The sequence below is a fragment of the Aulonocara stuartgranti genome (genome assembly GCF_965226115.1).
Source record: "Aulonocara stuartgranti genome assembly, chromosome: 2".
In the NCBI taxonomy this organism is placed as follows: Eukaryota; Metazoa; Chordata; class Actinopteri; order Cichliformes; family Cichlidae; genus Aulonocara; species Aulonocara stuartgranti.
The window spans coordinates 38,482,631-38,554,719 of NC_138940.1; the positions used below are offsets into that span (position 1 = coordinate 38,482,631).

Consider the following 72,089-nt stretch of genomic DNA (forward strand, 5'->3'; position numbering starts at 1 on the left):
AAGACATGAGTTAGTGCAGTTAAAGCACTCACCAAGGCACTAACATGAACAACCAGCTCAGCTAATGTTGTGGGTAAAATTTGAGTTTCTTTGAAACAAGGGGTCCTTAGTTATAACACTGAGGCCCTGGAACAAAGCTAACTACAGTTTGAGGCTCATGTCATACCAAATAACAAAATAATCAAGTGTCTTTCCTGTGAACAGTTACCCCTGACTCTAGGTTAAATAGTTTCAGTCCATGTGGGCATTACTGGCTTCGGCTCCATTCTGCAGTTAGGTAAATCTAGCAAAATGATGAACAAGTTAATTTTCTCAGATAGAAGAGACATTTCAGTCAATCCGTAAATTTGTAGACACCTACACGCTCAAGCTACAAGCTCTAGTCAGGCTTAATAATTAGCACCTGTGTGGGCGTACTGTGGCTGCACTGGGCTTTTAAACTCAGCAACATCCTTAAAATGTTGTGAAGCTGTAACCAGTTGGTGTAGTGTCTTCTGTATTTTCCCCCAAACTGCTCATTATACCACAATGCCTGTTCTCTACAATAAAATGCCAAGTACACATGTACAACTGTTTTTTAAGCAAGGCCAAACAAGTGTTAAGACACATAACTCGATACAGAACAGGGCTATGTATATACAGCTGCTTATAGGGTAACAAGTATGTTTCTTCAAAGACAACAGTTTTCCTTGAATGCATTTTTTTAGCTGTGCTTTGTCCTCCATCACTTAATCACTGCTCTTCAGCTTCCCTAACAGGCTGCAAGGGTACTTTGTCAGTTCTGCTTTTAGATAAGTGGAAAATAAATATAGGAGATTATTGTTATTATTATAGTATTACTGGCATAGTCAGATGACTTGACAGTCTGAATGGAGAGCTCCCTCTGTTAAATTGTCACTTTGTCTGCATGGAGAAGTGCCTTAATTTGATTTAATTCTGATTTATCTCTCATTTTACCCGAGCCATTTGTTACACTGTAATATAGTGTTTTTATTTTTTAGAAATAAACCCTTTTCACTGTAAGAGACGTATGTACAAGATCCCGCCGTATCTGTCAGTACATCAGATCAGTCATTTGAACTTTAATCAAGTTAAAAAAAGACCTTCATGTTAAGCTTTACTAATTTTTCTTATTTCACCTTTTAGTTGGACAACAAAGATAACAATGAGACACCATATTCATTGATTGGTGTAGACAGGGATGTTCCTGTCCCTTTCATACAATTTAAGCCCAAGGCATTATCAGCCAAAAAAAAAAAAACTTTATCTTTTTCTTTTTTAAATCAGATACTGAAAAATACAAAAAAGTATTCATAATGGCTATTGTGGCTTAGTGGATGTGCTGCTGTAGAACATTGTGGTTCACCATCAATACTGCCATGCCTCACTGTCAAAAAAAAGAAAAAGAAAAAGTTCAGCATGTTCCTCTGCTATTCACTAGTCTTGCCTTGACAAGAAAGTGCTGGCCATTTAAAATATCCATGCTGTGTTGAACTTCATTATGGTTTCTTTGGGGTGGGGGGGTGATTGTGGCTCAAGAGTTGGGAGTTCGCCTTGTAATCGGAAGGTTGCCGGTTCGAGCCCCGGCTCTGACAGTCTCGGTCGTTGTGTCCTTGGGCGAGACACTTCACCCGTTGCCTACTGGTGGTGGTCAGAGGGCCCGGTGGCGCCAGTGTCCGGCAGCCTCGCCTCTGTCAGTGCGCCCCAGGGTGGCTGTGGCTACAATGTAGCTGCCATCACCAGTGTGTGAATGTGTGTGTGAATGGGTGGATGACTGGATATGTAAAGGGGGTCCTTAGGGACTAGAAAAGCGCTATATAAATACAGGCCATTTACCGTTTTATTTTATCCCTATCACAGTGAAAAGCTAACAGAAGTATTTTTATTTATTTATTTTTGCTTTTAAGTGATGAGGTTGAATAAGTCAACTTAATGAAATGGATGGATGAATCTGGACTCAGATAACAAACTATATTCTTTTAAAGAGAGGCCCATGGCTGCACTGATAGACTTCTCTGTAATAACTTCTGGGTCAGTTATATTATTACTTAATAGCTGCCCTACCATCTGCAGCAATAAAGTGTTTCAGCAGCAGTGCCAGACGATCACTCATAGAGATATCTAATACCAGTGCCATTAACTGATCCTACTTATATTCCTAGTTCTTGGTTCTGTTATTAAATCCTGATTCGTTTCCTATGTGAGGAAAAAAAGAAATACACAGATCTACAGTGATAATCTATCATTTTTAATACAATAAATCCAACATTGGCATGTTTGATTAACCTTCATGACTTTGGTTCCGATGGACTCTAAACCTGGTTTTAACTGGAACCAGTTCTTGACTCCCTTCCTTGCTCAAAGTTGAAATAACTAAAAGTGGTGAGCACAGAAATAAGTTGCTGAGTTGCAACATTTTCTGACACAGTGCTGTTTGCCAGCGTTAGGTAAAAGAAATGAGAACACTAACTGACACTCGGGGAAAGAGAATGAACAACACTGAAAAAGTGGCCTTAAAAATCACATTACACGGGAATAGCGTTGCATTTGTGAACACAGCACAGCATAGAATATAGCACATTAGGTACATTTTTAGACTGTGAGTGCGTTTGCTCATGTGAAAACGTGCTCACTGTAGATATAAACGTACTTTACCTCTACACAGCTGTCGTCATGTAAGACATGGATTCTTAGTGGCCAGAGTACAGGATCCGTTTTGTCAGCGCTATGTAATGTTACTGAATTCACGCAGGTAAACTTCTATTTTGAGCTGTATTGGCAATAAAAATGAGAACCTTATTGATCTCTATATGATAGATATCTTTATGGTCAGAGTTGGTAAATGGAAGTTGTGTATGTTGAAGCAATGTTGTTGTTGGGATGTTGAATTGAAGCTGTTATATCATTGTGTCATACACCGACACTGTAATGACAGTCGAATACTGTGGAATAGCCAGAAAAATGGTTCTCCTCCATCTCTCCCCTGTCACCCAAATATAATTAGGCCACTCTCTCGGTTTCATTCTGTCTCTCGCCCTCTCTCCCTCTTTCTCTCTTTCTTGCTCTCTGACCTTAGCGTTACAAGCTACCACTTATTATCACAGACATACAGACACTCTCATCTCTAAATCTGGCAGGATTTATTCACTCTGGCAGCTACGTCTAAGACACTTTATCTCAAGGATATAATTGAGCTTTTTTCTTCCATAGTTTTCCAGAGACTTTAGGACTCATAACTCTCGTTCTCTTCTAAAGAAAGATCATAGCAGGTTTTGAACATTTTTTTCAGTACGTATTAAATTACCATGTTCCCCTGTTGATACCAACAAATATGCTGTGTACAGGCGAAAGATGTTCTTAAGTATTGCGAGTTTTATTTAATGGAAACTAAAGTACATTTTGCTTTAATAGATGATTGTTTAGCTCTTTTTTTTTCAACATTAAAGACCAGCTGTCGTTGTCAGCTGTGATGTCATGGTCTTGGGTCGGTGACCCAGTGTTTTTGGTTATGTACTTTTACTTTTGATAGTTTTGTATTTTCTAGGGTTTAGTGGTGTTCCCTCTGGTTGGTGTCTTCCCTGCTTGTGCATTCCCTTAGTGTAGTAGGTCTCTGAGTCTGTGTCATTACGTGTATGAGTTTCCTGTTTTACTTTGAAGGGCTCAGTCTTATGTCAGTGTGTTACGTTTCCCCCGCCTCGTCAGTTGTCATGTCTTCTAGGTGTGTTCCCCTCCTGTTTCCCATCCCCTGATTCCTGGTGTGTGTATTTATAGTGTGTGTTACCTCGTCCTCGTTGCTGGTTCGTCTGTGTTGTTTCCCCTCGGTCTCCCTGCGTCTCTCCCCGGACCTCCCTGCATCTTCGTTTCTGGTTTGTTTTGTTAGTTTTACCCAGTTTAGGTTCTAGTTTTATGTTCCCAGTGTTGTTTGTATTTGTTTAATAAATACTCACCTGCACCTGAGCTGCCGCATTTTGGGTCCTAATATATTCCACACGTCTGCCACACCGGACGTGACGTGAAGCTTTGTGTCCTTCCACCAAAAGACGTCAGAGCAGACACAGAAACACAGGACCACAAACGCTTTTCAGTGTTAGTTAGTTTTATTGCAGGAAGGTTAAAAACGAATCTGCAAATCAAAATCTTTACAACAGCGCTGTTTTAATCACTCTTATCAATCAAAAATACTTTGGATATTATGAGTCAAATCAGCATCAAGCTGCTGCACATAGCTATCCACTAAATTCCTATGAAAAACTACTAACCTCTTTTGGTCCATATTTACATCTCAAGCTCATTTTATCATTGTTATCGTTGTACAACCTTGTCTAAAAAACTAAAAAAAAAACCCAACCCACTCTTGAAGATTTTAAGCCCATCTTTCCAAAACACTTCATCATAACACATGAGAAAGGCATGAATCCAAGGTTAGTTAGTAGCATAACTATAACCCTTAACAGGACTTCTCTCAAGGAGAAGCTATTTCCCTTTCACTCGCTATGCCAAGTTCAATTCCAAAACAGTCTTAAAACATAGTTAAACTAAGAGTTTAATGTCAAAGATGTTTGCATATACATGTCATAATTGGTTGCGTGCAGCTTTGAAGCAGGGAGAAGACCATTAGGAATATTGGGAAAATCAAAAACTCCATCACAGGTGACTTTTTAATCTCTGCATCATTACAGCTACACCTAATAACATTATGCAATAAAACTTTCAAAGGACATTTGCTGAAGTAGGAAGTGGAAGAAAGAACTATGTTCACTTAAATCCAGCTGCTACTGCTACGTTCTTAAACGAATGACTGTGATTAGTGATTCATACGTAGGTCACTTTCGTAATGTGTGCTGAGTTGTGTAAAATGTCTGAAGAAAAAAAATATTTTATACAAGATGCTGTGCTTGAAAGCAAATCCCTGTCAGATAAAAAAAATCAAGAGAATTGATTATTGATTTCAATCTGGAAATTCATACCTGCTCCTAACAGAGGTTGATGGATCTAATAGACTATGGGGCTGTGGTGTCGCCACAAGCATGCTTTCACTAAATAATATGACATAGTTAATGTATAACTTCATCATCATTTGCAGCAAAGTGTCAAGTTTGCCAACTCAGCACCCCAGACAATAAGGGCATTGAGGATAGGCTTCCCACATGGAAATGGGTGTTTCCGTTACAAGCAATTACGGCATTGATTGCTTTGTTTGGACTGTTTAGACTCATTAACCCCGGTGAGAAGATATGTGAATGTTTTTTTTCTTCCTATCTGACATCCACAGCTCTTTTTGTAATAGATACAAATACTTATAGGAGTCTTTCATAGTTATTTCTGTTTTGTTCAATTGGAATACACACCAAACATTCCCATGCTGATCCATCTCATCTACTGCATTAGATAGTGACAACCTGGTATAACTGAGTGAGAATAATATTCAATGTACTGAAGTTAGTGGAAACTAAATAGTATAAAATTAATGATGGCAACGTATTGTTTGGTATAGTTTGAAGGATAGAAGACAAAATAAGAGACAAACTGCAGAAGAGTTCTAGAGACTTGATGATGTGCACTGAAACTGTTCTGGTGGCTTCCTGCGGTCCTAAACCTTACGCTAGTTTGTCCCCACATAAGGATAAGAATGCATTTATTGAGCTTCACGTGGGAAACTCATTATCTGCATTTAACCTATCATAAATTTTAGGTGCAGGGGGCAACAAGTATGCTGTACTCGAGGACCAACTCCAGATGTGAGTGGATGCTTCAGTCAACGATACAATGACAGGAAAATTAAGTCACTGGACCTCTCGGAGAAAGCCAATGCGAGCACAGTGAACATGCAAACTCCACACGTAAGTGTCCTGGCTCTTGAACCTTTGATCCTCTTGCTGTGAGGCAACAGTGCAAAAAATGCAGAAAATTATAGGTGAAAAATTCCCTGTAGTTTAGACAGACTGAGAAATTTGTCAAACAGATTAAAAAAGCTAAAGTCCAGGAGTCTCATGACCTATATGTTCATCACATAATATTACTGAGATTACTCAGCATCCCTCACAGTGGCTGCGTCTCCCCTCCGACTGCCACCGACTGCTAACTCTGCAGCAAAGGAAAATTTACTGTGGAAATCACAGTTTGAGGAGCTCATAAGGAGGAGAGGTTGTATCAAGGTGGAAAAGGGAGTACAAACCAATCGCCAGGAGCGTGTTGTAGTGAAATTTATATTTTAGAAATCTAATTTCATTTATCTGCTCCTCGTATGTAGGCGGGCTGAAATGTAGTTAGCTTTAACAAACCTCCAGGAAAGATTTTAGCATTAAAAATAAAGCGGCAAGTTGAAAGGGTAGAGCAGTGCCATGTACAGTAATGAACAGGCAGAGAACACACAGAGATATTGATTTGGAAAAGAAGCTGGAGTCAAACAGTGAGGGAGAGAGAGTGAGAGAGAGGAGGAGATCAGAGGTACCCAGGCACAGAGACTGGTGGCCTTGTGTGGGCGGATGGAGAACTAGAAGGTTTCTCTTGATGTTTTTGTTAAAGGGCACTTTTGTGATCTCTGGTCTCGGAGGAGTTTCTCACAACAAACCCCTTTTGCGCTGAAACCACTCAAACACTGGGTCATCGCACCGTTAGTGATGAAACATAAAACAATGGCTTCCTGACTGAAGCGCCGTTGTTGCTATAGTGATGAGTGAGCCAGAGCAGCTGAAAATCCCCTGGATGGAGAAACAGTAAATAATGTATTATCAAGGCACAAACTATTGCTGCTGCCGCTGCTGCTCTCTGCACATGCAAAGACTTCTAGGCACAAATTATTGGTGTGTTTGTGTGTAGCTGGATGATGATGTAGAAGAAGTGAAAGACTGTTGTTTCAGTAACTTCATTAATATGGTAATGAAGACAAATCGTGCTTAATAAGAATTGATTGTTTAGAAAAGTATTTTTTTCTTCATTACAAGATTGCTGGATCCCTTAAAAAGTGACATGAACTCCCCAATGAAGAACAGCAACGCCTGATGATGACACTGAATGGAAAGTTTTGATCACACAGAGAAATATCATGGTTATCTGTTCAGTACATCACAGACTGAGCAAAGCAACAAATGATGCCCACAGTGGCAATGCAGAAAAAATGATAAAGGAGGTTGTTAACCTCATCAGCGACACACAAAAAATGATTGTGTAAAGTTGGTTTCGTTTAGCTCCTGAATTGAAATGATGGCAAAAAATGTCAGTATGCTGTTTCTACTGAGGCAGGTTCCTCAGTAATGTACCCCATCCCATGTTAAACCAGTGGATGCCTGCAGCCTGAACCCATAAGAATCAGCTGACTTTTTTCGACAATAATATTACACTGTTCAATGGACCAAGGGAAAAGTTTGCCTTCATGCCATGAAAGTGTTCAGAGCTGCAGGCTCTGGAAGTGCACATGGGTGGCTCAGCTTTTTAAATCAGCTTTTTTCCCCCTGTTTTTGAGCCTCACACACATTGACTTATTAAGACAGCTACATGGAAATTTCAGGACCAAAAAACACATTTAAGCTCAGATAAAAATCAAAACTCAAGTTTACCACCAAGTTTCAAAATCTAAACTGAAAAATAACGTTTTTATTCAGCATGTTTTTTTTTTCTATAACCAAGTCTGTATAAATGTATGGTCTGATAGTGATGCTCAAATTGGATCAATTAAATATTCCTGCTTTAAAGTGACTCAAAATCACTGCACAGTTTGTAGTAGACAGGCCAGTCTATTGTGCTCATTTCACGTTTGGCCTCTCCAAAGCATGAAATGCACACGCATGCAGAAGTTGCAGTACCTGCAGGGGGCGATAATATATTAAAGCCGAGAAGTCGCAAGTGAGCAAGAAAGGTATGAAGTACATTCCAGGGTCTGTAATTGCCAGAAATGATTAAGCTGGGCAGCTAATATGTATTTACAATGTCTGTTTAAATGCTTCCCCGCGATTACTGAATTGAAATAAAATATCACCCTCTGCTGGCTCTCAGAGTCTGGCTCTAAATGTTCCTTTTTCATTAAAATTCCAACCTTTAAAAAATATTTTTCACATGGTGTTGTTAGAAGAAGTTGTGGTGAATTAAGATGCACATTTTGTAGTTCATTTTCTACATGTTATAGTTTCAACACAACGGACATCTTGCTTCACATTGTTTAAGACACTAGGTGATAAGGATACGTCCTTATCACTTCTCCTACCCACCCTTCCTTGACCTTAATGACATTTTCACTGAGATCAAGGAAAAGCAGTTAGAAAAAGGAGACAGGAGAAACCTTTGGTACACACATCAGAATTCATGTAAATGGAAACACAATGAAATGCTAAACACAAAGGGCAGACATCACCATTTCCCACACGTGGGACTAATAAAGGTTTATCTTATCTTATTTACACACACATCAGGTACTCGGGGAAGTAAACACATCTGGGAAAAATTAGGTATAAGTGAAAACAATTTGGTAAAATGACAAAATTTGAGACAAGACACAAAACACATTCACTAATAAGATAAAAACAGAAAATGACAAATAAAACACAGAGGCAAGACACACAAACAGCAACTTGAACATTAGGAACACCAGGGAGGCTCGAAATGACACAACTGGTGACAGTCTATAACAGATTACACAGAGTATAACAGAGTGATAGAAATAACAGTTGGTACTCTGATTGTTTGAAGTGTTTTCTGATAAAAACAGATCCAATTAAAAAGGACATTTTGGTTAAACTTTCAAGGGTCACATTACCAAATGTGTTATCGCATAATTAAGGTCTCCTCTTTGCTTACACCAGGTTTATCTTTTTGCCTTCTGTGTCAGACAAATAAAAACTTGTCCTTCAGCCCTAAACATTTCATGTAGCTCAGGAAAACTCTGGAAAAACTAAGGCCATTTAAAAGGTGCCAATTTTTGACCCACACACCACCGTCATCCATTGATAGTGTGTCCATGTGTTTGATCGGTAGTATATGAACTGTAAATTTTCATAGCATGAAAGTTACGAATATGAAAAACAGATGACTGAGTGGGACAAGTGGGAACTTTACTATGTTTTATGGATTGTGACTTTCTGTTCTTAGAGTTCTTGGAGCATTACTGATGACTGTGCAAATAAAACACTGCATTTAGAGCAAGTTTTTTAAACATTTTTTCTTCTTTTCTCAATTTTTTCATCAAATCCAAAAGATAAATAAAACCCAGGTTTACTTGGATATTTATATTTTGAGAAGAAATGATTCAATGAGCAGTAATAACTGCTACTAAATGTTTCCGGTCGTTTCAGTAGCAAAGCTCTCATTGGTCCAAATGCTTTCCAGTCATTGGTTATGAAGGTCAAAGTTACCAGAGCCTGTTTGCTCAATAAAAACAAGGTTCCCTCCTCGGCCACAATTTTCATCTGTTTGATAGAAAACACTTGATTCTGATTATACCTTCAAATTGTGGAGAGATACAATGAGCACAGAGAGACAACAAACAACAAAACAGCCAACAGAAACACTTATCGGCTTAGTGAGTAAACACAAAACAGTAGCAGACATGCAACAGTGGATTGTTTTCCTCTATTAGTAAAGGATCAAGTCCAGTATATTAGTTTCACTGGCTTTTGTTTAGACAGTAGAAAAATGGGATAATAATTTAAGTCATGTAATAACGCAAATAATAAAAAAAAGCTGTATACTGAAAAACTTTTTCTGCATCTTGAAGCAAAGTTGGCTACGTTTCTAATCAGATTAGTTCTGACTTTAAATAAGAACTTTATTTGTTTTCAACCAACATTTAATTTATGAACATGCACATGCAAAACAATATGACCCTGGATTCCAGTATGATTGTCATGGCAAAGCAAATGAAGCAAAACAGATGAAAAAGGAACAACACAAAACTGTGCGAGCAGAAAACACAGCTCAGGCAGATAAGGCTCAAGCTGTCAGATCATCGCTTTTGAAGTTTGTGCACCAACTTGAGTTCATAGTGCAGGTGAAGCTAGAAAGTGACTTTTGAGATTTCCTTTTATCTGAGCTTAATGCTTTCCTGGGTTAGTGCGTGCTTTTCTTTAATTCCTGGTATAAAACATTAACAGACAAACAGAAACACTGACTCAAACATGACCACACAAAGCACAGCAGAGCTGAATGTGTGCTGCTCTTATCTTGTGGATTAGAAACTGTATTTGTCCATTAACCAGGTTGAGAACTTGGTCTTTTACACTAAAATGTAACCATATCCAGATTCACACCCATTCCTCTATTTGTAGCTCCAGAAACGAGACCAATAAATGACGTTTTTAGGTACTTTTTAGATAGAAATGATGAATTAATCGAATGCTGATGTACATCTATGATTAAAGATAGAAGTCGAATTCATGCTCAAGCACGTGCACACATTTTTACAATGAGTAGGACTTATAAAAGAGAATGAGGAACACACGCAGCTTAACGAATCTGACAAAAACACTCAGGAAGCAAATCCATTGCCTTTGTGCATTTGAGACACAGTTTCAGCTACAGAGTTCTATGCTTGTGGCCTCTGGTCATTCAGGTCATTCACACCAGTTCCATTTCCACCCTACAAGTTTTCTTTTGAGGCAAATTTGTCGTGCTTGTGAGTCCTCAAATTTCTCTCCATATTTTCTTAACATCAAGGTAACCATTAATTTGTGTTTATTTTTACTTGGATATGGCTCATCTTGCTTGAACTATAAATAATCTGTTAGATTAAATCGCAGTAAATGCACCATGTTTTCTTTTTGTTACAGTTACCTTACTTTTGCTGCATAATTCTGTTGATCGCACAGCCTGCCACTTGTACTACGCCCTTGTGCTGATGAGGCTGATTGTAAAATATGAAAGGTGGCTGCAAAACAAACTCAAACCCTGAAGACTGACAACAGGAAAACATTAATAAAGTGAATAGGCTAAGTGTTGCATCTTTAGCAGTAAGATATAGTGTCAACTAATACAGATAAAATTGCAATAAGTCAAATCTTTGAACACCCCACACTGACACAGAGATTCAGATTTCATGGAAAACAGTACATCCTGGTGTTCCATAGTTATAATTGGACTGGATGTTAAGACTGTGTGTTGCCTTTGCTGTTTAATTGCTGCATAACTTCTCTCTCTCCCATGTGATCCATCTTCTACTCCTCCGCCTCACCAGAAGAAGCAATTCATCGCTCTGGCAACCGAGCAATGTTTTCATTATCAGATGCCTCCTCTCCCTCTGTCACTGGGCTAAAGACGGATGTAGGGGTCATCAACAGGAGATCAACCGCAGTATCGCCAGTCTTCATCTTTTGGGAGTTTAGTTGAGCAGCATAATGTCCCTGATAACTTTTTTCATCACTCTACTACTCTACTGCATAATCGAACAAAATTTCTCCCTCCCTGTCCTCTCTCAGCTCCTAAAAAAACTTAATTCCAGTCCTCTTGAGCATAGATTGGATCAGTGTTTTGTTATGCTTTCATTTCAGTTTTGTCTCACTCAAGTTTTTGTCACTCATGGGAAGGAGACTTGGCATGCACTGTAATGCATATAGCCACATGCACACAGTGGTATCCTTTTTCTGCTGCTTTCAGCTGCAGGTGCAGAGGAGATTCGTGGGAAAGGGCAGTAAATTCCATTTCACTTCTCTGTGTGTTCCCAAGTATGGTCCAAATCAGTACCTGTCAATATACCCTCTGCTTTTTGTGAGTTTTTTATGATCTTGCAGGTCAACATTGAAACACTGAAGAGGAAGCAGAAAAAAAGTATGTATGCATTTTGTCTTCCCTGACAGAAAATAAGGGGTTCAAGACAGAAAGAGAGCGGGAGAGAGGGAAAAATCAGAAAAAAAGACAAGACTAAATAAAAATAGTTTAAATATTCATGTTTCTTTAGATGATTTATTCATGGGTAGCTGATATTCTCAGTTATTTATAAAACTGCTTGTGTGCCACCATTGTTGACAGAAGTCTAGCTGCTTTGTGTTCATGGAGGAAGGACACAATGGAAAATTGAACATGAAACATCAAGCATGAGCTCAAATGATGCCAGAGTGAAGGCTAGCTGTGACTGAATGTCAGCTGAGGAACACAGGAGCAAATTTTCTTAATGTGTGTGCATTGCATGCCACTGCTTTTCCAGCAGCTGCTGAGTTACTCAGTATTTATTCTTATCCATGTTTCTCTCCTGGCTTAAGATTTTGACCCCAGTTTCAGGCTGATGACGGGCATTGACCCCATGAATCCCACGATACCGGCTTGGGTTTGGTGAGATCATCCACTGCAAGGACTGTGCAATTTTTTTCCCAAACCCCTGGTAAGTGCTGTTGTAAGTTAACTGATATAGGCATCACAGAAACACTGCAGCCAAACCTTATTCAGTAGCCCTCAAGCACGTTTTATTTAACAGTGAAATAGTAGACATTATCTATCTGTGTCCTTGTCCTCATGCTGGGGCTCAGGACAAGCACATACGCACAGTCAGATACTCTGTGACAACAAAGAGGAAGTGAGTATTCTTTCTTAATATTACCTTCAATACCTGCTCTGCCCAGCAGAGCATGGCCAATCTGCATTGTGTAATCATCACGAAGGAAGGGAAGAGAAAAATTAGAGGTGGTGTTAGGATGTCTTAGGATATGTAGGCATGCAAATGACCTTTATGAACACAGGGACCACATGGACAACTATCTACCTACAAAGGAACCTGGATCATCCAAAAAGGTGAATGTTTGACCCTTTTTTTTTTACATAGGTTTTAAATGTTGCACCAACATCTGAGGAGGATGGTGGTTTGTGGTAACTAGAAACTTTAAATTCAATGTGAAATAAAAACTTTTACACTTTATTTTTTTTCAAAATTCTTGTTCTGGTATCTTTGGCCTCTACAGGTGCAGAATGGTAACTGTGTAATCTTTTCATTATGTTATGAAAGAATAGAAGATTTCCGCTTGGAACACAGCAAGCTTTCCACCTGAACCTTTTATAACCAGGAACATATCGCTTCTGCGATTTAAAGATGGACAGCAGCACAGTCAGCGATGAATAAATAATAGCACAAATACAAACAGCAAAATAGTGAAAGTAAGCGTCCAAAAAAGTTAAACGTCAAAGCTAAGAAAGCACAAAGCTTCAGATACAAAATGCCACACAACAAAGTGAACAAAGACAAAAATGTGCATTATTGTTGCTGAAAGCACAGCTTGTTTTGTATGCATAGGAAACTGTAGTTGTCTCCATTTTACGAGCGTGCCCCTATTCCATTAACAGTGACAAGCTGCGCATGGCAATTGTGTATAAACCTCTGGTCTTTGATGGTGAGCTGGTGGGACACCAGCGTGTGAGCCAACCTGCCTTACACTCACTTTCAATGCTCAGGTATGGTCTGCAGGTAACATTAGCAATTAGCAAGTAAATGACCTTCAGTGATTTTTCACTGAAACAGATGAGTTTCCTCTTTCTAACCACCTTGGCCAACATGTGTGATGTAGATAAGCTGGAGTGTGTAAAAGTTGTTAACAACACTTTTAGTACAGTACATCAGCAAGGAAAGCTCTGACGGTGATTGAAAGTGAACCTCAGCTCTGACCATGTCCTGTCTAATAAAACAGGCAAGTTGCCAAGCTGCAGGCTCAGCAGCGCTTTCAGATTACCGTCGATGAGAAATCACTTGGATGACTCAATGTAATAAATGTAACCAACTGTTCAAAAAAGAATTTTTATTCCCCCTAATAAATATTGACAGTTAATCATGTCACACACGGTTCAAGTCTTTTAATTTGTTATTAACGTATTTAAATGAAATGTCTCGGTTTGCCTTTCTGTATAGGTCACTACAAGCCGCTCGAGCTGACTACTACAGTCTCAACAACAACATCAAATGAAAGGGAGACTCCAGGTGATGGCAACATCAGGGCAAATGTTTCACATTATATTAACACATTTTCCCTTGCAAAGAAATGAAATTAGAAAGTAGGTGATATGAAAGTACATACTGGGAGCGGATTTCTTATTACGGTTCATACTAATAGCTTTAATTTTTAATATCTCTGACTGTACAGGAACATTGATAATAATATTACAGAAGCAAGGTCAAGGCTGCACAATTGGAAATTAGGACCTCCGAGTCTTACATTTTCCCACTTTTTGTCATTATTTGACCTTTACACTCACTTATTATCTGTATGGAAATTAGAGTTGGACAACTGTTTCAAAGGAAATTTCAAGTAGAAGATAAGATAAGATAAGATAAGATAACCTTTATTAGTCCCACACGTGGGAAATTTGTTTTGTCACAGCAGGAAGTGGACAGTGCAAAAGTTATGAGGCAAAAATTAGAATACAATAAGAATAAATACAGTACACAGCTGTACAGAATAGAATAAAATACTATATACAGTAGAATACAATAAAATAAATATACAATAAGATAAAAATAGAATACAAATACAAATACTATATACAACTGAGTAAAAATACAACGATGACAGAAAGGATTATTGCACTTAGTATTATTGCATATGTATGGATGTGTGTGCTTGATCAGTTAAAGTCTTTATTATGGAGTCTGACAGCAGTGGGGAGGAAAGACCTGCGAAATCTCTCCGTCCCACACCGTGGGTGCCGCAGTCTCCCACTGAAGGAGCTGCTCAGTGCTGTCACAGTCTGCTGCATGGGGTGGGAGATGTTGTCCAACAGGGATGACAGCTTAGCCGCCGTTCTCCTGTCACTCGGTCGGTGATGATGCTGATTGTAACAAAAAAATTCAAGAAAAGAAATTCAAAACCAGTATTGGTTTGTACTGTAACTTGAATTTCAGTAAATATTTCAAATTTGTTCAATATCATATAATTAACTCAAAATCCATCCTGAAAAAGCATTTCCTAAAAAACACATTCTGCACTCACGCTTTTCTTTCACACTTGCATTCTGTAAATAATTCAGCGTAATCCTGTTAACTTCCTCCGGGAGAAACTTTTTCTCTACTGTCTATCTGAGGGCTCCTTTCAAGGCAGCCTCACACGTCAGATGGAGAACACATTTCCAACCTTATAGACTATAGTGAGAGCGCTACACTACAACCAGCGTGGGAGTATGCCTTTGATACCGATGTGTGTTTGAGTTTGGTGTTCACCCCTGGTATGAAGCATCACTGACATGGTTTAATACAGAAAGAAGAATTGGTACCACTTTACAATAAGGCTCCCCTTATAGATGCTAATAAATAGTTTATAGCTATATTATTAATTAATTTGTAAATGCTTTATAAACCATTATTAATGGTTTATTATGCATTAGTTAAGGGTGAGAAAGAGGAAAAAAACTGACCGGTTTCTTGCCAAATAGTGAGCCAAATGTGTTCACCTATATATTTCATCTAGAGTTGCTATATTAAACATTTCAGACTAAGTTACTATCCTGTAAGCACAATCAGCATTTGTAAACATATTTTTTATCATATAAAATTGTACTTCAGAAATGCATTATAAATATCCACAACTATCAATCGGAGCTTTGTTGTAAAGTGTAAAGCATAAAACCATTTATTAATGAATAATAAATATTTATAAATGCCAAATGGGAGCCTTATTGTAAAGTGTAAAGCATAACACCATTTATTAATGACTACTAAACATTTATAAATGACAAAAGAGAGTTTTGTGGTAAAGTTTAAAACATGTCAACATTTATTAATCACTAATAAACATAAATGACAAAAGATAGCTTTGTGGTAAAGTTTAAAACATGTCAACATTTATTAATCACTAATAAACATTTATAATTGCCAAAAGTGAGTCTTAAATGTATAATGTCACCATTTATAACACTTAGACCTAAATTACAATCAGTGCTTGAAATAACATTTAACTACTGTCAAAAATGGCAATGTATTGTAAGAGTAACACATGTAACATTAAATGTGTTTTTTAAAACACCAAACAGTCACCCACTCCAAAAAAAGTTCATGCCAGACTGGTTCAAACTGGAAATATTTTTTGTATGTCCTTAAATAAGCGTCCCAGTGGTCCATCAGGGTGTCGCGAACCAAGCCAAGATGACCACTCAAGAACCATCAGGTGTTCCTCCAGCAACTTCTCAGTGCGATTTCCTCTTAGTCTACGGACATGTCCTTTGATGGTCATCCAAGCCCTTTCGATATGCTGTGTATGACTGCCAGATTGAGGATCTACAAACCACCTGCTGTGATTTACAGTGTAATGTCTGTACCCTATGTTTGTCAAAACATTTTTCTAGGCTCTCCACTCATCACTGATAATGGCACTACCCAACTTAACATGCTGTCTGATCAAGGTGAGGAACAAGGTGGCGCCTTGATCGTTTTTCAACAAGTTTTAACACGAGCCTTCGCCTTTTGTCTTTAATTCCCATCATTCCAAATACCCATTTCTTCCTTTTCCATGCATTTCCAAAGCGTCCACGTGCATACTGAAAACAAAAAGAATAAAATTAAACAGAATTAAAATGAAAAAGAATAAAATTAAATATCTACAAAGAAACATTCAAAAAGATGGTTGCTTCTACTAATTTTTTTTACTTATGGTAAAGGTTTCCATGTTTAGAGGACACAGTCAGATCTGCATTGATTCTAACAAACCTGTCTGAGAGTTTACCAACCTTTCGCTGATGACGGAGACAGCTTTCATCTATAACCACAAATTCTCTGTCACCACCAAGACGGTGTCCATTGTTTATTCTGTGTCTTTTAATTGCACGTATACAAACATGTCGAATGTGTCTTGCCATGCTACTTAGTGTTCTGGAGCTGCCAGCCACTTCATCATCGATCATATCTACTTGTCTGAGCCTGAGCCCTTGTGAAAATCTGTGATAGAAATTGAGGCAATTATTACTTACTGAGGCCCTAATTTTATTTCACAAGTCTCGTATTGGTGTTCAATTATGAAAGGTGCATTGCTATTAATGTCTACATCTACATATACCTGTAAATGAACTTCATCCAACTGAAAAGAGATGTTTTTGATTTCTCAAAGAGGGAGCCAGTTCTAATTGTTCTGGAAACTCTCCTATGACTTGCTCTTTTGCAGCACCTGAGAACATATCAATGAGTTAAGTAAAGAAATGGACCCTTAAACAAGAGCATTAATTGAAAAGATAATCACAAAATTAAGTATGAAGAAAATAATAATGAAAAGAGGTTAATGCTCCCTCTTGCATTGATAACCGAAATATTTGGTTATATTTACTACATGCACTACATTATCATGCATTATACATACCACATATATTGGTCTTTCTTCACCACGGAAATCATTTTCATCTTATGGTGACAAACAGGACATCTAAGCTTCTTTTTTAGCAGGTGTTTCTTCTGCAGCCATTTAATGAGCCTTAGTGCCTTATATTTAGTTTGTTTTCCTTCTATTCTGGCGCGCAATCTCATTCCCAAAGACATTCTGGTGGAAAAAAATGAGTAATTTATTTTATTATCACCTCGAAACACCGTAAAATACTCTGAGTCTAGTGCAAATCGGTTCAGAGTTAAAGAACTTCACATGCTATATAAAACAAGCCCTATAATCAAAAATAGTCCCACGCAAAAAAGAGGATTGTCTCACCTGTTATAATGTATCTCCGACTTTGTTATGTAGATCTAACCCGCTGGATTCATGCTAAAAAAATATGTTCTGCTGCCAAAGGGAGGGAAAACAAATTTAATTTAAACGCAGAGGAGCTTATACAACCATCCAATCACAGTTAACTTTATTAAGGAAAGCCCCTCCTCTCAGAGCGCTCTGGAAGGTCAAGCCAAAGGGGCACGAACAGACACACTGAAGGCGCTCGTTCAAGTTGCTGCGCCATGGATGGAGCAGAAGATAAAAATATGTGTGCGTCTGCGACTTACACAGTTAGCACACATTCGAAGAGATACAAAAAGCAGAGACTGGATGATCTAGATTGCACTAAGCCAACGACGTCAGCAGTTAGACATGAAGGTGAGTATAATGCTAGCTAGCTAGCTACCGAGCCATTTGGCTGCTAGCTACAGTGGCTAACTAACATCACATAACATGTGAATAGCTCTATTACTATTGGTTATTCCAAACGATTGATATCACTTAGTTGTATATTTTTAGTTTGGTTTATGTGCATCATTAAATTTATATTAAACACCCTGGTAAGGCAGTACACAGAATTATTTGCCTTGTTTTAGAAATGTCTGAACCACCACATGTGTATATAACATAATTTTTACAAAGTGGCTTTTTATAAATTCAAGTTGTAACCGTTTTTAATCAATATTTTATTTGAGTTTCCCAAGTTTAGATTATAAATTATTTTAGTATTGTAATTTAATAATTGTTTGTTCTTTAGATTCTTCTTCTAATCCTGCCCCTACTGCAACTGCCCTTCTTAACAAGGAGCAGAGAAACTGACTTTTCTTAAGGAGGAACTGGAGCGCGACACCCTGATGGACCACTGGGACGCTTATTTAAGGACATACAAAAAATATTTCCAGTTTGAACCAGTCTGGCATGAACTTTTTTTGGAGTGGGTGACTGTTTGGTGTTTTAAAAAACACATTTAATGTTACATGTGTTACTCTTACAATACATTGCCATTTTTGACAGTAGTTAAATGTTATTTCAAGCACTGATTGTAATTTAGGTCTAAGTGTTATAAATGGTGACATTATACATTTAAGACTCACTTTTGGCAATTATAAATGTTTATTAGTGATTAATAAATGTTGACATGTTTTAAACTTTACCACAAAGCTATCTTTTGTCATTTATGTTTATTAGTGATTAATAAATGTTGACATGTTTTAAACTTTACCACAAAACTCTTTTGTCATTTATAAATGTTTAGTAGTCATTAATAAATGGTGTTATGCTTTACACTTTACAATAAGGCTCCCATTTGGCATTTATAAATATTTATTATTCATTAATAAATGGTTTTATGCTTTACACTTTACAACAAAGCTCCGATTGATAGTTGTGGATATTTATAATGCATTTCTGAAGTACAATTTTATATGATAAAAAATATGTTTACAAATGCTGATTGTGCTTACAGGATAGTAACTTAGTCTGAAATGTTTAATATAGCAACTCTAGATGAAATATATAGGTGAACACATTTGGCTCACTATTTGGCAAGAAACCGGTCAGTTTTTTTCCTCTTTCTCACCCTTAACTAATGCATAATAAACCATTAATAATGGTTTATAAAGCATTTACAAATTAATTAATAATATAGCTATAAACTATTTATTAGCATCTATAAGGGGAGCCTTATTGTAAATAAATTATAAATTCTTCACTCTGCACCTTTACACAAGCACATGGATAAAAATCACTGTAACTTAGTAGCTTATAGACATTATTCTATCAATAAGACTGGATGAGAAGTTGAGCTGCTAACTACTCAAAGTCACAACACTAGAACCTGTCACAAACGCTCACGGTGTTAGCTTGCCTTTCTTTACCCGGGGTGAGTACTTTTACGCTTTATCTCCTTTTTTCCCTTGATGTAGGCTTGTACACGACCATATCCATGCCAAGTCATCAAGACCTCTGTTGCTAAGATAGCTATTCTTGAATTCAACTCCATAAGAGTCTCTTTAGAGTGTACATGACAAATGAAGTACAAAAAATCAAAAAGCCTAGACGCTAAAGAGAGATTAAAAAAAGTTGTATCAGGGATTCAGATGCAGTTCAGTGTGGACAGATGGCACATAGACTCCAAAGGGCCACTCACAGTAAAAATGTAAGTACTCGTTCTACTTGTAAAGCACTCTGGATGAAAGCATCCACCCAGTCATGTGTTAAGATATAATGCAGCACACCCATTAGGTTCCTGAGCAAATCTCTGATGTTAACCCTTCCCTCTAACTTCAGAAATAGTTTTGATATTTCCTGCTGCAATTTCATTCCTTCTCACCTTTTCTTATCATACCACCCATTTTTTTCATCCCTCTCCCTTTATGTCACCTTTAAGGCAAGCAGTGCCATAGATGAGAGTGGGTTGGCTTCAGAGGAAGCCAATTTACTTGGAACATAAAAGAGTAGCACTTTTCTTTTCATTTGAAAGATGCCGCTGTTGCATTCTACAATAGACTGGAAGGCTGTCAAAACTGTCCTTTGAAACCAATAAGAAGACATTTCTCAGTAGCAGACATCTTTAATGGGAAAAAAAGGAAAAATTCAGGCTAAATATGTCATTTCAGGGTATGGATTTAATGCAGCAATTTCTTTTTCTGAACAGATGGAAAAGCATTCACCCAGAACCAAACAAAACTATCTGAGGAGATTCTTTTGGCTTGGTAGTAGAGTTTCTGCTATAATTGAAGCCATTGAGGATCTTTAAAGGGGGTCACAGCGTGATAAATCCTCACCAGTGAAGACAAGTGCAGGGGTTCACAATTGAAACTGACATGTAGCTTTCCTTAAATATACCTTTCAGAAGCAGAATCAGAGAGTATTTGTTTATGGTGGTCGTGTGAGGATACAAAAATAGATAAACAAAATTGAAAACAGACACAAAAATGTTGTTTTCAAAAGGATGTTTTTTCCCCCCATGCGCTCTGTTGTTTTTTTTGTGAGGACGATTGTGAGTCATTGTGCTATTTCCTAAGCTCTTGGTTGTGTGTCCAGCGGGCAACATCGGTGTGTGCTGGGAATAGAGAGCTGCAGGTTACATATGGCAGCTATCACAGGAAGCAGGACCCCTAGCGACTCCACCTGGAACATTACATGCAGCTTCCTCCTCACTGACCTTTAACTGCACTCAGCATCCTGCGCTCTCTTGCCATCAGGCACTCTGTGTAACTTTACCCCCCCCCCCCCTTAGCTTTGGTTTTCTCTTGCTTAAACAAAAATAATTTTATAAGAACTAGTAAGTTTAAAAGAGAAATGCTATTCTGTCTTGCTCATTCATGCATCCCTCCATCCATCCATTGCACTTATTCAGCTGAGGGTTGCAGAGGGGCCTGTCATAGGGCAGGGGGGGTTCGGTGAATATTAAATTTACCTTATGTGAATTTCACCTGTCATCACTTGAAGTGTTTATTAGCCTGTTGACATAGTTTTTTTTTTTTAACTTGATTAGACTTTAAGGGTGAAATGCCAAAACTCTATATAGGTTTCAAAAAATAATTGTACTGAATACAGCATGGAAAGCTTTTGAAGCTCCAGTGGGATATATGTGGAGTCTGATAACAGCTTGCATGATTAATAATGAGAAAAACATATATATCTTGGCATATGATGTTAGAAAAAAGTGGATTCTCTGACCTCTGTACCCGATCTCTCATCTCTGAATGATGCAAGTGGCTTGAGGCTCCATTATAAGGTCTTAACAAGCACATCCAAATACCCAACCTTACTATTGTCAGTTGAGTTGGATTGCAGGTAATGTTGACATAGAGTTTAAGAGAAAAGAAATATGACAAGTTTTTTAAAAAGACTATAACTACTTCTGCTGTATCCTTTGTTTTGGTTTAGACATGGACACGGAGAAGCTGCATTCAGCTTTTATGCTCCATATATCTGGAACAAACTCCCAGAAAGCCTCAGATCAGCTGAAACACTCAGTTTATTTAAATCCAGGTTGAAGACTCACCTGTTCTCAGCTGTATTTGAATAAAACACCAAATCCACACTTTTAAGCTTCAATTTCAAAACTTACATTTTAACTACTGATTTTATCTACTGTTCTGATTTTATCTACTGTTTTTAATCAATTTTAAATCCTGCTTTTTATTTGTTTTTGTTCTTTAATGTCTCTGTAAAGCACTTTGAATCACCTTGTTGTTGAATTGTGCTATATAAATAAACTTGCCTTGCCTTATTTACAAGACCAACAGTGTTGGTGAACTATTTTATTAAGTAGTTCTAGTTTTATATTTAACCTCCTAGGACCTGGAATCCACATATGTGGACTTCACATTTTGGGTTGTCTCGACCAAAATACTACATTTTGCTCTACAAGGGCCTGATATCCACTTACGAGGATGTTATACTGTCACTGTTCTATCGAAATTTAAAGTGAATGTCCCCATATGTGGATCTCATTTTTGTCACAAACAAACATCAGGTTAAAAAAAAAAATCAACAAAAAAAAAAATCACGCAATTTTTTGGTTTTTACATTCGTCAGGTCCCAATCAGCCCAAAGACAAATTAAAAATGCATGCCATGAAAGAGTTCGGGTCTTAGGAGGTTAAAGTTTATTAATTATAATAAATATTGAAAAAATACACTAACTAGTTAAACAGTAACAGCAGGACTTCATTAAGGCAGTGATGAAAATGTGAAAGTACAAAGAGCATGCTTTTTGTCTTCCTTCGTCTACACGGGAGAAACATAAGGCTTGTTCAAACATTGTCATTGCATCTTTTTTGTTTTTGTGTATGGCTGGCACACACACACACACACACACACACACACACACACACACCCTTTTCCACTCTAGCCCTTTAGTGCTGAAGACCTACATTTCATTTACTGCATTGGGGAATTACACTGAGTGTCTTTAATGGCCCTCATTTCCTCTGGCTGCCCCCCCCCCCTCATACTTTTTCTTGTCAAGCTTGTCTGCTTGTAATCACCCTCAAGTAAAAGCCAAAGATGCCCTTTGAAACCATCTTGACTATGTGCCCCTAGTATGGATTCCATCCTACTTTCAAAGCCAAAAGTTCAGTCACACTCGTAGTGTGTCTGAAAAAAACATTGTATTTTAAGTTGTCTATAGAATAAAAAAGTCATAAAATGTGATATTACTACCTTCTTGTCCTTCTATATTGTTCTCCTTGCTCAGACAAACTTGTCAGAATTTGTAATTTAATGCTGAATCGTGCAATAGATAGCAGCATGTTTTAGCTGACTGTAAAATAAAGGCAGACAAAGTATCACCTTGCTGCTGTCCTAGAGCTAGTGTGTGTGCGTGTGTGTGTTGTGGCTTTGAGTATGAGGCCGAGAGCAGCCGTTAGTGTGTGCATGTTTCAGTTTTAATGCCATCATCATCTCCAAGGTCAGTGGACGGAGGCATTTGGGCCATGCGCCAGAGCAAGCTGTGACATGAGTAGGACAGAGCCATAAAGTACATTTGATGCCTTTTACCATAACTTTGCTACAGGCTCTTCAGCACTAAAGCTACAGGACTGGATAATAGCTCCTCTTGGGCCCATAATTCAAAATTTCATGTCCAACCCTTTGAGTACTGAATGAAAAATGTACTGCACTTTTTTCTAATTTAGGAGATGACTGATGGAAGGCTACAGCTTTACAACCATAGGGAAGCGATTTTAGTTGTGTACATGAATGAGTACTTCATTTAAACTCTGCTTGAGGTACTTTCCAAATAACTGCTAGATCCAGTTTTTCTGTGTGTCAGAAATCAAGCATCAAGTATAATGTAATGATGGTTGCTGTAATCATGTCATTTTAATTTCCATCTTGTTTGCCTATGACACATGTATACAGTGCAATCAACCATAGTCATAAGAACCATTTACGTTGTTATATTTCAATCCTTTTCTTGTCTAAACCAGTTAGAATTTGTTGTTACCACTGGCATGCTTTGTGTTCATGCTGCCTTTTAAAAAATGAAAGAGGTGCTAAGATGATGTCATATAGTCTGACTTTAAACTCGTTCATTGGACAGTGGTGCGTCATTCTGCGTCATTAGGGCCACGCAGACCCAAATCAAATTCTAGTGACTCACAGCAACTCATGCAGCACTTTATTGTGCCTTCTGTGTTTGTTTATTTTCTCCAGAAACAGCTCATGAAAAAATAATGTGGGAAAGAGCAAGGACTGCAACTGGACCAAATATAATATGTCATAAATAATGACAAACAGGACAAAAAAAAGGCATACTGTGGCTGAATAGTTACTGTTCGCTTGATGTGTTCGACTCGGTTTTTTAAGATGGCGCTTGACATTTTGTAGAAAGCCTCATATTAGACTACACGCCGTTGGAGCAGTATGGGGCGTCTGTATCCAGTAAGGGTCCTAAGGCTAGACCCCCTATGCTAAGCGAGCCTACCGCAGACATGAGCGAGACAGATAAATATGAAGGCATGCCGGCTCGTCGCCCGGATCAACAAGGTCAGTGTCAGGTGTTGAGGAACCAGGGCGCCTTGACGAGAAGGGTGGAACAAGAAGGCATCGGTGGGCAAGAGACGAAAACAGGGCATTGTTGGAATGCTACTACGCAAGTAACCCTGGCGGAAGGGGCTACATGAATAGGATGAGGGACCTATGGATTCCTCGATACCCAACATCCACAATGACGGCGAAACAACTAGTAGCTCAGTGTTCCAACATTCTTGAAACCTGGACCCCCCCGTAGCCGGTTACCAAGATTACGTGAAGTACCCTCAGAAGATGATGCAGCACTACGGACGATACCTACAGCCACGATTACCGACACTAACAAGCTGATCTGCAATACGCAGCAGTGATCAGTGAGATGCTTGGCTACAAGTTGAACAGCCACAAGGGGCAGTACCCTCCATGGAGAAGGAGGCTAGAGGCTAAATACAGACAGACAGACAGACAGACAGACTATGCTGAGGTGTGCTGACCATTTTCTGAGTGTTGCAAATGAACGGAAAATCAAAGACAAGCTAACCACGAAAATGGGTTCGTCAGAAGGGAAGGAAAGGAGGTGGAGAGGGGAAGAAACTGAAAAAGGAAGAGGCCATTATCAGAGATAGACATGTAGCTACATACTGAAAGGTAAGTCTCAGACACCAGTTTAGACAAAAACATTGCTAAAATATAATATGTTCAATCTCAGTAAATGTTTTCTGTGACACTTGAATGTAAACACAATTTAAACATTTCAGAAAAGAATAGCAACAAAGAATTAGAAGGCATGCATTTTAATTAAATAACAAAGCAATACTTTAGTGTCCAACAGTCAAAGGAAAAAATACAAATTATTGCATAACATGGCTGAAGGACAAAAAGTCTTATAATCAACTAATTTGTATATAAGTCATTATATCATAACATGATGGTTTATATTATTGGCTAAACTTTTCCTGAGCAGTTTCATTTCATAATAAATAACTAAACCAGAAATATCAATGTGACTCTTTTTGTCCAGCCCAGCTTGTTTAGCATGCAGTTCATTCAATATAGACTTAACCAGCCCCTCATATCAAGCATAGCAAGCCTGATCTCTCCGAGATTACATCAGTCCACTTTTATCTTTGCAAACTCAGTAATGTCCTTCATGCCTCTGACCGTCAAAATGAGAGGACCAACCTCTCTCCGACCGGGAGGATTTGATTTTTATGCTTGACATGGATCAAGGCGATTATGTCTGTAATATAAAAGGGATAATATGAAAAAATATTGTTTCATGTTATTGCTCATACTATATTTCAATCATGATATGGTTTAAGGGAAGTCTTTTATAGAGGGGGGCTAACAGCAGATTAATAAAGTATTCTGATTCCTCTGCCACGCAGGCTGTCATTGTCAATGCGGAAATAAATCATGTCATGAAAACACATTTCATTCATCTTAAATAGTCCTTATATTTGCATAGAATATTCCTTGAATGTGACTATTGGTGACTGTTGTATAATTTCATTGAGCTGTAAAGTGCCTGATGTCTTTGTTTGTTTGCAGTCTTCCCTGTTTCCCTGCACCTCCTCCCAGCCTCCCGATCAACCTACACACTTGTTTTCCTTGTACTCACCACAAGATCATCTGTCTCCTTGCTTATAATAATAATCTCTTAAGCTTTTGCTTAATTTTTGAATCCTTGTGCATTTTATCTGTTCGATTAACTGTCCTGACACGCTATTCAAAGGTTTGCCAGTCTGCCTTGCTCTCCTCTACTCCAACCTCCTTCTCCAGCTCTTTCGCTCAGCCACAACTCACCCAGCCTGCCACGTACATTTCCTGTCCTGTTCCACTCCGCCACCTGCCTGCTTGCCACTCAATCAAAAGCCTCTCTCCCTCTCCAGCCTACCACTCCTCACATTCTTCCACCCTTAGCGTCACTCAACCCTATGCCTTTGTCAGAGTCAACCCTAATTGCTCCCATTCCTTCATTAGAGTCTAACAATAGACTGTCATTACCTGTCGCCAGTCTGAGTCTATGCTTTTCTTTTAACCTCCACCAGCTAATGACAGCATGACCAGTTTATGTAAAGCAACTCAGGACAAGCTCTTACGTGTTTTTTGTTTGTTTGTTTGTTTTTTGAAGAGTTTCTATTGGTTTACCTATGCACTTATCACTTTCAGTCATTAGGAAGTGATAAACATTGGTCTCAGCCTGAACATGGAACCCAGAGGTGGAGCACAAAAAACACAAAACAAAACAAAAAAACAGAACTAACCGTAAGATTAAATTATATTCACTTTACATGGTTCTGTTTGTTGGGCTTTTGTCTTTACTAGATTTTAGCAAAGGCTTGGTGGTTATCAAAAAATATCAACGAAAGACTTTAAAAACATAAAAAGCAAACAAATGAACTTTTTTTTAAAGTTCATTTGTTTTAAAAAACTGAAGAAATGAAATACATGTATATAAAAACGAGATGCTAAGGACAGCTAGATTTAGAAGATCGATGATAACCTTTCATTTCAACCTTTTATATAAAAACACATCAATATATACACATTCACATATGTACACATATGCATGTACACATGTATGTACACGCAGTACACACATGTGCTTTAAGAAAATAAAGAAAAATCTCAATGACATGAAATAATTACTTAATCATCAAGTCTGAGATGGAGCAGGAAAAGTATGTACATTCTTATTAGTCCCTACCCCACGCTCAACACTACTGATTTACCATATTCCTCATTAACCCCACGTCCCAAACTACCCCCACATGGATGTCATAGATATACAATAATTCAGATATAAATTAACATAATTCATATTCTTCAGCAGGTTTCTTTTTTTTGACTAACATGATGTTAGTTTGATTTGTTTGGTTTTTTGTTTTTTTAAAATCTAAATTTAAGATTTTGGACCGTTAGTCAAGTATTTGCAGCGGGAATATTTTTCAGAGATAATCTAGAAAAAACAGTGAATGAGACATTTTCTGCACTTGGCCAAACTAGAAACTTGACAAAGTTGTATGAATGGCACAATACTACAATACTAAAAAATAATACAAATATTTAGTCATGCACTCATTCATCTATTTTGATAACATTACTTTCAAAAAACCAAAAAAAAAGAAAAAACCTAAAGATGCTTGATATGTTTCTGAAATCATTACTGGCTGAAATTACATGGTGGCAGTGACTGAGGAACACTCATGTGTATTACAACTCTTTTTAGTAAATTTCCTCAAGCAAAATTAATACTGTGTAAGGTTTTAACTACTGTATACTGTCAAATCTGAAGAAAAAAAGTTAAACTGTCAGTTTTATTTACTTTTTCTCGGTTTGACAGTGCCTCTATTCACAAGGGAATGTCCTCCAGGCTATACGAGTGCATTTGCTTGTGTTCTTTATGAAAATGCCACTGAGCAGGTCCTGGAGCTCTCTGAACAACAATATCACTGTTGTCAAAAACAGCAAGAGAAATATCTGCTAAGTTTACTGTATGGCATTACTAGTGAGGTTCTCACTTTCAGTGGTGAGATATTTTTACTCTTGTGTTTGCAGTTACTCAAATAATCTGGTATTTGTGATTGTCTTATCACTAAACACTGGAAGTTTAATGCCTCGTGATCCAACTGTCACACACATGCTTTTTAAAAATGTATTTACTTTTTATAAAAAACAAAATGCCCACTGATGCACTACAGTCCTCCAACAAAACCTGAACCTTGTTTTTGGTATGTAATGGTTTACTTTAGGTCAGAGGATAACAGCTTTCTTTCTCCCTCAGATAATATTGAATCTGTAGAGGCCACTTGTATTGTCAGTCTAGTGCTATCAGTGCACCCAGCGATCACTCTGTGTCCCAGCACTCTTTCACCTTAGGTAGATGAAGAATGATGAGCTGTTAACCTTTACTCTGATGGAAATGAAAGGGCTGATATATATCAGTGAGCACCACAATTCTCCAGCCTCACACATTCACTCAGAATGGTTTGACAGATGGATAAATAAATGATAGATGGATGGACAGATAGGCTAGTGCACTCCATGCTGATTGTTTCGACATGAACAACAGTGGATGTACGCACAAAAAAAAAAAAAAGAAAGAAGAAGAAGGTCTTGCTGCTCAGGAGTCCAGAATAAGGGGAAAAATAGACTCAGGAATAACAGGAAATTACGTTACTGTATATTATTGATATTTTTATTAGTCCATATTCATCCCGATGACAAATCAAATTTGAGCAGTTGCTCACCGTCGTGTAAAAATACTCTTTCATAATCAGTTATGAGGATTTGTGAACAGGCATTTAGCTGAAGTTGGTGATGAGGCAGGTTTGAGAGGCATGAATGTAAAGCCAGGGCCTTCAGCAGATCTATCCCGTTTAAATCATTGCCAGTTTGCAGATCACACTGACATCCATCAGACACGTCTGAGTAGGTAAAACTGAAAAGACGAGCTTGCTTTTCCCTCATTACCACCAGTGACTCCCTCATTACACAAAAATTGGATTCAAAACTATGCCCTTTGTATGAAACTACACTTAGTGTGAGCAGACTTCTAATAAGGAAAGCATTGCTTAGCAACTCGATGAAATAGGTAATAAAGGTTAAAAATATAAATTGTGCTGCTTTCAGCCTTAGTATAAAGCAACTGCCTGTGTAGAAATTTGTGTGACAAATGAAACATGCCACGATAAGTTGCACCGTTTTCCTGTTGCTTTTGTCTTTCAGATGTCAGGCCTCCACCTATGTGCCAATTAACTTTGAACTGGCCAGTGTCTGTTGGCTGATCTGGGCACAGTAGCCCAATCGCTCGCCAGTTATTGTTACAAAAGAACAGCTCCCTGGCCAGCTGGGTGATTTCGGAGGCCAAAATGGAGAGAAAACGATGCGTTTTCAAACGAAAACACATTAGTGTGGACGTAGCCTGACTCTCTCTGAACTTTTGTGTTTGGGTTTGTGGGGGAAGGCTGGACAGGTAAGATTGGGGTACCCCATACAGATGCAGCAGAGCTAGCTTATGGTTTTGTATGTTTTTAACAGCTAGGCAGACCTTTTGTTTTGCATATTGTTTATTTAGACTTTTGGGAAGCTGTAGGTCTCTTTTTGTTTTAATCATTTCTTTGATTCAGCTCAACTGCCTAGTCCTCCTCCCCCACGTTTTTCTTTTGCTAAGTTTATTATTGTCGAGGCATGGTAAACGATGAATAAATATTGCCTGACTAGTAACCTTGCTGTTGTCCCTCTCTTTCATTAATTTTGGTTGTCTTGTGTTGTTAATTGTGCATAAAACAAAGATCACCAAAAACTTTAAAACACCAGTTTCTTATTTTTGCTTCAAACATCTGTTGTATGTTCTCTGTAGTACATTTATTAAAATGAGTCATAAATGCGTTAAAATCTTTCTCTTGAAACTGAAAAGCTGAGGTTCAACACTACTAGTATTGTATCACATCAAAACAAGAATCTAAAATATATTTAACAAAACACATGATTCAAAACGTCAAACACTTCTATAACAGAAAAATGTAAACTCAATTTCATTGAATATGAAAAATCTCAAAAACAACACAAACCGTGGACCATGCAATCATTTCAAATGATATTTAAAAATGAGCTAAAATTAAGTCACTGAACTGAAACTCCAACATTTGTAGTGCTGGTGCTTTTAGGAGAATTCACATTTAGCTTTGTAGTTTTATATCACATATCATATGGCTTGTTGTGCAGATAATTGCATTAACAGCATTTCCAAGCTGTATATGATCAATATTTTAGGGAAATTTATGAAATTGTAGGATTTTATTTTTACATTATAACCAATTAGCAAATATCTGTGACTTTACGATATATCCGTATATAGTCTTTGGATGCACTTTGCCTACCAAGCTTGCTAGCATTATCTGACAAGTACAATCCCCTGTTGAAATGAGGATTACAATCAAATAGTCAATTTTGCTCAGCCTAGTCCTGAGTAACGTGAACAAGATGATTCTGTGACAAGCAAACCAAATAAGAGCTATAATGAAAGATTGTTCAGTGGTTATTGTAAGTCCTCTAGCACAAGAAAGGAGGCGATTCTATCCCACTGTTCACAGCAAACAGGTCACGTAAGTGTTAATTAACAGTGTGTTTTCCCTTTCATGTTATAAACAGCTGATATGTTTCGTGCGTTTAAAAAAAATAAAAAAAATATGAACTTCATGCTGTTTTTTAAAAATGTGCTTGTTATTTTCACTTCATAACTTAAAAAAAACACCTTATTGATGGATACTCTAAGCTGTTCCTTTATTCACATGGGGTTACCGTAGCAAATGTAACCACATGTTTTCTTTGACAGCGTTTTATGTCAGATGCAACTCTCGCAAGGATTTGTGTCTCCTCCTGGTTGAGAATCAGGGAGCTTTCCTCATGTTAGTCAAATGTATTGTTAACCGTTACCTTAGGTAGCCACTAGAATACCATGTATACAGATAATTATTGACATAGACAAATTGACTTTAAGGCTTGCCCTTTAATCAGTTTCAGTCTATTGGCTGTATTCCTCGTCGTTATTATTATTTAAATCGCACATGAAATTCTAATAATGGTGTTTTACAGTATGGGAAGGAAAACATGAATAGATGATGAGCAACATATTTCAACATGACAAGCATTTTGTTTCACAACCCAACAACTAAAACTTTTTGTCAACCTTGGTAATGAAATTCTTTTTATTTTGACGAGCTTCATGAAACTGTACTTCTGGTGCCAAAAATCTACATGAAAATTATTCATTGTGAGGTTATTAAGTAGCCTACAGTAAATGCTATTGGATTCTTTCACTTATGAATTCCCATTAAAAGGTAAAGGAGAAATGTTAATGTTTTCCACTGAGATGGGGGGGTGATCATTAAAACATACAAATTTGACAGAGGTCATTAAAAAACAAACAAACGACATTGGGAATGATAAAATGCTAACCTTTAGAGTGCACCATGCCTTATGCATATGCCTGTGTATAAAATATTACACAGTAGAATATCACAGTGTCATCATTATGCAGTTATATTTTTGGTACATACTGTACATGTTTTCCCTTCAGATCTTTATGCTCTTTATGTGACCCCCAGCTTATGATTATTTTTTTGTATTATTATTTTATCTCCACCCAGCAGCTTTTTCGGCACAGACGCCTCAAACCTCACTGTCAATTGTTGGCCATATATTCCCTCTTCCCAAAGCTCATTCAAAACGCAGGCCTCTGCAATAATACCATCTGCATTATTTAATGTGTGCATAAATGTGTGTGTGCGTGTTTTCTATAGAGAGACTGGGGCTCTGTCCATATATTAGCTATCGGACAAACTTGCAAAACTCTCTCATATATCACCGTTTTCTGTGAACTTCAGCCTCTTCTTTCCAAGCACATTCATACACAGATAAACATCACTGAAGAAAACCAAGAATCTTGAGCAGTAAGACTCAAGAAGCAACTTAAAAGAACTCTTGGTTTTCCTCTGCTTGGAGCTGACATCCAACTTTATCTCTGGTTTTCTTTGTTATGGATGTGCAATGATATTGTATTTGGACAAAAGTGTGGCTCAGGATGTTCAAGCTTGTTTTCTTGAGTCAGACTTCACATAGAAGTGTAAACACAAAAGCATCTCGCAGATCATTCACACTAATCAGTTAACAAAAGGAAATGTTAGGCCACCATAATTAGTGCCTTAAAAATAAAGCACTGAAGTGACTTTCAAACGGAAGTTATTTCAGTGTTGAAGCTTTTGCCTGTCGATCTGTTTATAACTCTCAGGGCTTGGTATATTTACACACACACACGCATGCATAAGTGATTCTGTAAATAAACCGGCATTTATAAAATAAAAAGCAGATGCAGCTGACATGATGTGGTGGGAATTATGCACATGGTACTCATAGTACAACAGTGTTATTGTTTTATTGAAATCTGCATGCCAGAATCTGAAATGGAAATAAAATAAAATGTTTGTCTTTTAAAGTCTTTTTCAGTATGAACACTGAATAAATTCACATTCATTGATGAACCACAGCTCTGAATTATGGTCATGAAAGTTATGACATATATGACAGCTGCTGTGTTACTGATTGTTACAGATGTTACTCTTCTGCTCTTGTCACTGACACGTCTGATGATAGCTAAAGCATTCTAAGGCAAAGGTGCAAAAGAGCACACATTCATCACATAGCTAGAAGTACAAATATGTGTATGAGTACTGATTCAAGTATGAGTGAATAAGTACAGGATCTGAAATACACAAAGTCAAAAGAAAATAGTAACCTTCCTTTTAAATGACATTTCTATAACCCATTTACTATCCAGCTTAACTGAATATAATGTAATTAATATAGTATAAAAATAACATTAATATAGTGGAAAGGAAATGTTATTTCAATTTAACCTGTAATGAATTTAGTCAGCTTGAACTTCCATTATGTAGAACATGAGCAGATAAAAAACAAACAAAGGGGAATTTTAAAACGTAGCTCTGTTTGCCGTTAGCTACCCATCTACTATATGGGTACGTCTACATATTTAAACACCATATTGGGAAGATCAGGTGCAGTGTGATGATTCATTTTGAAATAAGTCACAACAACGTCTTTTGTGAGCTCCAGTAGATTTGGGTACAGGATGTGATCAGCTGACCTGTGCTGCTGCACTTTGTGGATTTAACCAACTGAATTTAGCAGGATATAAGCAAATGTTACATGAGCTATAATTTTCATGATGCTGGTCTGATCATTAGTTTAAATATAAATTGATGTTGGAAACGTGGCATATCCTTGATGTTACCCAACACTGACCGTGAGCACCATAGCCGCTCCGCACCAATCCAGCATCTTATATAAAGTGCTGCAAACTAACTAGTGTAAACTAACCAGTAATTTCATGCAACCTTAGAATAACACAAGGGTAGTATACCTGCAGGACGTTTCACAATATAAACACCTAACCTCAGCAACCGGTGTCCTGTTTTTCAAACAACTTTCTCCATCATCTATGATTAGCTTGCAGACAAAGTGTGTGACATTTAGGTTTGAATTGCTTTGATGCTTGAAAACACGCAGTAATGCAAAATAATCAGTAACTTCCCTGAAAAGCTTTAAACCTAAAGGAACAAGGCTGTTTAAAAAATGCAAAGTGTAGAAAGTAGAGATTTGTGTGCAAAACTTTGTGGCGTAAAAGTAAAAAAATTATAAGAAAAAAAATACTCAAAGTACAGTTAACTAAGAATTCTATTCAAGTACAGTAATGAAGTATTTGTACTTCATTACTTCCAACTACTGCTCAGGTGTTAATATGAAATTGCAAGTTAAAGGCTGTTTTCACTTCAACTTATGGAAATAGAGGTAATAGTTTCACAGTGATTAATATTTGGCAAACAGAATCAAGTGTGTGGTTTATAGATCTGACAAAAAGAATACTCTACATTTCACATACATACATTTTAGTCCATATACCTACAGAGGAATTTAGCCACAAGTTTTATGCATCTGAACCCAGGAGCGTTTCAACCCACAGGTATGGACAGCAAAAGAAGATTGCTTGTTCACTCCTGTGTGCAGGAAAATGAGGACAAGCTGATCGATTTATCCTTTTGTATTCCTATCAGTGGGATATCTGCCTATCGGTGCTTTCTCCTCTACTTGTTCTTATCTCTATCTGCTGTGCATCAGTGTAGGTGTGAGGCATTTGATCGAAAATGATATTTAATTTGGTTGACTTTTTTTTTTTTTTTTACACAGTCAGTGAAATCTCTTGTTAGATATCATTTCTCAGTTTTATCTCCGTTCTCTCCTAAAGTTACTGTATGTCACTGGGCTGTAATTCAGACAAATGCCTCTGGTTCGCACAATGTTAGCTTTTACCGGGACCTTTTTTATAGACTTGACATTGCAAGTTTGCCAGAGAAGAGAGTAGCCAGCAGGATCGCCTCTGGCTGTCCTCCCCTACCCCTGACCACTACTGTGAGCACTGATTTGGGATACAAGATCAAAGGTTGGTCCAATATGACACGTGCCAGGTGTACTTCTACATGCAGTATAGAACAGAGTAGTCAAAACAAGCAGTGAACGAATACATGAAAAGCTTCTTGTGTGTGTTTTTTTGACAGCTGAGACTATCAACCCCCAAAACTCTTCAGTGGAAATTGTAATAATTTTCAAGCAGAGTCATCAGGAGGGCCAAATAGTGAAGAAATGAACAAAAGTGAAACATAATTCATATTTCAGGAAGTAAAAAGATCACAGTAAAACATGGTTTATTGGTTGGACCTGTGGTCTGAGATAATGGAAGCTGCCTGGTGCAGGCGAGAGGCTGAAAAGCATTGGGGAGATTGGCTAAAGAACAAAGCTGTGATGAGTGAAGGAAGCGAAGAGCAAAGGCCGACTGGTGGGTGTTCAAAAACAAGCATTAGTCAAAGCAGAGTTCAAAAAAACAACACAAGGAAGACGCAAGTCTAACACGAACACGGCTGTAGTGCCGGAAAAAGTACTGAACAATTTGTCAGACAATTGTGAAGGTATAAATCCTGCTGGGTCCTAATGAGTGGATGTGCTGGTTAGGTATACCAGATGATTGGCCAGACAGGCAGGAACGTGGCACCATGCTTGGACAGACAGACCTGCAGAGAGAGACAAACAGGGCAATAACAAGGTGAAGCACAGAATAAGAATAAGACAACCCGGATTACATCTTAGACTTGTAACGTCCACTAGTTGTATACCTATTAATTGTACTTAATGTCTGTCTTGCAATCATTAGTATACATAAGCATAATAAATGAAAATGGTAAGTATAGTCTTAAAGATTATGGTCAGCTTTTTAACATTGCCATTGTGGCCATGTCAGCATGTTAGCAGTTAACACAGCTGAGCGTACATCGTGCTGCTTTTTGCTCGATCCTCTGATTGCCAAATTAATAAATAAGCCATTTCAACTATAGTGAGAATTAATTAAATCTACATCAGCTGTAAACCTCGTGCTTAACATACATCTGAAATTTGTTTTGTTAACAGAGTCAGCTGATTTTTATCTTCGTGAGTGTTCTTTAAGTCTTCCAGGATTTTTCTTATTCGAGTGCTTCCTCGTGAAAATTTAAAGTGACTTGATACTCATGAATCATTTTGACTTCAAGGAGTTTAACTGTAATTTTCATTTTCAAAATCCCTTGTGTGGCCGGGTATCGTTCTATTCAATGTTCAGAGCACATTTACAAAGAGGGTGGGTAGGAAGGCCCTCCGGGATGTCAGAATATGTTGAGCCTTGTGGATTTCTAATGCGTGAAACATCTGTGGCGACGTATTCCTCATTGATCCTCCGTGACATTCCTGTCCTTAACCTTCTCTCTTTACTTTAACATCAAAGTTAGAAAGATCGAATTTAAATAGCATATGAGATAGAGTTGGTGATTCTGGTAATTCCTTGGTAGAATTTCTTTGTTAATATTTCGATAGCTGATTTATCTGCTAATTGACCATTTTCCCACAACTTTGTGTCCACAGCGGGAGGCATCAGTGGATGATTTCACAGGCAACATTTTCTTGCCTAAGTACATCACCATTTACCAAGCCATTTCACACATTTACATAGTCTTCCTCCTACAGCAGTTCAGAGCTTCTTGGGGTTGACTGTATTTATCCAATGGCACAGTGGCACATGCAGACAAATAGCACATTTTTTTGTCTTGGAAAATTGATGTGTTCTGGATTCTTTTCTGCAAGTTTAATGTGACTCTTCCATCTGTTCATTGTCAGAATTGCAGCAGATGTGTGGATAAAAAGACAAATATAGAAAGACTTGGTAGCAAGAAGTTTGGGCTTTTATTCCTGATAAGCCAAGATAATTCATTTTGATATAATCTTATTGTGTATTTATGTTTGACTAAAAAGAATAATGAGAATCCAAATTTCTCTGGCCTCTGGCCACTGTCAATGATTGAACACCACTAATATTCATCCAGATTGTCTATTAATAACGCTGCTGCAGGGGCCATGTATTATTAGACCCGACTCTGCCTATAAACAAACAGAAACACCTCAGGGATTCATGAGATAACACCTTGATTCAATATCTGTAGCTGTGATAGATCATCATTCATGCAAGCCATCTGATGGACCACACTCTGTGTATGTGTGTGTGCAGGAGAGTGAGCGAATGTACGAGTGTGTGGCTGAGGGTGACAGAGAGAAATTGGGAGCATCCGCAGCATCAGCCTCAAATAAATGCAAACCTCACCTGCTCCTCAATCTGTAAAGACTGTAAGTAAAATGTGTGTGTACAAGATGCACAGGATGTAGCTTTGTGTGGGTTGTGGAGGTCTGAGGGAGAGTGCACGTACACACTCCCACGTCTGTCCTTCTTATACCTCGCTGACTTGTAAGCAGATCATCGAAGCAGCAGAGGACAGAAAGAACCCGCAGAGGATTAACAACAATAGAAATCTATAAAATATCTTGACATCATCTGATTATTCACGAGACAAAAAGAGACTGCTGAACAACAGCATGCACTCTGAAAACGGCAGCTATGTAACACAGTGCTCACCTTTGATGCTGATACTCGTTTACCAGAGTTACTTATAGAAAATATGTTAGCCGTTTTTACCGCAATCTGTTCTTCTCATTTGACCTTGAGTCTTTTATATTTAGCTTATAGAAATGAATGTCTTTATCCTCCTTTAGTCATTTATTTAATTTGTTCAGAAATGTTCTACATGCTCTACATTTACTTTATGTTCTGTTCCATTTGAAGCAGAAAGTCCAGAAAACCAAGTTATTAAAATTTTCAGCTGCCTTCAGGTTCACTTTAATCCACTCTACTATCCATCTAAACAGCAGTAAAAGTACAGAGTTCTTAATCTGGCCTACCACTGTAGTATAGATTACTGATTAGACTCAAGAACATGTTCCAGTAGTATTTTTAAGTGAAACCCACCCCCCAAAACACAGGCAATGCGTTGTACTCCAGGTATTGCTACCAATGTCTGCATGGCTCTACCTTGCTAAAAAGCAAAACATGAACAGGAAGCGTGACTGCCAGGTGGGTCCTAGGACAAAGAAAACACAGTGAGGAGAAATGCAATTGTTAAGGGCTCTCACAAGGGCTTGGTGGCCTAGCACTGACGTGAGTTAGCAGAAGATCTGGCAGAGGTCTGTTGTGAGTGCTTGTCTTATATGCTGGTGACTTGATTGGAACCAGGTGTAGAAGCTGATTGGAGTCTCTGCCTGAAGGTGGAGCCCAGCGGAGTGGAAAAACCCTGCACTCACCCGGGCCATGACAACAGATAAACACAGTTAAATATTATTTTGATGGGCCTGAGTGCGAATGTACTTAAGCCTACTTCCACAGACAATAGCCAACTGCAGATACAAGGTGGAGGTCATTTAAAGGATGACTGCAAAGGGTAGAATTGGTTTTTTGCTTTGGTAGACCAGTAGGAAAACTCTGCCTGTCATCCGTTTCAAAAACAACAAAAAAAGGTCTGAATGAGATTTTTCAAGTTCGTCTGAACACAAGAAGACTGCTGGCCTAGGAGATACAATAACTGCACAAATGTAGTCCCATATGTCTAAAAATAGATTTTAAAAAGATCACTAGAATTACTAGACACATACTTAACATTTAATGAACAAGCCTTTGATATTGGATTTGAATGGAATGAGTCTTTCAGGGAAAAAAAAATTAAAGAGCCTTAGAGTCATCTAATGCAGTTGTTATGCACCAGTCCACATCAAGTAAAGAGGCCAACTCAGGACAAGGACATGTTGGATGCCTGTTTAATCCCTTGTCTGGAGTTTAACATAGTGTGTTATAATAAATTTAGAAATATATTTATTTATTTCCTGTATTTTCACTTCCTTGTTTTTCCCTTTCTGATTTTGAATAATGGTGAACCTTGCTGACCTTTCTAAATGTTTAGACACATAAATTCTACTTTTTCTGTGGTCTCCATGAAATATATTACCCCTGTTATTATATACCATGAAATATATTGACTGTTGCAAACCCACAATATCTTGTCCTTTTCTAGCTTCACTTACATGCAGAGCTGTAACTGGTCCAAGCACTCACAAACCTTTGGTTATCAAGTTGATCCAGGGTTTCCTAATCTAGCTGTAGGAGTACTTGGAAGATGTGCAGATGCAAACTTGTTAAATACGTGAATGTATATAACGAATGAAGAGCAAACTTTAGTTTTGTTACAAAAAAAGAAAAAGAGAGGTTAAATATGCATTACATGAATTAATCCTGTAATTCTGGCCTAAGAATTTTTTTTTTTCGTTCTTTCACGTTTTTAACATGTTGAGTGACAGTAAATCTAACTGTGAATATAAATTCTCACTGAAAGAATCATGAAAAGATAAAGGCTTTAGATGATCCCCAAAAAGATCAGACAACCCGGACCTTCTTACTATGTGTGAACATCTTAAACATAGGTGTGCCACATAAGTTACCTGGTAAGAAGTGAAACTCTTTCAAAACACTGATAATCCAAGGTTTAACCTGAAGTCACCTTGCTAAGTCCCAAATCTTGCTTTGTAGTACAAGTTCTCTGTTCTCACTTGCTCCCTGACAAAAATCTTACCACTTACCCGTCTTAACATAAATGCGCGTCTGGTCCCTTGTCACTAGTATTTGAGAGGGATATTACCAGATTTATAGGAGCTTGTGGACTCTCTGTGCCTTTCTAGTTCACACAGACACATTTGGTAAACAATTCATCTTAAGTCAGAACCATCCTACGGAATTTACCATTCACTTGCAACACTTGGGTAACAGGTGCAATCGACCATGCTACACTGCTGTAATTACCATGGCACTCTGCAGTCTGCCGTTTCATTACAGGTCACTGCTGTACATGCGACATATCTAATGCTCAAATACCCGGCAAGAAATACCATGACATAAATAAGCGCTAACCCACACATTTTCACAGATACACAGATTAACGCACACAAGGGCTTTCTCTCTTCCTGTCATGGAACGCTGTGCGGCAGGCAGGAGTAGGACCCAAAATGCAGGACTCACAGGCACGAGGGAATAAACTCAAAAGGCAGCTTTATTGCGTAACAGAAGATGATAGGCAATACAAAACTAGACTGGGGAAAAACTAACATACGCAGAGACACAGGGAGATCCACACAACATGAGGGACGACGTCACGCTGAACAGAGGGAGACGCAGACAGAAATACACAGAGGGTTAACGAGGGGAGTGGGAACACACGGGGAACACAGGTGACACTGATAGCCATAACGAGACAGGGCGGGGTGAACTGAACACTGACGGGAGAGGTGAAACAGGGAGCACAGAGGTTCAGACAGGAGGAGAGAGAGCACGAGTAGAACACCAACATAACAGGCAGGGGAGACACGGAATAAACACGAAAGGGGACGAGGGCTCATAAATACATAGAGGGCACACAGGGGGAAGAGAGAGCACGGGGAGAACTTAGACATGATGGGCAGGGGAAGCATGGAATAAAACATAAGGAGAGACGAGGGCTCACAGATACACAGAGGGGCACACAGGGAGACATGAAGGGCAAGGGATCAAAACTAGAAGCCATAGAATAAATCACACACAAGTACAATAATACGAAAATCACAAAGAACTAAAAACGCTGGGTCAGGAGACCCAGGACCGTGACAGTACCCCCCCCTCAAGGGCTGGCTCCAGACAGCCCAAACACAGAAAAACAAAACCAAACAGAAAACAACCCAGGGCGGGCGGCGGGGGCCCAGGACGGAGGGCTCGGAACAGAAAACAAAGAGCACAGAAAACACCGGAGCCCAAGAAAACAACCCAAAACACAGAGCAGTTCAGGGGGCCGACCGTGCGCAAGGCAACGGCGGAGACGCGGAAACAGTTCAGGAGGCCGACCGTGCGCAAGGCAACGGCGGCGACGCGGAAACAGTTCAGGAGGCCGGCCGTGCGCAAGGCAGCGGCGGCGGCGAAGGAGACGACGGAGCAGTTCAGGAGGCCGACCGCGCGGACGGCAGCGGCGGCCCTCCAGTCCCAGGCGTGCCGGCCATGGCCCGGTGGGCGCAGGGCCAGACGAGGCAGCTGATGAGGATGCCGGACCAGACGAGGCAGCTGATGAGGATGCCGGACCAGACGAGGCAGCTGATGAGGATGCCGGACCAGACGAAGGCTCTGAAGAGGAGGCTGCGGCAGACGAAGGCTCTGAAGAGGAGGCTGCGGCAGACGAAGGCTCTGAAGAGGAGGCTGCGGCAGACGAAGGCTCTGAAGAGGAGGCTGCGGCAGACGAAGGCTCGGAAGAGGAGGCTGCGGCAGACGAAGGCTCGGAGGCCGGGCCAGGCGAGGTTGCAGAGGCTGAGGCCGGGCCAGGCGAGGTTGCAGAGGCTGAGGCCGGGCCAGGCGTAGCAGAAGCACAGGCGGATGTAGCCGGGCCAGGTGATGACGAGGCGGTCGCAGATGGCGGCTGGACAGGCTCCTCGGGCCCTCCAGCTGATGCGGCGTGAGGCTGAACGGGCCCCTCGGACCCTCCAGCGGAGACAGGAGGCTGAACGGGCCCCTCGGACCCTCCAGCGGAGACAGGAGGCTGAACGGGCCCCTCGGACCCTCCAGCGGAGACAGGAGGCTGAACGGGCCCCTCGGACCCTCCAGCGGAGACAGGAGGCTGAACGGGCCTCTCGGACCCTCCAGCGGAGACAGGAGGCTGAACGGGCCTCTCGGACCCTCCAGCGGAGACAGGGAGGTGCTGGCCGGGCTCACTGGAACCCCCAGCGGACGAGGTAGATGGCGGCGTGGGAGCCGCGGAGTCCTGGATGAGCTCATCCGAGCTTCCAGCAGGAGCTGAAGTAGAGCCAGAGAGGATAGGGACCCCGGGCTCAATGTTAAGCTGGCTAGAAAACCGCACTGCTACGGGGAACTGGGCCAAAGGTTCAGGTGCGAGCTGAGCTGCTGGACACACGGGGACCTGAGCTGCTGGACACACGGGGACCTGAGCTGCTGGACACACGGGGACCTGAGCTGCTGGACACACGGGGACCTGAGCTGCTAACGGTGGAGAAGTAAATGACTGCACAGGGGACTGAGCTGATGTCTGTAGTAACGGTGGTGGTGAGGGTGGAGTTAATGACTTCACAGGGGAATGAACTAGAGGTAGTGACGGTTGTGGTGCTGGTGGTTGAGTGGGTGACTGTGCTAAAGGAGGCTGCACTGGGGACACCGGAGACTGCACTGGGGACACTGGAGACTGAGCTGCGGGTGGCGGCGAGGGAGCTAACTGAGCTGCGGGTGGCGGCGAGGGAGCTAACTGAGCTGCGGGTGGCGGCGAGGGAGCTAACTGAGCTGCGGGTGGCGGCGAGGGAGCTAACTGAGCTGCGGGTGGCGGCGAGGGAGCTAACGGAGCTGCGGGTGGCGGCGAGGGAGCTAACGGAGCTGCGGGTGGCGGCGAGGGAGCTAACTGAGCTTCTGGCAGCACAGAAGGTGAATTAGAAGGCCGAATGTCCGGCTGTGGGGTGGCGCGTCGGCGGCGTGAATGCCGTTTTCTTCGGGAAGCCGGAGGTGCGGTGATGGAGGAAACCGGCAACGACGGAGAGATCACGGCCGGCTCCTCATCCTCCGACCACATTGCTGCGAGAAAAGCAGCGGGTGAGTGACAGTCAGAGTGGAGGGTGGATGGAGAGGAGTCCAGTGGCAGCAGCGTGGAAACGTTTCCTGATTGTGGCGGTCGCTGTTGCGGTATGACGAGCTCGCGAACTTGTACTGTCTCCTTGGCTTTCTGCAGATTGGACAGTAGGCCCGAAAATCCTGAGAGCTCGTGAAGATGGGGATTCCCCTTGAGAATTGCCTCGATGGCGTTTATCCCAATGGACATTGCTTTAATGTCCGAGGCGTGGGAAACTCGCTCCCACAGGCTGAAGATGCGGGCCAAATCGCTTTCCCGGGAGGAGCCTGCTGGGTCCATGTCTGGTGACGTCGTACTGTCATGGAACGCTGTGCGGCAGGCAGGAGTAGGACCCAAAATGCAGGACTCACAGGCACGAGGGAATAAACTCAAAAGGCAGCTTTATTGCGTAACAGAAGATGATAGGCGATACAAAACTAGACTGGGGAAAAACTAACATACGCAGAGACACAGGGAGATCCACACAACATGAGGGACGACGTCACGCTGAACAGAGGGAGACGCAGACAGAAATACACAGAGGGTTAACGAGGGGAGTGGGAACACACGGGGAACACAGGTGACACTGATAGCCATAACGAGACAGGGCGGGGTGAACTGAACACTGACGGGAGAGGTGAAACAGGGAGCACAGAGGTTCAGACAGGAGGAGAGAGAGCACGAGTAGAACACCAACATAACAGGCAGGGGAGACACGGAATAAACACGAAAGGGGACGAGGGCTCATAAATACATAGAGGGCACACAGGGGGAAGAGAGAGCACGGGGAGAACTTAGACATGATGGGCAGGGGAAGCATGGAATAAAACATAAGGAGAGACGAGGGCTCACAGATACACAGAGGGGCACACAGGGAGACATGAAGGGCAAGGGATCAAAACTAGAAGCCATAGAATAAATCACACACAAGTACAATAATACGAAAATCACAAAGAACTAAAAACGCTGGGTCAGGAGACCCAGGACCGTGACACTTCCCCTTTTACACGCTTGAATTCAAGTAAAACATTACAGTAATTGTTTGTCGCTGGGAACATATTTTCCTCGAGTAGCTGAACTGAAGAGCTGAAGATTTACTGAGTGACAAAAATAAATCTGTACTTGTATTGGCAGATGTATTCACAAATATAATGACAAAGGAACTTGAGAAAAAGGTGCATTGACTCTTGTCATGTCTTCAATGCTTCTACTTCCATGACAAATATCTGCAACTTTGTTACCTACTTATGACCATTTATAGAGAATAAAATGTCAATGATGATTTGAGTGATTTCTTCATTTATTAAAATATGAATGACTACTACTGCATCTTTAGACATGTGAGCCAATGAAACAGCACATATTTGTTCCATTTAAAAGAGCTAAGATTAAGCTATTATTCTCAGTTGCTGTAGGCAGCTGGCATTTAAATTTGTCTGGCAAGACTACATGAATGAATCTTGTATTCGTTACAAAATGATAAAAATTCCTTTGGAAAAATAAACCCGCACGTATAAGCTTAAAAACACTACAAAAGACCAAGGATAAAGGAGGACTAGAACTGCCTAACTTTCAGCACTACTTCTTAGCCAACAGGCTTCAGTTTATCTCAGGATGGCTAAAACACACCCTCTTAGATGAACCTTGGCTAGATGTAGAACAAGCACTCTGCAATAATCTAGAGATCTCAGACCTACCATTTATCAGCTCAAACATCCAACGACATGAATGCTTTAAAAGCATCAACATCAGCTCTTCTCTGACAGCATGGTGGGAGTTTCTAAAATTGACGGCGTCTTCATTAATCCCATGCAAACGTACACCTATCTGGAACAACCCTGACATATTACAAAACAATAATATGATAAACTTTTCAGATTGGAGTGATAAAGGAATCAAATATTTAGAACATATACTAGAAGGAACAGAATTTATTCCATTTGACGGACTAGTTACACAATATGGGATCAACAAGAAAAGATTTTTAGAATATCAACAAATTAAATCCATAGTAAAAAAGAAATTTAAACCGGGTCAAGTTGAACTACAAACACCACCAAGTGTGGTTCAATTTCTTACTCTTAAACCCCCCAAATTACTATCCAAAATATACAGAATGCTTTCTAAAACAGATGAATCAATATCACTTCCTATTGCAAAATGGGAAGCGGATTTATCAGTTAACTTAGACCTAAACTTCTGGTCTCAGATTTGCTTAAAAACCTTTCATCTAATTAGAAATCCCAGTCTTCAATTAATTCAATACAAAATATTACATAGAGTGCACTATACAGGTCATCGGATGTTCAAGATGGGCTTTACGTCTACCAACAACTGCTCACACTGCCAAACCAATTCACCGGACAATTACATCCACGCTCTTTGGTTCTGTCCACCAGTTCAGAAGTTTTGGTGCGAGATATGTGAAGACTTATCAAAGTGTCTGAAATGTAACATTCCAACTTCCCCCTTAGTGTGTTTGTTGGGCAGCTTAGATAATGTCACTTCAGAAAAGAATATCGCCCATATGGTTTTCACTGCCCTATGCATAGCCAAGAAAACAGTCCTCATGAACTGGAAAAATAAATATAATCTTAATTCTAACCAATATAGAAATTATCTATTAGATTACATTAGTCTTGATACAGCCTCTGCCACCACATCAGATCAATTGCTCTGGGCTCCTTTGATCAGCTCCATCACCTAGTGGGGGTGGGGGATCATAGTTTGGTCCCGCCTTCACTGATGTGATTGGTGTGGGGGTAGGGACAGGCTTAGGGCGTCAGGGGGTTCCCCGGAGGCATCTTCCTTGGGGGGCTCAACCCGGGGTAGCGTTCATGTCCGGTTAGGGGCTCTGTTGGCTCTCCGGTGACTGTTTCCTCGCGGCTGCGTGCAGCGGGGCTAGGGGAGGGTCTGTGCTGACGGACGTGGGTTACTGACCTGGTAGCCTGGCTGCCCCTGGGTGGGTCCGGGATGGGCGTGAGGTTCTGGGGGCGCTCCGTCTCTGGGCTGGGACCCGGACCGGGCCTCGGGGGCTTGGGTCCTGGTTGGTGTGTTGCCGGGGTTGTGGGCGGGTGGGTGCATGGGGGCCCAGCCCTGGAGCAGGGTGCCGCCGGTGCGTCGAGCCACCTGGGGGGCTCTTCAACTGGTGGGGGAGATTGTCACATCTTGCAGGAGCTTTCCTCTCTTCAGGAACTCTCTCTGCAGGAGGGGGAGATACAGGAGAGGTGGAGGAAGATCTCAGCCTGGGTGTTTATTGTCTTATGTAGTCTGGAAGATGAGTGGATGGTGGGGTGGGTGCAGTTTTCTCTGTGGTGGGGTTGGGTGGACTGTCCCGGGCTCTGTGGGGCCGGGGGGGCGCTGCTGCACTGGGCCCGGTCTGGATGGGCCTGGGCCCCCTTTCCCTGGCGGGTCGCGGAGTATGGGGGTGCCTACTGGGGTCAGCGGGGGAGCTGGCCCCAGGGAGGGGTTACCTGCCCCTCCCTTCCTTCCCTCCCCATCTCCAGCTGCCTCCCTCTTCCCGCTCCACCACAACCACCCACACATGCAGGGCCTTGGAGTAGGGGTATGTCACCAGGGTGCAGAGGAGGCTACCCCCCCCTCTGTCCCCTTCTGGCTGCCTCTGCCTCAATTTTATCCCACAACTTAGACATTCACATTACTCACACTCTCATTACACATACATATAGGATCTTGGGGGTGGGCACGATACACGGAGTCCAAAGTACCATCAGGGTGTACACCTCACCCCTGGCGTCGTTGCCCACCTCTCAATTTTAAATACACGTAGACATTGAGGGCTAGCAGGAGGGACCATGCGCTTACCTGCTGCTCTCTGGCAGGTAGCTCCAAGCCCTCCTGGGTTTTAAATGCACCTTAGAACACACATGCATCAACACTACAATGAGCGGGTGGAGGGAGGTTCGGAGTCTTCTCTCACCCCCGTTCTCTGCGACCTGCTGGAGCAGGGGGGCTAGGACTAGGAGGAGGAGTTGGCCGTCCGACTGCGGTCTGGAGTGTGGAGCCTTCCTGCTGCTGCGGAGTCGGGGCGGTCTGCCTCCCCCCACCGCAGGGAAAAGGGTAACACCACCTGGGTCTGGGTGCAGTTCCCCCCTCCAGGGGCGAGGGCACCTAGACCCGGTTTGTAGAGTACGCTTGGGGAGTGTGATCGTGTGTACAACGTCTCTTTATGTCTGTCTCCACGTTGGTTGAGTGTGGAGTGAGTGTATATGAGAGCATGAGGGGGGGAATGGATGTTTGTGTCTGTGTGTGCCTGTATGTCTGTGTCTATATGTCAGGCTGGGTATCAGACGCCACCTCTCTGGGGACATCTTAGGCCCTCCAAGGTTTGGAGGCCTATCTCCCCCTACCACCACTTCCCCTGCCAGTGGCGGACCCCCTCAGACATCGGTGCGTTGGTGGTTCTTTGTGTCCGGGAATAGGCGTCCAGGTACACACCGGCTCACTCCTTGGCGGCCGCTTATCGGGGCCTGGAGCCTGGGGCTCGCTCGGGCCACTTCGGAGGTGGGGTGCCCCCGGCCTCTCGGCCTGGGGCTCGGTCACTCAGGCGCAGCTGGCTGCCGGCGGAGCTCACGGGCGCGTCACTGCAACTCCCCCTGGCTTCTGCTCCGCGGCTGCTGAGTGAGCCCTCATCTGGGACTCTCCTCAGCTCTTTCCGGGACAGTGGCGCAGCTGCCCCTCTGTTGGTCTTCCTTGGTCTCTTGTGTTCTGGGGGCCTCTGGATGTCTGGAGTTTTGATCTCCTCCACACCTGCTTCATACCCTGGAGGACGGGGCTGTGGCCCCCCCACACCCTCTAGCAGATTATTACATGAAGGAACCTTTTAAAAAAACAAAAAACAAGCGCGTCCATGCTCACAGGTGTACACACGGGTGATCACACCCACAAACTACACCCTTTTTGGCTCCTACCTCAAAGCACACTGTGTTCTGTTGATCTTATGTGCTGCACAATAATGTTTAACATTTAGTATTTACTGTCATATTCCCATATATCATTGTGATGCTGTTTATTCTATTACTCTTGTTCTCTTCTGCTTGCTTTCTTTTTTCTTTCTCAGCAGGTGATCCAGGTGATTGATATATGCATTTTTTTTCTCTGCCCGTTCTGTTGGTTTTTGTCTTTTGCCCTTCTCCCCCGTCCCTCTTCTCAGCTGTTTCTCTTTCCCTCTTTCTTTCTCCCCTTCTTTCCCCCAGTCAAGTCTGTCCCGTATTCAGTAAGTGAAAATAAAACAAACAATAAAAGGTGAATCAAATGGACCATTACTGCAAGGCTGGGATGGTCAGTTTGGTAAAGTAAATCCGTTGGGCATCTTTCTTTGCCTTTAGACAACAATTCTGATGCAAAAGAGCCAAACGGGACAGGCCAAAAAAAAAAAAAAAAAAAAAACAAAATGATAAAAACATAAAAACAAGTCAATGATACAAACAAGACTGGTGAACCATAGAATAGTGAATGTCAGTACTTAACTTAATCAAGTGCCTTTCCTTAAAGAGCACTGGTTATCAGCAGCATGATGTGTTTATTGTTGATTGCCTTTATGAACAGTGTGTTCAGCCTAAATGTAAGAGCAAGGATATTCTTCTGTAACTGAGGCCACATCGTCCCTGATTTCACCCTTTACGTGTTATTGTAGCAGAGGGGATTTATTGTCTCGCACTGTGTGGCCAAAGTATTTATGTTTCATTGCCATCTTGATGGGATTGACAATTTCTCTTTTTCGTTTACACGATTAGCTGTCCAAGGTATCCTCAGAGTCTTTCTGTATGGCCACGTCTCAAATGCCTGCAAATTTAAAATATTTTTATTTAGGAAAAATATAAAATATAAAATAATAATAAGGAATATTTTGCAACTTATCTGATTAACTGACAACAGGTCAGTAAGGTGACTGTGTTTGGAAAGAGCATCTCAGGCAGAGTTTCTCTGAAGAAAAGATTGAAATCTGGAAAAAACTGCACATCAGGAAAGATACCAGTGCTGAAAGGTATACATGGGGTTTAGAGCAACATACGCTCGTATCCAGACAACCTCTTTTTCAAAGAAGGCTTTGCATATTTCAGAAAGACCATGCTAAATGCAGTACTGCATTTATTACAACAGCATCCCTGCACAGTAAAAACGTCTAGGACTGAACTGGCCTGCCTGCAATCCAGACCTCCAATTGAAAATGTTTGATGCATTAGTTTTCAATTTACTTTTATTGAAATGAACCAAATCAGAATCACAGTCACTCAAGGCTCTTTATGTTGTAAGGTACGGATCCTACAATCATGAACAGTCATGAAATAAGAAATATGACAGAGATGGCTGAGCAGCTAGAATCCTCTGTTAACAGGAGAGGGGATGCTACACAGTCGTAAACATGGCTCTGTCTAAACTTTGAAATGTGTTGCTGCCATTACATTTAAAATGATGATTTGATCATCCTGATTTAAGCATTTCATGCATTTATATGCAGTCGTTGTCTATTGCTTATTGTGCTGAGACTGATCAAGTTTTCTTACAAACAGGGTTTGATTGCCTTTAATTTCCCAGATTCTCAGATTGTTTATCTTCATATTTTCTTTGTGTACTACATGTTCAGTGAACAAATCAGTTTACTGAACTGATTTGTTCAGTGAACAAATCAGTTCAGTGAACATGTAGTAACACTTGTGCACTTTAATTGTTTTTACAGAGGGTAAGTAGGTTGCAGTCTGCTAGGACTTTGCCTTCCTTTCATTGCATGTTTCTATATCAGTTATGTTCACTCATTCTTGTCTTTCTTTCTCTGTTTCACTCTCATTTAGGGCCATTCACATTCAGTACAATAATCCATACAAACACTTATTTCTATTCATGAGTTTGTCTTCGTCTCTCTGTAGTTCCACCCATGAAAATGTCAACACTGAGAATGGTCTCCCATGGGGTGGTTTTATGCACCACACCTGTGAACAAAAGGTGCATGCACATTTACCAGACTCTGCTTTTGTTAGAGCTCCACACTGCCATCCATGGACATCTTATTACATTCACATTTCTGTCAAAACCTCTGGACATGTCCTTGTTCTGACTATTTAAAATCAGTCATTTTACTGAATGCTACATCAACAAAATATTTAATCCACTAAAAAAAACTGGCCTTTGACAACTTTATGGTCGTTATCTGTTTTCTGTATAGAAAAAGGCTTGCGACTGTTGTTTTTGTTCACATTGCAGGCAAAAATCTAAATAAAGAAAATCCCAAAACATCCTGAGACTAATATATTTCTAAATCATCCGACTCTTTAAGACAATTTCTCTTTGAACACAACTTATCATTTTATTTGATAAGAGGTTTTCTGTGAGGAGAGCCACACTTAGACTGAGATTTTGCTCTAATTTATCCGTCAGGTTTTGCCTATATTCAGTGAAAAATATCATGTGTTAGTCTACGTTCCAAGATTTGGCAAATGCTGTAAACCCCTTTACCTGAGAATAATGTATAATTCCCTGACAGGCAGATTAAGCCAAAAGCATTTCTTTTCCCCAAAATCATAACAAACAAGCACACTGTCCCAGACCCGCCACTACCTCTGAGACACTCCTGGGTTTGATGTACTGCTGACTGCCCATTTTGTACCATGTTCTGTTAACTGGTCAGGGGAATCCCCTTTTAGCAGGGGAAATGAAAATCCTGGCCAAATGTGTTGCTTTGACCACTGTGGGCACACCAAAGGTAGTTTTTGACATATTTTTTGATAGCATGCCTGTCTCCATCAAAAACACAGGGTAGTTCTCCTGGGTAGTTCAGTTTCACCAGCGGGACTGCTTCACAACTCAGTGCCTCCAGAGCAGGAGGAGGGGGGGAGGGGGGGGGAGTAAAGCAAAGCGTGATTTTTCTCAGCTATTTTACTTTTATTCTATTATCTCAGCATCTCCTGAGAAGGTCATTTCTTCTACTACTGCGTTAGTTACAAGTTAGTTACAAAAAAACCTCCAAAACAAAACAAAACCCCAGCAATAATAAAAATATAGATATATACACCACCATCACACACACACACACACACACACACACACACACACACTATTTTTAAAATCATTATTTGGCAAATTTTTTGTTTGGTAAAATTGAAAACCTTCTATTTGAACATGTAAAAACAGGGAATCTAAGTAGATAAACACTTCTAGTACATGTTTACATGATTACATTTCTGATCAAAATCCCATTACGTTTGCAATAAACTGTAAATCACAATCCACACAACGTTAACGCCGCAGGCTAATGATGGAAAAGTCTCCAGCATCACTAAGGTGCCAAATCTTGCTAGCCGACTGACCAAGTTGCACACAAGTGTGGCTGTGCAGTGGGAATTTACCTTCACAGCTGAAACGTTTGCTGGATAAGATGCATTGTTTATCTACAGCTTATGTATTTGGACATGATTTTGAGAGATATTTGCAAACAGTGGAGTTAAGATAACAAACACTGGAAATATCGGAAAGTCCAGGCTTCTGATTGCATGATTGCTTGCCTGTTTTTGTGTGCAGCTCGATTTTTCAGCTTGTTTCTTTGGCCAGCTTTTTGCGTAGTGTGTTGATGTAGCTTCTTGTGTTTTTTACGTTTTGACTCGTTTTTGTAAAAGACATAACACCACACACTATATAATTAACACACATGCAGGAAACGTGTGATATTATTTGAGGCGCAGTTAAAGGCGGCAATAAATAAAATACATGCAAACAGAATTACAAAACTCATCCAAGTTTTATTACTGGTTAAATCTGCCTGTTATTTTCTTGATTAGCTAACACTAAAAAGCTTTAGCTGTCTTTACTATATATGCAGTAGAGCCTTTGCAGTTTATCTTTTTAAAATTTGACACACATCTTTGGGATGTGTGTCAAATTTGCTTGTTCCCTTTGTGCTTTCATAGGCTCTCTCAAGGCACCTCAGATTCCTCCCAGAGTCCAGACACACGCTTAGTTTAATTGGCTAAACCGGCTCTATGTGTGAATGTGAGCACCGAAGCAGTGCCTCCTCTGCAGTGACTACCTGAAACTGCACAGCGACAAAGCAGTAGATTAAAAGTTCTGCAGAGTAGCTGTTCATTGTGTTCTTCCTTTTCTCATTGATCAATGAAAGTGAATTGCTTTAGGAATAAATGCATGATTAATACCGATACACAGTTCATACGCACTTACATTGTTCCAAGGTTACACTGTACTCCTTCAATATAATGAGAAAACCTTGCAATATGTTTACACCCATAAAATAAAATGCAGGCACCTTGAAGGGAAATGGCAATGTCAATACACCATAATCTATCCCGGTGCTGATGTTGTCTTATCCCTGAGGATATCAATACTATAAAGGATTCAGTAGACTGAGCTCTACATCCGGCTCGTTGCTTTTTTCTCGTGAATGATGGAGAGACTCAATTCAGATGTAATGCCGAGTTCACCATCGTCAGCTTTAGTCTAACAAGACAGGCTCAAAGTACCATGACGGGCTCTCCAGGGAAGGAAGTCAGCAAAAACCATACAAGTTTCTTCTTGGCATAATATAAATTCCAATGTGTTTGTCATTTTAAATTAATGCTTGGCCAACTATTGTCACTGTATTGGCTGCTAGCAGTGAGTAGACTGAAGACTGATAACAAAGCAACTGAGGATCCTTTTTCCCCTGTTGCCACTGCATAAAAAAACAAATTTTAAAAAATGGATTAGGTGTAAACAGAAATGTGTCATTGTTCACATAATTAAGTCAACTTATAATCTTTGATCTGGTTTCCCAAAAGTCAGCCTAATCTCACTAAATTAATCAAATAAGTGTATGTATTTTATATAAAGTAACCATCTGTCAAATTCTAAGGCTTTAAATATGTCAAAAATGTTTAATAAGGGTAAAAATATTTACTTTTATGCCATTTTAAATATGTCAGTTCTTACTCAGAGAAACGTTTCCTTCTTAGATCAAACACTTTTTTCCTTTTGCTGCAAGAAACATCCGTTTTTGACAGTCACTCAAAAGTTAAAGAACAAAACAGAATCTTTCAACACTTTATGCTGTAAAGTAATCTATATTCACATTGTAGAGAATACCTCTGTCTCTAAAGGGATCATATCTTGGTGCAACAGAGACAAATAATCAACGTGTGTGTCAAGTATAGAAAGTATAATTTAGTAATAAATTACTGGTTTCTCCAAACTAATAGGGTATATGAATTACTGGTCTGTATGTCAGTGGATTGTCTGGAACTTAGAACTGAAACTGCAGTGAAACATGACGGTTGTTGCTCCACTCCTTGCATTGATAACTAAGAATACATTATACATAACTACCATTAAACTTTAAACACTCACAAAATCTCCCGTGGTCAAGTTATTCGATCCTGTGCACCTGTTAAAACTTTTTTTTTCTTCATTTAACAACTATGCTGTAACAATGAAACAATTTAAAAACCCACAAAATCTTGTCTCTGTATAATTTATTTTATTAAGGAAAGGTGCAGATATATTCTGAAAATATTCTTTTGGGAAGTCTTTTTTCTGTGCATATAGTTTAACTTGCACTGTGTACCTGAAATTCTGCATAACTTATATTTTCTTCACTTGCCACCAAATGCCATCCATTCATCCATCTTCTTAAATAGATATCCAGCAGGAATAAGGCTATTCCAGCTGCCACAGGGCAGAGAGCCAGCTGAAGAGTTCACCAGTCTAATCAAGGTGAGTGTAATAGTTCTTACTTTACATATATTAATAGTTTCATTAAGTTTTATCTTTCGATCTGAAGCAGCATAATTTTTTCTGGAGCTGCAGGATATTTGTCGGTTCTACAGCAAGGCGACAGATGAGTTAGCAACACTCTTAAAATCTGAGAAAGATAAGTTTATTGATTCCTGACAATCCTGAGAGCAGAAAATCATTAGGGTTGGGATAGTAGATGATTATCAGAACGTTCAGTCAAGCAGAGATAGCATCACATATAGATATAGGAATTGCTTCACTTGATTTGCTTTCACAAGAAGCAAATGAGAACACGTGTGTAAATGGAGTCATAGTTATCTCCCCCGAAATAGATCAGACTAGTGTAAATGTGCTTTTAAAGTCATGCTGCATTCGTTTTTTATGTATGAGTCACTTGTCTGTTGTCTGCACTAAACTGCTTCACAAATGCCACATTTATTATAATAACGATAATGTCTGTTTTTTTAAGTGTAGCAGTGGGGTTAGGTCTGATGTGGAAGTGATGATAATCATAACTATTATGACTAATGCCTAACTTTAGCCCAACTCCAATTTTCAGGCTAAAACCTAGTCTCACTGCTTGAACAGCCCTTAAATGAAGCTTGAGTTCAATAAGTAAGATCGGTTCTTTGCACGACTACCGTTTTCCCACACCGTTAATCTCAATACTGACAGCAGTACTCTAATCCAATCATCTTCTCGCCCACCTTCTTTGAGCCAATCGGCCTCTGCTTTGCATGGTTTAAATCTGTGCTCTCCGTCATTCTCCCTTCCAGCTCAGCAAAGGACCAAACCCATCTGTTCTCTGATTGGACTGTTAAATTTGTGATTGACATGACATTGACCAATCAGCTGAAAGGAAGAAAAATCAGGTCAAAGTTTGTACTTGTAAGTTGAAATCAACAAGCAGCCAGGAAACCTGAGCACCAAGTCTTACAGGTAGTTTTTTGCTTTGTATCTGTAACCAGACGCTAACAAAAAACAATTGTAATATTTTTTACAAACACAAATCAGGTTTCTTTTTACACACACACACACACACACACACACTTTCATCTGTAGATGCACAAACAAAACTTTCAGATATTTTGGTTTACAAGGTTAAAAAACTCAGTACACAAATACACATGTGATTTACAAGTTCAAAATATTTATGACCACAATTTGAGCCCATACACCTCGTCCCCATCTCAACCGCAGACACCTCAGCCAGAGCTCTTTTCAAGCCTCAGTCTGCATCTCCACCACCAGCATCTAGATTCCAGAGGGTCCTGTCCTAAATCCCATTGCTGCTGGGATTCTGTTCTGCCATGATGGGTCATTGGACTCTAATCACCAAGTACATTCATTTCTCAATCTCAAAAAAATCATGTTCAATTCTTCCAAGTATTCTCTTCTTATTGAAGTGTTTAGACCTGCAGCGTTTAGTCCGTTAAGATCAAACTCTAGTTTTCTTCACCTGTTAGTGTGGTTGGTTTATGCAGATATGAATACAGTAATCACACTTGGGTGGTTCCAGGTGGTTCCAGTCTTTACTTTTCTTGCTCCAGGCCCAAACACATCTGGCCACTGAGTGGACTGAATGTTCTCACGTGGTTTGTAATGACGCATTTTGGTTCCAGTGGAGTTCACTTGAAATTCTTTTTTGTGTGAAAAGAAACCAAATTATGGAAAGCTATAAGTAAATGATCTATAGGTGAATGCACGCACACACACACACACACACACACACACACACACACACACACACACACACACACACACACACACACTGTGGTTTACAAAGAACACGGCTGCAGATCAACTGTGTTACAGCTTGTAACTGAAACATATTTTTTCCTGATGAATGACAATGAGGGCCTGTTCTTTCTGAATATTCATGCACAGTAGCAAAAGAACAGCGTTCATTCTTTTCCGTCCCCTGCAGAACTATGAAAATGCTAATAACTTTCCTGAAATAGATCTGTGACATTAACAAGCATTCAAAACCACTACCGGGAGCTGTCCACGATAGAGAGCCGATACATTAATCACACTTTACACTTTAACCCACGAATATTGATTTGCTGTTAGGTGGGGCACCATGCTTCACATTGTTGTTCAACTCCCCAGTGTATGGCAGTCGCTTTTGTATCAAAGGTTGAAGCTCATAGGAGTGAGTGTCTGCTTAGATCCCATTGTTTGTTAGAGCTGCTGCCTAAAAGCCTCGTGTTCACTGTAAAAATGTGTAAATCAGCCTCGAATTATTGTTGGTGCCTCAGCCACACTAGGTGTTGTTTACATCACTGTATCCGTAATGAGACAAACTGCCTCACCATCTGTACACCAGACACACCACAGCAGAAGTATCTCTTTTAAATGCCTAAATGAAACAAATGAAAATAAAATAAATCTCTTTATTTCTGTTTCTCTTCTTTTCCAGTTGGAATCAGCATCTCTGTTACCAGCATGTTCAGCTGATCCAAATCGGAAAAAAGAAAAACAGGAAAAATCTATTTCAGGTTCTACTGGTAGACATGGTTATCGAAGGTAACAGTGATTTACTTTAACTGTTAGCATCACACTTCTGTTATTAGTACACAGTGGAGCTGAGTTCCTAGTTGTGGCTGTCCTTGCTCGCTGTGAGTATGGCAAGCTCTGAGGAACATTCTTGTGTGGGATTTTTTTTAAATGCCTTTAGAAGATGAGCCTGACAATGCGTGATGTTTAGGTCACTAGGATATAGTTCTAGGCAGCACGGTGGCACGGTGGTTAGCACTGTTGCCGCACAGCAAGAAGGTCCTGAGTTCAATTCCATCATCAGGTCTTTCTGTGTGGAGTTTGCATGTTCTCCCCGTGTTTGCGTGGGTTCCCTCCGGGTACTCCGGCTTCCTCCCACCGTCCAAAGACATGCAGCTTGTGGGGATAGGTTAATTGGATAATCCAAATTGTCACTAGGTGTGAATGTGGGAGTGAATGTGCGAGTGAATGGTTGTCTGTCCCTGTGTGTTGGCCCTGCGACAGACTGGCGACCTGTCCAGGGTGTACCCCGCCTCTCGCCCTATGACAGCTGGGATATGCTCCAGCGCCCCCCGTGACCCTGAAAAGGATAAGCGGAAGCCAATGGATGGATATTGTTCTAGCTAGAAAAAATGCAGACCCGTATGACCTGTTTTACACCTGCATAAACGAGAGAAGGAACAAAACGGTCTAGGAAGGACCTTGATCCTTGCAATGTAAGAGGACAGACCAAATCATTTGTGTGTGTTTACAAAGCAATAATCATAATATGGTAAATATTCAATGAGACACGGTGATGTCCAAACCACAAATTAATATTTTGACACAATTTGATTTTGTCTTTGGATATTGTGTTGAAAACCAAGCAAAAACAAAACAAAACAAAGATTTTGGATTACAGAACATTTTGGAGAAGTAATGGGAAGTCCCTCATGTATCATTATGATATAGAACATAAATAGCTCATACATTTTTAAACAAAGTAAAAATTGTTGGCGTAAGCTTTATTATGTAAGATAAGATAAGACTTTATTGATCCCACAACAGGGAAATTTTTGCATTAAATATTATTTGTCACAGAATATCTTTGGATGCCAAACTAATTATTCTTCTTAAAATACAAACAAGGCCTTTGAAAATCTGACAAAACAGTATGAAAGGGAAATGTGGCAATAGCTTGGGCTGTCAAACTGCAGTCATTTGGTGTTTGTGATCGACTAAAACACTGCGGGTCATTTTATTTCTCACTTCTAGCTCAAATGTGAGTTTGAGGTGATATGTTACCCTTTTCCTCAGGTGCAGTCTTGACAAATGTGGAATACATGCGTGCGCATTTTGTCATTTATTTGACTCAGTCCAGGGGCCCGTTCTTCGTACGTCGCTTACTACATCCAAGATCAAATGACACATCCAAGATCAAATCATCGCGCTAACCGTGAGCTCGCTAATCCGGTTCCCCGAACACACCTGTTGTTGACGATTAGTACAGCTGGATGAAGTAATGCGCGATCACTGGGTGCCGTAAAAGGGGCTACGCATCGATAGCAGAAACAGTGATCGGCAAGCCTCTGATTGGTCGGCGAAAATGTCGAAGGAGCGCGCACAGTACTTCACCGCAGCGGAGCAAGAACTCCTGATTGAGGGATTTCAGGAGTACCAGAGTGAAATTAAAATGCAAGGTAACAGTGCGAAGGCTGCAAAAGCAAGGAGAGAGGGCTGGCAGAAAGTTGCTGACAAATTAAATGCGTAAGTAATGCAACATATTACATGGCACCATACCATATCATATTTTATCATATCAAATCATACCACATGATATCCTCTTACACATTAGAGCCACAACCGGACCCACCAGAACATGGGAACAAGTAAGAGTGAAATACAAGAACATACTACAGAATGGTAATATCCAACACTCATATTGCTGTCAGTCACTTGAAAAGACACCCCTGAAACAATCCCTGTGTTTGTGTATAACAGCAACCAAGAAAAGGGCAGAGCAACAAAAGACAGGTGGTGGTCCTGCACCCCCTCGTCACACCCCAGCAGAGGAGCTGGCCCTAAGGTTGAATGCCACCAGACCCATTGTTGAGGGCATCCCTGGGGGCAGCTCTTCCGGAGACCAGAAGCCGGGGTGCAGTAGCAGCAGCAGCACCTACATAACTGGTGAATGGGCTCATGATTCCATGTGCACAATGTCAAATATGTGGTTGTTGCCTAAATGAAAATGCTATTCGAACTGTGACATTCATTCATTGGCACTGTGGGTTTTCTCTGTGTGTAGTGTTACATGACACACCATCACTTTTACCTGTTCCCATGGAAGGGGTGACTGGAACATGCACAGTAAGTTGGGAGATATACATATATCTGTCCCCACCCAATTGTACAGACCTATAGGCTGTACCACACCCCTTAGTAACACCATTGTGTTACCATTGCACAGGACAGTGACGCAACCCTGTCAGATGGCTGTGGTGTGGCGGAAGACCCTGTGAGTACATGCATGAATTGGCCTGAAATACCATCTACTTGTGTACTGCCATGTGTGTCTGACTGCAGTATGATTTGCAGGCCAAGAGGCCGGCAGAGAGGCCTGCTGATGCAGAGGTGGGCAGTGTTGTGATCAATTATACTGCCTATATGACATGTATTCCCCGTTAAATGTTGTCACCACAATTGACACAGGGTGACATACGTCTGCTCTACAAGAGAAGTCTCCAGCAAAAAATGGAGTATACTGAGCTGAAGAAACAAAAGCTCCTAGGTGAGATCGAACTACAAGCCCTAATGAGGCATAAACTACAATTGGAAATCGAGGTGCTTCAAAAGGAACTCCAGAGTAAGTAGGAATACATGTTCATACGGAGCACTATTGCTGACCCTGCGTGACGCAGTATACATGCTCTGTTTTCCCAGGCAACTGATGACTGGCCTGTGTGTGGTGGGACAGACAACGATGCTCAAATAAACGTCAATAGAAAATGTGTCATGTCATGTTTTTATTATGCGAAATTGTGTTGCACAATCCTGTCCCGTGCAGCTCTGCCACTAGGTTGGTCCAGGTGCACTGGCTGGAGGTCATCATCAGGCTGCACCTCCACCACGGGGGTCCTCTCTCTTCTGATGGTGGCAATGTTGTGCAGTACGGCACATGCAACAATAATGTCACATGCCCTGTCAGGTGCAACCCTCAGGCGTTTTAGACACTGGAATCGTTCCTTCAGTTGCCCAAAGGTCATTTCAATGCGTGCCCTTGTCCTGGCTAGGGCTGCATTGTAGCGGGTTTGTGGCCCAGGGTTGGGGTCAGGGAACGGTGTCATGAAGTACTGCCTGCATGCATAACCTCTATCTCCGAGGAGGATCCCATCGTAGGCCCCTGTGTAATGAAGAAATGCTGTTATGTTAGGCCCGACATGAGTATGTAGCATCAACATAAGCCTCTTTTACTTACCACGCTCAAATGATGTGCATAACCCTGACTCTCTGAAGATCCGTGAGTCATGCACTGATCCGGGCCATTTTGCTTCCACATTTGTGATATGGCACATCGAGTCACACACCATCTGTGGGATTCCATTATGTGTGACCACACTCCTCCCATCGTATATTGCCATCTGGAGTGTTAGTATTGCTCACCTGCACATTTATACTGTGGCCCCCCTTTCGGTTGACAAAGTCCCCTTCAGTGGGGCCTGGGGGGGCCTTGATCGCAATGTGTGTGCAGTCTATGGTGCCAATCACATTCGGGAAGCCTGCGGACGTTGGAGCTACAGTTACCGACATAGGTCATGATTGCATCATATTCACTATCCAATTTACTGTACCTGCAATGGCGAAAAAGCCCTGTTTGACGACCTGTGGTCTTAAGTGGCTTGGAAAAACCACAAACACACCCAGGAAATGCTTGAGTGCCAGGTACACTTTGCGAATGGCCCGGCAGACGGCACTTTTCCCAACGTTCTCTGCGTCTCCACAAGTGTACAGGAACGTGCCACTCGCAAAGTAGCGCAAGGCAATGCACACAGTTTGTGCAGTTGTTAATGCCCGACTACGGTGGGTGGTACTCTTAACATGGGGATCCAGCAAGTTGGTTAGGTAGATGATACCCTCACGGGAAAATCGGTATCTCTCTATGAGCACACTGTCGCGCTGTGCTAAAGGATCCTGTCTATCCCGCAATATACGTTGGATTCTGAACACTCTCCTTATCACTCTTGCACCTTCCGCAATGGGTGGCTCGCGTAGAAACGGACAGGACATGGCTGCGACAAACTTCCCACTTCCACCTTCGCTTTTATAGCCGTGGTCTGTCATCTTGATTACACGACGTAATTTGCTATTCCTCTACTGTGGAATGTGTGTTGCATCTGGCGTGATCACCTACATGCCATAGCGTGATTACTCGTACATTTCCCTTTTTTTTTTAGGGACTGACCTGTATGTATCTGTGTGGAATCAATAAAAGGATCAAGTGCTGCATTATCTTTAGTTACATTGATGTTATTTATTTGTGGTGAAACAGTGGCGGAATGTCGCTGTTGCTTTCGTATGATGACGCGGACATACCTGCGTGGCCGCGATCTAATCCTGTTTACATAAAGTAAACCTGCTCCCGAGCAGGTTTACGCTTACGGCTCTGTTGCTATGACAGCAAGTCCCGGATGAGCTTCGGGGAACCGACTGATCCAGGATCACGCGAAATCGTCAACAATCTAATCCGGCTAACCTACTTAGCGAGGTACGAAGAACGGGCCCCAGGTGTGTGCTTATATTTAAAGATTACGTGTCTGCATTTAGGCTATTGCTGACCTTGAGCTTAATCCCCAAGGACGCTAAACAGATGGCCGTGTGCAGGACTTTATGCAATGGTTTGCACCAGCGTGCTCGAGTGGATGGCAGCAGAGTCTGCATAAAGTGTAGATATTTACCAGGTGCCAGCTTTTTGTTTTGCTGAAGACAAACATGTTAAATGAGCAGGGCCCTATTTCAGGAAGCCGGTTTAGAAAACTCAGAGTGAAAAACGATACTCAGGGTTGAGTAACCCCGAACTGTCCAACTCGGAATATTCTGTTTCAGAAAGGCTGATAACAATTAGTTCAATCAACGCGGAGTTGCTTTAACCCCAAGTTAAGCGCGCGCACGAGGATACATAAAGCCCCGATCAGTGGAGCACAGATTAAGCGAGTCACCATGGAGACGGAGGGAAAGAAGGCGCGGTCGACGTATTTCACAGCGCTCGAGGCGGAAATTCTGATGGCAGCATATGCCGATAACATGCACATCATGCAGAAAAAAAGTAACACAGCCGCAGCTGCAAAGGAAAGGGAGCATGCATGGCAAAACATAGCCGACAGAGTCAATGCGTGAGTGTTAATTTAAACATTGATCTAGGGATTTCCACCCATATAACACGTTATTTTATTATATGTCATTCTATTTATTATGTTATACATTTTATTTTGTGACGTGATGTGAGCGCAGGTGCAACCCAACAGGCCCCAAACGTTCCTGGCAGCAAGTAAAAATGAAATATAAAAATATAGTCCAAACAGGTAAGGTGTAATTGTATTATGAGCCATAGTGCTTGGTCTGTTTGTCCCATGTAAATCAATTGCAGTTAGAGGCTACATTAATTTTCTTTCTGTAAGCACTTATTGAAATTATCTGAGCACATTACAAGTACATATTTGCTTACTCTGTATGCCCAAATGTGTGCCATCACAGCCAACAGAAAAAAAGCGGAGGCCCGAAAAACAGGTGGGGGTCCTCCACCACCACCACTCACAGAGGCTGAGCAGTTGGCCCTCAGCCAAAACAGTGGGCGCCCTGTGGCTGAAGGCATCTCTGCGGAGACATCCTCTGTGGCAACAACCCCACAAGACACAAGTGCCTACATAAGGGGTAAATCCAAAACAATACATGGCGTGCATACATCCATTCTGCACAGTCACCTTGACCAAAATGAACTATGTCGTAGTGAAGTTACTGTCCTACTGACAGAGAATGACAGTCATCAAACAGTTAGGTGAATAAACAACACTGAGACCCTTGGAAACTGTTAACGTGCTGCACGGGTGAGGGCCCAGGGAGAGACACACACACCGAGCTGCAGTGGTACGTCTTTATTATGAGCATAGCAGTGTCCTTTAATTTTGCATACATGCGTGTGTGTGTGTTAACCTCCCACAGGGTGAGCTCCCTGTTCCCAGAGACAGAGCGAGTAGTACATTCCGTACTTTTCCCAATAAGTGTAACATATGAACATATACCTCAATGCAACATAAAGCTCATAAAAGCGTTTCCACCCTGACACCTACTGATTTTGCCTTCCCTCAGTGTCGGTTGTCTCTGAGAGCATACTGACAATGAGGTGTATGGTGATTGGTATGTCTGGTAATTGCCATTTGCGCCCACATAAGTCATGAGTGACCTGTATGAACCCCATATTCTTCCAGTTGACGGTGATGGTGTACTGCATCTGGTGCAGCCCCCTGTTGAGCCAGACCGACATGCAGTCGTGAGTACTCGTAATACTCCACAGACTACATGTGTCAACAGTAGAATAGCAATGTTGTTAAATGTCTCCACCACAGGCACATGATGACGAAACAGTGACAGCTGCTACAGAGCCACACTATGAGGTATACAGTGTACAGTGGAAAATATAACAACTGACTACAATGTGGTACTATGATGACACCATGGACTTACTATGTCCCTGGCAGAGTGATGCTGGAAATGAAGAGGAAGAGGGTCCAGCCACTCCTACAATGAACCTTTCCACAGTGGGTTGTTCAGCACTGATTTACAACCAACCTAAGTAGGCATGTACTATGGATGCCAATGCTATGTCCTTTGTTGCAATAGCTCCCTGTAAAGCAGCTGTATAAGACATATCTGGCCAGGAAGATAAGAAAGTGCGACATGGAAATGGTGCACCTCCAGCTGCAGATCCAAAAGTCGAAGCTGGAGATTGTACTGCTGGAACAACAGTTAAGGGTGGGTGGAGTGATCATAGATGGACGAATCATGTCAGTGTTTGTACAACATACTAATATACGCATTTATTCATTGTGCACAGGACATACAGGGTGACCAATAAAAGGCAGTTGACCACAGTATCTGTGTATTTGTCTTGTAACATGTTGGGTTGACGGGTCACAGGAAATGGTTGTGGCATATGGTGTCTCTGACTGCTCTTCCATCCTGTATGTTCGTGGGTGGGTCAGGATGTTCATCGTGTGGATCGCTGCTGTTGTCTGGTTCAGCTGGACACTGTTCACCTCTAATCGTGGCAATGTTGTGTAGGATCACACATGCCACAATGATGTCACATGCCCTTTCTGGGGTGACCCTGAGTCCACGAAGGCACTGGAACCGGGCCTTGAGCATTCCGATGGTCATTTCAACTCTGGCCCGTGTCCTGCAATGGGCCAGATTATAACGCTGCTGTGGGCCCGGTTCAGGGTCAGGGTAAGGGGTGAGCAAATAGGGTAGACATGGGTACCCCCTATCACCAAGCAGGTGGCCAGTGAACTCTCCTAGGACAGAAGAATACATGTCAGTGCAAACGTCCCTGTGGCAATTGGTCTCTGTATATTTCACAGTTACTTCGACCCACCATGTCCAAATTTTGTGCTCAGTGTACATTCCCAGAAGATTCGTGAGTCATGTACAGAGCCTGGCCACTTGGCTTCCACATTTGTGATGATGTTGGCAGCATCACATATGATCTTCACAGTGCAGAGAACACAAATTAGCATCCATTACCATGATGCCATCACTTGTTGGTGTGAAATGCTACAGGGAATTATGTACCTGTACATTGATGCTGTGGACGGACTTCCTGTTCACATAGTCTCCTTCATTTGCTGAGGGTGCAATGATTGGGATGTGGGTGCCATCTATACAGCCAATCACGCCTGGGAACCCTGGAAATTTATGTACCATTTGAGTGGTAGTTCACGTATCACCACATCATGCATTGAGTTTTGTTCATCCTGATACCTGCAATTTTGTGGCATCCCTCTTTGATAAATCTTGTGGGTCTATGACCGGGGAACACCACAAACGTGTACAGGAGACGTTTCAGTGCAACTGTAACATTCCTGACTGCCCGACAGACGGTAGCCTTGGAAACGTGCTCAGCGTCACCAATATTATACAGAAAGCTCCCGTTTGCAAAGAAACGGAGTGCAGTACAAATAATATGTAATGGACTGAGCGCATGTCCGCGATGTGTCACATGCGCAATATATGGCCTGAGGATGTTATTCAAATAACTTATTGATTGTGCTGAGAAACGGTAACGTTCGCACAGGAAATCATCAGGTAATGATAAAATGTCCATACGCGCTCTGATCACTCTCTCCCGGCGGAGAGCTCTGCGGAGAATTTGGGCTTCACGATCTACTGGCTCTTCAAGGAAGGGGCACGCCATGTCTGACACTTCCTGCTGTCAGGTTTCCGACAAAGAGGCGGGGTCAGTCAGGGTTAGTTGTAGTAAACCTGCTAGGGGGCAGGTTAGCTTCACGGCGTGTGTCGTCATAGTGACTCACTCAGGCTTCAGCTGAACTCGCTTTGTGAAACCGAAAACCCAGAGTTTTCGTTAACTCAGGGTATACTTACTCAGTTTTTCCACTAAACTGGCTTCCTGAAACAGGGCCCAGCTAGTGAAAGTCAGGGGAAAAGAGGAGATGACGCTCTCCTAGGATGACATAGGTGTAGCATGGTTGTGCAATCAGCAGCTCAGTGGGTTCCGTTACATTTTATTTTATCAGTCAATTCTCTGCATTTCATGACAGTTTTAGCATAAAGATGTCTGTAGTTTGGGAAACAGTAATAATAAATAAGTATAAAGCCTCCAAGGATCATTTCAATTTGACCAATAAACAGCTGAAGTACTGAAATAGGAGTACTTAAAGTACTATTTATAAGCTTGGGTACCCTTAATAACACAGTGACTTTCAAGACAATTTCAAGATGTAATCATAACGTTCTATTCCTCTGTCCATGAAAAAAAACCATTAAATAATAGCATTCCTGCTATTTTGCTTTTTTTTTTAAGCTTATTTGTTAGGTGTGGCTGTGTGCAGACAGGAATAGGACCCAAGGTGCAGACTCCGGAGACAGTCGTGAACTCAAAAAGGCTTTAATTTGGTACTCAAAATATAACATAACTGAAAAAACTCAAAACAAACTTAAACTGGAGGAATGACAGAACACACAGCTAGGAAAACAGTAGATCGCGACACAGACACAGAGAAACACAGGGCTTAAATACACAGAAGGAGCAATCAGGGAATGGGTAACAGGAGGGAAACACAGCTGGGGCAAATCAGGCCTAACGAGACAAGGGGAAGCAAAACCAGACACATTAACATCAGACATGGACTTTCAAAGTAAAACAGGAAACATAACACAGACTCACAGGCAGGCACCACAGAGGGAACAGAGACGTGGGACCAGGGCAGACACAAACACTGACTGAACACGGGGATATAGGAACTAAGGATACACAGAGACGTGAACTAGACAAGGGGATACAGGTGATAGGGGAGACAGAGCAACTAAAGAAGACAGAGACATAAACCATAAGACAGAACTCAAAGAAACCAAAGACTAAAAAGTATAAATAATATAATAAACTCAAATACCCTGGGTCAACGACCCAGGCATCCTAACACTTATCCACCATTAAATTGTTTGTTGGGTTAAGAATGTCAGTAGTTTGTTATGTTGCAATAGCCTAAGGCCTTTGAGTAACAATTTTTTTACCAGGTTTTTGACAGTATTCACCTTTTACAGTACAGAACAGTACAGAAGTACAGAAGTCTGGTGAGGAACTTTGTCGCATGGAGTCACACAAACCACCTGCAACTCAACACCTCAAAGACTAAGGAACTGGTTGTGGACTTCGGGAGGTCCAGAGCAGGTCCACTGCTGGTTCAGATAGAGGGGGAGGAGGTGGAGGTGGTCAACAAGTACAAGTACCTCGGGCTGTGGGTGGACAATAAACTGGACTGGTCATGCAACACAGAGCACCTGTATAAAAAAGCCCAAAGCCGACTGTACTTCCTCAGGAGGCTGAGGTCTTTTAACATCTGCAGGAAGCTCCTGAGGATGTTTTACCAGTCGGTGGTTGCTGGAGTACTTTTCTATGCTGTGGTGTGCTGGGGGAGCAGCACAGCAAAGAAGGACTCATCCAGGCTGGAGAAACTGATCAGGAGGGCTAGCTCTGTGGTCGGCATGAAGCTGGACACTCTGGTGACAGTGGCAGAGAAAAGGACACTAAAGAAACTGATGGACATTATGAACAATGCTGGGCATCCTCTGCACACGGCCATAAACAACCAGAAGAGTCTGTTCAGTGACAGGTTGCTTCTCCCCAAGACAAGAACTAACAGACTTAAAAACTCCTTTGTCCCACACGCCATCAAACTGTTTAACTCCTCTCTGGAGGGGAGAGGGAGGGGAGACAGGAGGACAAAGGAGGGGGGAACAACTAAGCTGTAGTGCCTCTTCACCTCACTGTACAATACCTTGTGCAATACTTTTTGTAAATAGTCAACAGTGCAATAGACTCAATACTTGAAATGTGCAATTCACTTGTATATTTTTTATATATATATATAAATAACAATTCTGTAACTGTAACTTCGGTCGTTGCTGTGCTTTTTGGAAGTCGAATTTCCCAGAGGAACCCACCCGAGGGATTAATAAAGTTCTATCTTATCTTATCTTTTACTAGTCCCAATAACCAGATTTGACTCCCTGCAACTTTCTAGGTCTCCTTCCCCAAAGTTCTATTGAAGTTAAGGGATTGCTTGTTTGGCACACTGAAGGAGAATTAACAAGTTCATTGGTAAGAAAGGAACTTCCAAGAGGAGATTGTTAAACTTTTCACTAATTTATTTTACTTATTGTGGTGGAGTTGCCATACACTTTCGCTGTAAATTCATTTACACTCTAAAGATTTTTTCTGTTGAATTTAAAATAACAAAACTGTTTCTGCTGCTAAATGAATTTTTCGTGGAAACTCTCCCAACACATTTAAACTGACTTGGCTGAAATTTCAAGGTTTACAGTTTAAATTAAAAGTATTGTTTGACTCACAACATAATTCAGATTTCATTGTTGCCCCACAGAACTGGTCCACAACGTCGCCTAACGCAGAAGGCGTAAACAAAAAAGGTCAATCAAGTTGGCTGTAAAAAACACACAAAAAACCCCAAACAAACAAAAAACCCCGGGTTACAGCTGCTTGTAACAGAGGATATCCTCCAAGGCAAAAAAAACCAAACTACTCACATAAACTGACACTGAACAAGGGACTGCATCTGAAAAGAATTTGCAATCTGATATAAGAAAGAGGGAACACAATAAGGGATAAACAAGCTGTGCAGAACAGGAAGTAGAGCTAATCTTTTAATCTAATTTTCTAAAGGAACGCTCTGCCCTTTAGGCTTCATATTGCGAAGAGCTTTGTTATTATTACTGAAGTGAATCCCTGCACTGATGTGTGACCAAAGAACAGAAAATTAAACAGGGAATAATGCCAGTGTTGCTGAAGCTTATTCTAATAAAAATATGTACTACTGGGCTATGCTTGTCAAATTTGACAAATTATGTATGTAGAGTAAGATATAAGTAAGGAAGGTGAGGAAGACATCTCTGATAGGAAGCTAAGTTTGGGTTTTCTGTCAGAGACAAGAGATGAATGGGAGAAAGGTTTCCTACCAGCATGGTGTGTTTTCGTGTATACTTGTACATGTGCTTGTTGCCGTTGGTGACACAGCGCAGATGCAGAGGAAATTGCTTTAGCAGAGAGTTAATAAAACCAATCAAAACCATCTTCAGTCCTTTCCTGCCTCAATGAATACTACTGGGAGAAAACATATAACCTCTGTCACATAAGCTGGGGTCTTCATACCACTTTTCAAATTTCCAAGAGTGAGTAATTTAATCATGTTTCCATACATAGCTTGAGAAAGAAAAAAAACATTACTTTCAAATTATTATTCGACATTCATAGAAGCCATGAGAGTGTCTATGCAGAGTGGACAGGGAAAATTAACAGTATATTGTTACCATTTAAAATGTGACGCTCACGGTGTAAATAACTAATATCATTTCATTGCACACAACAGGTTGTACAAGCACTGCCCAGCCAAATAAATAAAAGTCCAATATTTTGTTGAACCGACAGTTTTCTGTATTAAAACGTTGCAGTTGTCCAGAACATTTAATCCAGTTAGCAATACATAGTTCCTGAAGCAGACTGATTTGTGTGGTAGACCAGGTGCTACAGGTATATGGCAGGACACTGTGAAATCAGAAATCAGAAATCAGAAATCAGAATGGGTTTATTGCCAGATGTTGAGGTTTACAACATTAGGAAATTGCTGCGGTGCTTCAGTGCAGACAATAAGAATTAAAGTGCTATGTAGAAAGAAAGATATGTGCATGAGATATACATGAGAATAAGAATTATGAGTGCTACGTAGAAAGATATATACATGAGTGCAGGTGGTGATCAGTGCCAAACATGAAATGATGCAGTGACACAGCGTAGGGTCATGTGTTAGTGGCGGGGACAATCATATGGTTATTGTTCATGTGTCCAACAGCAGAGGGGAAGAAACTGTTCTTGTGGCGAGAGGTTCTGGTGCGAATGGACCGGAGCCTCCTGCCTGAGGGGAGCAGGTCAAACAGACTGTGTCCAGGGTGAGAAGGGTCAGCTGAGATCCGGGCTGCACGCCGCAGTGTCCTGGAGGTGTACAGGTCCTGCAGAGATGGGAGTCTGCAGCCAATCACCTTCTCAGCAGAGCGCACAACACGCTGCAGTCTCTGTTTGTCCCTGATAGTGGCTCCAGCGTACCACACGGTGATTACATTTATTAGAGGAAATAACAGGGAACAGGGGAGGCTTTGTGGTCACAAAACAGTTGAATTGATTCAGGCAGCAGCTGGAAGGCTTAGACTGCAGCTGGTGAAATAATTTTAACTTCAAGTATACTTTTGGACAGAAGTTTTTTGAATGTTCAGGCCGGTTTCATAACAACCATGATATGCAATGATCAGGTTGTTTGCTCTCCAGGCTGGGCCGGTGTGGTTCTTCTACAGAGACAATGTCATTTATATACACTCAGCCACAGGGAATGGGAGAAAAAAGGTAATTTAAGTGACTTTAAACAGGGCAACGCTGTTGTTACAAGATGGACTGGTCTGTATATTTCTGAACCGGGGTTTTCTTGGAACCATCTCTACAGTTCACTCAAAATTGGCCTAAAAAGAGAAAATATCCAGCAGTTCTCCATATTGCTGATATCAGAGGTCAAAGGAGAATGGGCAGACTGCTTCAAGCTAATAGCAAGGCAACAATAACTCAATTAACCTTGTGTGAAAGCCCAAGCATGCAGAAGAGCATCTCTGGAAGTGCAATGTGTCACTTTCTTGAACATTATACTTAAATGGCCTGCAGAGCCACTGGATCTAAAATAGAGCACCTTTGGGGTTGGGCAGTTCATATCATGGATGTGCAACAAATACATCTGCAGCAACTGTGTAATACTGTCACGTCAAAATGAACCAAAATCAAATGTTTCCAGAACCTTGTTAAAACCAGTGTCACAGAAAATTAAGGCTGTCCTAAAGGCAAAAGGGGTTCAACCAAGTACTAGCAAGATGTACCTAATAAATTGGCTGTAATTGTATGTGGAAAATGTATCTTGTCCAGCATGTGTCTTAAAAGAGGAGCAGATGTTATTATTAATATCTAACCAATGAAGGTAAATTCCTCCACTTTAACACTGCCCGTTTCTCAACCATAAAAATTGATAACTCCTACCCACGCAATTCAGAATTAAGATTGCATTAGAATTTCAAGTCTTTGTTTGTCAATGTAGCTAAAATCAGATTTGGGGCATTTATTAATATATTATCCGTGGAGTTGAGATCAAAATCTGTAAATTGGCTTTGTTCTGCTTTTAGTCAGACTAAGGTCAAAGTGAATTAAATCTTTTTAGGAAAGTTAATACAAAAAGTATAGAACAAGAATCCCATTGAAGTCAAAAGCCTATTTAGAGATAAAAGGCACTTTTGACATTTTTTTCAAAGGGATTGTTTCACTCCCTGCATGGGAACATATTTCTTAAAGACTCCCATACCCTACACTTGGCTCAGACATGTAAAAAGGAACAAAATGGTTCTTTGTCTCAAGAGAGTTTCTTTATACTTCTCCTGTTTTCGAGTTTAAAAAAGAAGTAATTGTGCAGTAGTGTTATGAAAAAATGTGATACCATTGCTTAATGCCTCTGTTTGATATTTAGCTCCAGGACAAAGTCTGTAGACTTGAATTGACAGATGTTTCATTTTGTAGTCATTAATCAGAAGTTACTGAAAATGTCAACATTTCGTTTAAACCCTTGTGATGGGTCGTTGTTTGCTTTCCTATCATATAAATGTGAAGGTATTTTCCAAGCAGCAATCTTAAAGGAGAAGAACCACTGCCTGAGCTGCCAGCTGGACACCTACAGGAATAAAGTGGAGCGGCTCAAACAGGAACAAGATAATAATACCTAATCAGTCAGGAGTGGAGAGAAGAGCACTCGCAACAGCGTAGCTGCCTACAGCTGACTCTGAACGGTATTATTTGTAGCACATGAATATCATGCATCAGGCTGAATGTTTTGGAGGAGGAGGGAAGACATCACCTCAAACTGATGCATTTTATTATTTTTGTTTAGACAACAACATTAATGAGATGAGCTTACCTGTTAGTTAAGATAAACTATGAAGGAACCAACAAGAATCAGTTTTGTCAGTGAACTTTTTTCATAGCAGCCAGTTTGACATGCCAGCGTAGGAGAACAGTTGTTGCTAATCAGATTAATTAAGACTCATTAGCACTTAGGTTTACCTAAACCACTTCAAAATGTCCTGTGTGAAAAACAATTTAGCTTCCTACCAGAGTATTTATGCCATTACCTCTGCACTACAGCTGCTACAGCAGGGGTGCCAAATGTACGGCACACGGGCCAAAACCAGCCCGCTAGCGGATTCAATCCGGCCAGCTGGATGAACTTTCAAAGAAAAAGAAAAAGTCATAAATGACATGAGCGAAGTCCATAATAAAATGCAGTTCCTAAATCGTCCGCAAGGTTGTTAGTCAGGAGGGAGGGGCGCACTGTGCTAGTGAAGGGGGGAGGTGCACTCAGCAACTCAGTCTGAACAACAGATGGTTGCAATGCAGCTAATTATGGTGCAGGCTACCTTTTCTCTACTCACCTTGACGCCCTTATTAGCCAAAATGTCTTTCTCAAAAAGGAGAAGAGTGGATACCGAGTGTAGTGTTTGGACCGCTTCCCATTTATTCACAGAGATAAATGGGAAACCTGTGTGCTTGGTGTGTAATCAACAAGTGTCTGTAGTGTCGTCTGCTGTCGGCAGCATTATGAGACTAATCGTGGTGGAAAATACAACATTTTGCAAGGACAACTGAGGAGTGAGAAGATAAGAATGTCAGGTTAAGACATTCCTCAGACCCCCCTTGCTGGCGGGTCTGAGGAAAGACCAGTCAATTCTCACCTGGAGCCAAGAGGTCAGAGAAGCAGCAGTAAAAGCCACCTACGTAATTGTTAATGAAATAGCATTAGCATCAAAGCCGTGTACTGACAGTTAGTTCGTTAAAAGATGCACGATGAAAGCTGCAGAACTCATGTGTCCTGAGAAAAGACGAGCAATTGCCAACCTTAGTCTGATGAGAAATACTATGGCAGAGAGGATATTGGAACTTTTAGACAGCCAGTTGAAACACAAAGTCATTTCTTGTATTTTCTGTTGTAATTGATGATATTTATTCGTGGAGTTGATGAGACATTGACCGTCACTGAGAAGTTCCTTGAGCTGGTGCCTATGACCGACACCAAAACAGCGGAGGACATTTTTGGCACTGTGGCGCCGGACAAAGGCAGGGTGGGCTGGTCCCGCGTCGTCAGCCTGGTTACAGATGGTGATGTTACAAGCCGCTAATACCGGAGGTAGTTTCTGGACATTTCACTGTATTTTCCAGGAGGCACTGTGTTGCAAGCCGTTAAAAATGGATCACGTCATGAAGGCGTTTGTCCGAGCTGTTAATTTGAATCATTGCCAGTTTGAGTGCCTTCTCAGTGACGATCACGTTACTCATACCCTGCCATACCACACTGAAGTAAGAGGGTTAAGCAGAGGTGCTGTGCTGAGGCATTTCTTTGATCTACGTGAGGAAATCGGGCAACTCATGGAGAAAAAAAAAGGAAATCCAGTCATGGAATTACAGTGTCAGGAATGGCTGCAGGATCTTGCATTTCTGGTGGAAATGAGCACTTGAATATTCTAAACAAAATGTTGCAAGGCCGCAAAAAAGTTGTCCCACAGTTTTATGACAGCATATGTGCATTCAAATTGACGCTGACTTCATGGGAGACACAGCTGTCAAGTGGTGACCCTGCACATTTGCCTAAGAGAGGTATGTGCAACAGACATTAATTACATGAAACTGTATAAAGACAATATTGCAGGATTGCTGTGTTAGTTTGTTTCAGATCTTTGGTGAACTCGAGACAGAATTTGCAGTTTTTTGCTCACCCTTCACACTCAAAGCTTCTGATGTGGCCATCCACATCCAACTAGAGCTAACTGATTTGCAATGTGATGCAGATTTGAAGGACAAGTTTCCCTCAGTAGGTTTGGACGCATTTTATAAATATCTGTTGCCAGGGTACCCCAAATTAACAGCACTGGCTGCAAAAGTTTTGTGCATGTTTGAGACAACCCACCTTTGTGAACAAGGTTTCTCAATAAAACAAAACTCAAGGCTCACACATAAGCACTTACATGACATTCTGACACTGGCTGCTAGTTAGGACATGACACCTGATATTGATGCACTTGTGCAGACCAAAAGATGGCAAGTTTCAGAAGCAAAAATGAAGTATTCCAGAAATGACCAACTCCAACTTTAAATTGTTGCTTCAGACACCGATTACACTTAAAGAACACAGCTCTGTGAAAATGAATTCTTGCTGTATAAACAATTAAAAAATATTCAATTTAATGCAAGTCAACAGCTTTCCTACAAAAGA

General features: G+C 41.0%; 1 protein-coding gene and 2 long non-coding RNA genes across 5 annotated transcripts in view; 1 reads left to right on the top strand and 2 right to left on the bottom strand.

Moving 5' to 3' along the window:
- Positions 1 to 13,014: 13,014 nt before the first annotated feature.
- LOC309687897 lies at positions 13,015 to 16,274 on the top strand. The gene is made up of 3 exons (XR_014270899.1): positions 13,015 to 13,362; positions 13,814 to 13,882; positions 16,000 to 16,274. It is a non-coding gene; the product is annotated as an uncharacterized lncRNA (long non-coding RNA).
- A 32-nt stretch (positions 16,275 to 16,306) lies between these two features.
- Positions 16,307 to 17,738, bottom strand: LOC309687900. 3 transcript variants are annotated; one of them, XR_014270900.1, is made up of 4 exons: positions 17,583 to 17,738; positions 17,244 to 17,420; positions 16,947 to 17,054; positions 16,307 to 16,828 (listed from the first exon to the last, which is right to left on the bottom strand). It is a non-coding gene; the product is annotated as an uncharacterized lncRNA (long non-coding RNA). The 3 variants fall into 3 exon arrangements; XR_014270901.1 differs by having other exon boundaries at positions 16,307 to 16,431; positions 16,621 to 17,054; XR_014270902.1 differs by having other exon boundaries at positions 16,307 to 17,054.
- A 44,378-nt stretch (positions 17,739 to 62,116) lies between these two features.
- Positions 62,117 to 72,089, bottom strand: part of LOC309715941 (putative nuclease HARBI1) — a gene marked incomplete at its 5' end in the record, with an annotated part of 12,011 nt that continues 2,038 nt past the window's right edge. The window contains 4 exons of the mRNA XM_082549460.1: positions 62,117 to 62,507; positions 62,588 to 62,699; positions 62,785 to 62,897; positions 62,974 to 63,014. Of these exons, the coding sequence (XP_082405586.1) occupies positions 62,125 to 62,507; positions 62,588 to 62,699; positions 62,785 to 62,897; positions 62,974 to 63,014 (649 nt within the window). The 3' untranslated portion in view covers positions 62,117 to 62,124. The remainder of the gene's footprint in view (positions 62,508 to 62,587; positions 62,700 to 62,784; positions 62,898 to 62,973; positions 63,015 to 72,089) is intronic.